Source organism: Apium graveolens, chromosome 11 (genome assembly GCF_009905375.1).
Source record: "Apium graveolens cultivar Ventura chromosome 11, ASM990537v1, whole genome shotgun sequence".
In the NCBI taxonomy this organism is placed as follows: Eukaryota; Viridiplantae; Streptophyta; class Magnoliopsida; order Apiales; family Apiaceae; genus Apium; species Apium graveolens.
The window spans coordinates 120078231-120150319 of record NC_133657.1 but is presented as its reverse complement, the minus strand read 5'-3'; the positions used below and the strand labels follow the sequence as shown (position 1 = coordinate 120150319).

At 35.4% G+C, this 72089-nt stretch overlaps 2 protein-coding genes across 3 annotated transcripts; both read left to right on the top strand.

Moving 5' to 3' along the window:
* The first annotated feature begins 45080 nt into the window (after positions 1-45080).
* On the top strand, positions 45081-49035 carry LOC141696628 (uncharacterized). 2 transcript variants are annotated; one of them, XM_074500744.1, is made up of 7 exons: positions 45081-45338; positions 45517-45588; positions 46451-46518; positions 47114-47252; positions 48369-48449; positions 48571-48678; positions 48772-49035. In XM_074500744.1, the coding sequence occupies exons 1-7, from the start codon at positions 45189-45191 to the stop codon at positions 48871-48873; spliced, it is 720 nt and encodes a 239-aa protein (XP_074356845.1). In that variant the 5' UTR covers positions 45081-45188; the 3' UTR covers positions 48874-49035. The 2 variants fall into 2 exon arrangements, with proteins under 2 accessions (XP_074356845.1, XP_074356844.1); XM_074500743.1 differs by having other exon boundaries at positions 45082-45338; positions 47111-47252.
* A 12130-nt stretch (positions 49036-61165) lies between these two features.
* On the top strand, positions 61166-61591 carry LOC141695839 (uncharacterized). The gene has a single exon (XM_074500050.1). It carries the CDS (start codon positions 61166-61168, stop codon positions 61589-61591), a length of 426 nt encoding a protein of 141 aa, XP_074356151.1.
* The last annotated feature ends 10498 nt before the right edge of the window (positions 61592-72089 follow it).

The window sequence follows — 72089 nt, the reverse complement described above, 5'->3', positions numbered from 1 at the left end:
GGATCAGACTCCTATACATAAATAGATAGTTTAACAACTCGTGTATATTCTTTTATTTTTATGTAATAAAGGTTAAATAATTAAATAAAATGTGTGTAATAGTTTTGGCAGCAGTTATTGGTTGTTATTTCATTATTTGTGATCTGTTGATATGTGAGATTGAATTGTGTGAATTATTAGTGAGTTATACGATTTTATTTCGCTTGTAAAAGCGATTTTATTGCATTTTTAATTCGATAAATACTTGGATGATCTCTAAAATTGGTTTTATAATTTTATAATTTCAATAATTAATTTTAGGACTTTGTAAAATTGAGAAATCAATATTTCACTAATTATTTATTTTTAAATAATTTTTTGATTGTGTTTATTTGTAAAATCCTTATTTAATTCAGGAAATCTTAAAAAATCATGAAACTCATATTTTATTAAGTTCGTATTATTCTGAGAATTTTAAAATTGTTTTGGAAATTTTCGGGATTCGTTTCACCCGCGCGCCGTTTCGTTATTTGTTAAAAAGCGGGTATAAAATGAGCTTTAAGAATTATTTTTAAAATTTTGAAAATTATGTTTTTAATTATTTCGGAATATTTCTGATCATTTTCGATTAGTGGGGATTTATTTTGATGTGTTTACAATATTACTTGGTTCGTTAAAAATGTAATGTCGGAATATAAAATTGGGTTCCCGGGAATTCAGGAGTACGAATTAATAATAAGCCAACATGTATCCTGTTTTAACAGGACACGTGTGGCTGTCCTGTTATTTCTTTGACACTCATTTCCCTTTGGTTCTCGGCTGTGTCTCGAACTCTCTCGACTCTCTCTCTGTTTCTTGCTTTGTTCCGGTTTTCTTTCCTCGGCTCTTATCTTCTTCCTTTCGTTTTGCTTCCATGGGCTTCGTTCCTCCTTTTTCCTGCCTTTTTCCGGCGATTTCTCCGGTGAGCCGCCCTGTTTTCTGGTTGGCTTGGCTTTTTATTATTCAGTTGGTATACATGTATATATATATGTGTGTGTGTGTGCCCTGTGTATGTGTGTGGGTGTGTGTTCGATTGTGTGTGTGTGTGTGTTTGATTGTGTGTGTGTGTGTGTGGCGCGGTGGCGCGTGTGTTAGCTGTGCAGTTGTGCGGCTGTGGTTTTGGTTGGGCTGATTATTGGGCTTTTCAGTTGGGCTCTACTATTGGGCCTATTCTGTTGAGCCTGTTTATGCAGATTGTTTTGTTGTTTGGCCTGTTTGGGCCGTTTGTGTGTTGATGGACAGGACTATGTAGATTTTTAATGATAATTTATATATTACAGGAAATTTTGAGTAATATTCGTGATATAAAAATATTCGTTGCAAGAAAATTATTTTAATCAGCGTAATTTATTTGGGATCTCGTATTATATCGGGCGCCAATAAATTATACCGCCGTTGACAATGAACTTCGGTGAGTCAATGGTGGACGGTGATGACTTTGTTCTGAGTCCTAAACTTTTTAAAAAATAAAATGATTATGTAAAATATATTCGGACTTAAATAATTAATTTCGAATGGTGTTGTGATGTACGTTATATAAAATGGTGAAGTGATAATGTGGATTGTTGTGATTGTTGACGTCGATTGTAATCGACGGGTAGTCTTATAAACAAAGGAGTTGTTGCCAAAATTTTCTTAAAAATATATTTGTAAATGTACGTATTTATATTATACGTGTTTCCCCTATTGTATTCGGGTTATGTGATTACGTGATTATGTGTATAATAACTATACGAGTCGGGTTATCGGATTGGATAATTAGGATCTGAGAATATCAAGCATGTCAGTATAACTGAATAGGTTATTTTGTATTTGTAGATCCAGTCGAGTTTCCCCAGGACCGAAGTCAGCGTGAAAGCTACTTAGGGTTTTGTAAAGCGTTACAAGGCAAGTACCCCTGACCATTCTTTTATGGTTCAGTACGTATAAATAGCTAAATGCTTTATTTTCATAATAGAACAGAAACATTTTAAGTTACGTATCCCCTGTAGTTATAAATCACTATTTTCAAATTGTTTTGGGGAAAAGTAACTTCGAAGGTACCTATCTCGAAGGAAATGCTTTGCGAACTGGATTTTATATGTGTGTTGGTTAATATATGATTTTGAAATGAGATAGGTACAAGTGTTTTGAAAACTGGATAAAACGGTCAGATATGGGATACATTGGGGTCAGAGTAGGCCTATTGAGGTGGCGTAAGAGGCTAATTCGGTTGCGCGTAATATAAAACTGATTTTTCCAGCAGGTCAGAGACCTAGCTAGTCTCTGAGTTCCGGAACAGGTAAATGGGATGGCAGTTAGAGCCGTCTGGTGTTGATAGCCTGATCAACTGTCTTCACATATCTGCTACGTATCTAATTTGGATTTGTGATTCCTGTAAGGGTATAAGTAGTTGATACATCGGTTTTATAAAAGTGATTAGCATGCTAAAATTGGACTCTGGTATTTACATAGCACACTACTATGTTGTTTTTATAAAGCATGCTAGTTAGTGATATCCAGTTATCTCCGATTTTCATTATATAGCGTTGATATCATGATTACAGCTCTGTTCCTATTATTGTTACATTACTGTTTTATTCCGTTATTCATATGTTGGTACTGCTGAGCGATTATGCTCACCCTTGCAAACTGTCATGTATATCTCGCAGATGCCTAGAAGACCAGTCAGACAGACCCATGTTCCCGCCCCTTCAGGACCCGGCTCCTCTGAGGTAGTTTGTATTAGGCCATGAGGTCTGATGAGTTGCTGAATAAACTTAGAGTGTGTTAGATGTTGAATAAATGGTTTGTAATAATGAGAACCTGAATTATATTTGAACTTGGATCGGATCTTGGTTTGGGGTCAAGTTAATATATTTTAATAATAATCTTGTTGTTTATATTTTGGTAATTATGTTTGGTGACGTCAACTCCTGACCCCGGGGTTGAGGCCATCACAGATTGGCATTGTGAGAATGTAATATATGCATGTAGGCTTGTATACACTAAACATGTATCCATATGTTAGGCAGTAGGGAAAAGTCTGTAAACATATGTTGGGTTGTATTCTTATGCTAGGCAGTAGCACAAGTCTGTAGGCTTAATCAAGTTGTATCCTTATATTATTGGTCAATAGAAGGTTGGGCATTCAGGCTCGTAATCTGTTGTGTCTTACATTTGCTTAGTAATTAGACACACTTAGCATACACGATTGGTTCATGTTGTGCGTTGGTTCAATATCATATCCGTTGTGCTTGGGTTTGCTAGGGTTGCTGGTGATGTCGGGGCTGCTGGGGGCCGTTGGGAGCCGTTGGGAGACAACCTCTCGGAAGGCTGACTGCTTGGGCGTTGGGGTGATCAAGTAGGCCGCACGGATCAGAGAATTCAAGGTTGAAAATCTGACACTGTGATAGTATCCACCATATATATATATATATATTAGATTGAGAACTCTGTGATACTTTGAATAGCACACAGCTACTTTACAAGTGAACAAACAAACTATAGAGAAATTCTTAAAAAGTACAGCTTTATATATCTCTCTGAAAAATGTGCTTGCTTACTTAGTTGTTCTACTTGCTACACTTGGTTTATATATCACCAAGTTACATGACAGTAAGACAAGATAATAAAATAAAATAAATCTAGTATAATATCATGCTGCAACATTACTCTATCCAGCATCTTTGAATATCTTCACATTTGCATGAAAATGGTAATGCTTCTTTGTTCTCAAAATCCTGCTTGACAGGCTGCCCCATTCCTTTTGAAAACACCCGACGCATGTGACTGTGTTGTCACTATCAACAGCTATTTTGAATATGATCATCCGTCAGGATTATGTTGAAAATCCGTCGGGAATATGTTGATCATCCATCAAGAATAAGTTGATCATCCGTCGGGAGCCTTGTAGATCATCCGTCCGGAGTCTATCTGTCACTTGACTCTATTTCACTTATACAGAATTACAAGACATCTCATATTTACAATTAGCCAACCTATTTTGTATATCAATCTAGTAGTCAACATGACTTAGAGAATCCTACAGAATCTACTAGACTAAAATATGTTGTTTGCATATATGTGCTACAGTACTTATTTGCATAAGCTACACTCTCGATGGATATTAAATTGTCATCCGTCGAGACTATAAAGTTCATCCGTCGGGACTATATTAGAACATCCGTCGAGAGCTACAAAATACACTAAGTTAAATCTACTAAGGTATTTTATTTAACTTATCATCAAGTTCACAACAAATTCATAACAATCTCCCATAATTTATGTCTACTGGAATTGTAGCCATAAATTAAGAGAAACTTGATGATAAAAAAACACCCTAAATGTACAGATTAAAATATAGTAGACAAAACTGATAAGTGCTGCAAGTTTATTGAAAATTGAACAAAGTAAAAGTGTATAAAGAGTTCTCACAATCATTATCAAGGTGCTCCTCTAGTCTGAGCAGATGATTTCTATTTCCTTGATTGTCTGGATTTCTTCCCAAGCTTCCTATTATTTTCCTCTATTTGATTTTGGAGCTGCCTATGGAATTCAAGTTCTTTAGCATCTGACAGATCCAGCTTTTCTTGCATTTCCAATAGTGTCTCATTGCTAGAGATACTCAATTGGTCATCTAGTCTGAAGAATCTTCTACCACCCTTGTCATCCATGAATTCCATCAGCCAATAAGGCCTCAAATGCACTCTATTTCCCGTAAAGGGAATTGATAGAGTTTTTGGGAGTGCATCTTTGGCTTTATTACTCCTTGGATCTTCTATCTTCTTTAGGACCAATTTCCTTACAGTTATATTAAAACCAAGGTTTTTCTTGAAGGATGAGAAGACCTTTATCAGTACAGATTGGCTTTCTTAAAGAATCATGTGAAGAGGCCATTTAATCTCTTTCCATTCCTTGTACTTAAACACTAGTCTTTCAGGAAGATGTCTGTGAGCATCAATTTCTCTTACCCCTTCCAATTCATCCAAGTAGAGAATTATATCAGAAAATTCCTTGATGTCACAGATGTAGAGTAGATCTCCCTTGTTAACAGTTGGTTGATTTTTAGCTAAGGTTTTGGTTCTGAGAGTCGCAGGCTTGACCTTCTTGATTGCTCTAGACTTTGTTCTCTTTGGCTTATTGAAGATAGGTAAATTGAGTTCAGGAATTGGCAAACTTTCCCAGTCTATTGGCTCATCTTTTGGAATTATAGGCTCACCATGAAAATTATTTGTTGGATCCACCTTGAATTCCTCATGCACCACTGAGGGTTTGGATGTTTGAGTTATAGAGGTAGACTGTTTAGGAATGTAGTCTTCCAATTCCTCATCACTGAAGTCCAATTTTCTCTTGATTCTTTGCATGTATCTTGGTTTCTTTTTCTGTTGGGGTTCATTTAGCATTTTTTGATCTTGAGCTTCAATAATCACAACTGGTTTCTGAGAAATCTCAGATGCAGTTTTCACAACTTGAAGTTTGGCCAAGATAGCAGCTTGCTTATTCTTTTGTTTGAGCTTTTTAGCATCTAAGGCAGCCTACTTCTTTTCTAGCTTAATTCTTTCCTTTTCTTCCTTCGTGGCTTCTACATACTGAGGGTGTCCAGCCACCACACAGATTTCCTTACCATTCCTGTAGATCTTGGAAATTCTTCTTTTCAGCACTGAATCAGTTGGATCTTTGAAGAATGCAATTGACCTTGCCAACAGCTTCTTTTCATCTGGTCTTGGTGTCTCAAACATAAGATCCACGGGATTTTTGTATGAGAACTTTGGATAGTTCTTTTTAGGCTTCAAAATCAGATTGGCCTTTGGAGACTTGATGTATGCAGGTTGGCCTTTTTCCAAGCTACCTAGACTCATTTCATTCACTGAGATTTGCTTGACTTGAGAGTAGTGAAGAAAGATCTTGTCTTGTTTCTTTATCTGGCCAAATTTCTTATGAATGTCATCATCAATCTTCTTCCATTTATCATCTAATTCCTTCTCAACTGCTGCTACATCAATATTTTTTCAATTTATCATTTGATTCCAGTGTTGTTGCTGCTAGATTGATGAGATCAATGTTATCCATAGCTGGTGGCTTATTGAAAGCAATTGCTGGCACAATTACTTTACTGACTTGGATGTTGAGCACTTTCTCCCCCTCACTTGTTGAGTCCCCTTGACTAACTGGGATGAGTGAGTCTGTCTCCCCATTTTTGTTAGCATCAAGTTGATGAGAAGTGGGGAGTTATGCATCCACTAACTATTAGAGCAGAGCAGTCTGAGCTTCCTGATTGACAAGTATTTTGGCCACTGACTTCTCCACATTTGTCAGTCTAGAGTCTATAGCCTCAACCTTCCTGTTTAAATCAGCTTCTTTTCTTAATTTTTGAGCTATTTCAATCATAGTTGTTCCAGGAAGTCTAACATCCAACCTTGCTACAAAATCTTGTTTGACTTCTGAAATTTCTTGCTTTATTTCATCCACAATCTGATTGTGTTGGAGAGCCTAAATTTTGTGCAGCTGTAGAGATTCCAGATGTGCTTTGAGTAACCTTTTTATGCTAGCACTTGTGGATGCTTGAATAGCTGTTTGGGTGTCACGAATAAGCTTGAATAAGGTGGATTAGAGATGTGAATATGAACATTCTTTGCCTAACATCTAGGAAGGAATATCTGCATCCCCCCCTATGATCATGCTATCATCCTCAACATCCTCACCATCATCCCCAAAAGATTCTTCAGCCAGTTCAAGATCACTACCAGTTGTGGATGGCATAGCAGTGATGGCATCTTTTGCCCTTTGCATTGAGACAGTTGTATGCACCAGGTTTAGCATCCTCTCAGCATCCTCATTGCCCTATCCAGTTAGAGTTTGATAAGCTGGAACAGGATGAGTAAATGTCTCAGCATCCAAAGAGATAGAATATATGAAAGCTTGATATTCTTACTGAAATAGTCTCTCCTTTTCTGCCTCACTCACATCCATTGACTCACTAGCAATGGTTTCCACCCTTATATCTCATGTACCTGCATTTCTCTCATTTTCTCTCTTTTGTTGCATCAAGGGCTCTCCTTGGCTCACCACCCTCACACCCTCACCTTCACCTACTAAGGTGGAACTCCTCTCACTCTCTTTTGCCAGGCTGGAAGAAATAGCTTGCATGATTTCACTCCTTTCCTCTCCTTTTGCCTAGAGCAACCCAGCATCTCACTCAATTCACTCCCTTCCCTCAAACCTAGGAGTGATTGTACAACTACTAACTCATCTACACTTGTAACAATAGTTGAAATTCTAGTATGTGTAGTGAGTACCAACGGATGAGGAATATCCATCGGGGTAGTACTTGGGATAGCCGACGGATGACTGCTGTTAGGCACATCCGTCGGGATACAATCACTAACCGAAGGATGAACAATATTTATCGGTAGAGAAGAAATAATAGAGTTTGGAGTGGAGACTATTGTAGACTCTGTGCAGATTGATGATAATTTGGACACAGTTGTTTCAACAGTTCCTGAAAGAATTAGCAAGTGGGCCAACAAATCATCTAAAAGATGATGCTCACTTGCACTAGATTTTGACTTCCCCAACAGAGTTAAAGAAGGGGAATCAGGAATTTATGTGTTGATCATATCCATATCCATAGAATTTGTGGGACAGTTTGGTGTTTGTGGTGCTTCTATGATTAAAGATTTTGGCTGTGACTCCACATTTATTGGAGCCACATCAATCTGAATTTGAGATGGTACAGTGATTGAGTCTTTAGCTTCAGTTTGCACTGTGTGCGTTCCCTGTGCATCCCCAATGGTTTTGGATCTCTTCTTTCTGGCATAAGTTTAGGGTGAACTTATGTCCCTTACCCTTTTGGCATGTGCTCCTGATTGGGAGCTTGTTTCAATAGTAATATCCTTTTGGGAGGATGAAACTAGAAGTGAGCTGATTTCCTTATTAATCACCACAGTCTGTTGGGAAACTGTGGTTTGGCTAGGCTTAGGTGCACTTACCTCTCTATCCTTATCCTTGGGGTCTCTTTGGTGTTCACCCTGTCCCTCACCTACCTTACCACCCTTCACACTCCCCTCTTTAGTTTTGGTTATTTTGCAACTGGTTTCTTTTGAGAGAAACCAGAGGAGGTTTTCTTTGATTTGGACTTTGAAATTTTTATTTTGGTGGTATGGGTAGGCATCCGTTTGGTCATTGACACGGATGCCATAACCACACTCAAAGGCAAAGAAATTTGGGAGGTTGGAATAGTAGAGACAGTGGTGCTTACCTCACTTACCTGAGGGCCCTCCATAATTGGAAAATAGAAAAGGGGCACCTGATTTTGATGACTTTCTCTGATAAGATCTGCAAGCACTCTCCTTTCTTGAACCCAACAATCCGGTTTATTGGTTGGGTTCTCAATAACAATATCTTCAACAAAATAGTTAGCAAGAATCATAAAGAATCTAGCATAATAGATATTTTTAGTTCTCTTTTTAATTTCCCCTAACTTATAACATAACTCAAACATGATCATGTCACTGAAATTATGGTACTTATCAGTAACTAGCATATAAAGCATGGGAGTGTTGACATAATCAAAGTTACTTATCTTACCAGAAAACATTTTAGTAACTACATCACACATATAACTCCACTCTTTTCTCAGACCTAGCCTTCTAATCTCACTTAACTTAGTGGTAGGAAGGGCATAGATAATAGAATTAAGCATGGTAACTAAATTTGCATCAGTGTGTGGTTCAGTAGTAGTGTTCTCATGAATCTTAAAGCATGCTTGAATTACATCACTATTAATGCAGAATTGCTTACCTTTGAGAGTAAAAGTTATAGTTTTGTCAGTAGACTGGTACACAGCAGTTGTCCATATCTCCTCCATAACTTCATAGTAGATTGTGGGTGATTCTAATATAGCATAACTGAGTTTGCATCCCTTCACAAAGTCCATCATTTTGTGAAAATCTTCAGATGCAGGAATTTCTTTGTTCACAAGAGCAGAGAAGTTGTTCTTCTCATAGATGAACCCAGACTAAGACATGATTTTGACTACTGGTGCCATTGTTAAGGTGAGGAAATTTGTAGTGAGAGAGAAAGGATTTTGCTTTGAGGAAGAAGATAACAATTAATTGTAATATAGAATGATAAAAGTAACAATAAACTTGAAATGAGGCTTTTATGTATTCTCAGATTAAAAAGGAATAAAAATTAAAGTTAAAAATTAAAGACCCAATCAAAATTTCCCAAAATAGCCGTTTAAAAATAAAATAAACTGTCAAAATTCTGTCAATTATCCATCATGACATACTTACACACTGTAAGTATATCTGATGGATAATGTTCAGTACTTTTAACGGCTAAGATGTAGACAATTCGACGGATGAGGATAAAGCAATTATCCGTCGGGTATAAAATAATCCAGAAAAGTAATTGATTTTTACTAAGCTATTTTATTTCGACTGATGATCAAAATCGATGGATAAAGAGCATCCGTCGAGATGTAAATTTTGACTTAGCCAAAATTTCATCTAAAACAGAAAAATCAATTAAGTTTTCCGGCTGCATCATAACTTGCAAAATTATCAGAAATAATTTAAGAATAATTAAGCATACCTAACTCACTTACCAACCTAGAAAAGGTGGATTCATCAAGTGGTTTGGTAAGGATATGTGCAAGCTGCTTCTCACTTGGAACAAAATAAAGTTCCACAGTACCATTCATCATATGTTCCCTAATGAAGTGGTACTTGATGTCTATGTGCTTTGTTCTTGAATGTTGTACTGGATTTTTAGTGATGGCAATTGCACTTGTATTATCACAGAAAATAGGAATTATGTCCACTTGTAGACCATAGTCCAACAACTGGTTTTTCATCCATAAAATTTGTGCACAGCAACTACCAGCAGCAATATATCCAGCTTCAGCTGTAGAAGTAGAAACTGAATTTTGCTTTTTATTGAACCAAGACACAAGCTTATTTCCTAAAAATTGATAGGTTCCTGTTGTACTTTTTCTATCTATTTTACAACCTGCATAATCTGCATCTGAATAATTAGTTAGATCAAAACCAGAATCTCTAGGGTACCAAATGCCAAGTTTTGGTGTTCCTTTCAGATATCTGAAAATTCTCTTGATAGCTACCAAGTGAGATTCTCTAGGATCAGCCTAAAATCTAGCACAAAGACAAGTAGCAAACATTATATCTGGCCTACTAGCTGTTAAGTACAAAAGTGAGCTAACCATGCCTCAATAGCTTGAAATTGTTGGGAACCACGGACTTAGGGTGTTACTACGTTTTACGATAAAGATTACCAAAAGAAGATTACCTTGTTAATGGTTGATTCCACGCTCTTCTATTGTATTCCCAAATTCCCTTGAGCGAAGTGTGGCCTCCGTCTTCTCAAGTTATCCTCTCTTCTTGCTCCTTGGTGGCTACAATATATTTTCACACAATTCCAAGCAAGAAGAGAATAAGAATATATATAGGCTAAAATAGGGACCATGGATAATTAGGTTGGGCCTTCTAATTACATCTTGAGCCTAGCCCAATGTAATTAAATATTAATTCAATCCACTAAAGAATTAATATTTGCACTACCTTTCCTAATACCGTAATTTAATTAATTCGGTTCCAATATTATTTGCTTATTAAATTCCCCATGTTTAAAATATCATATGTCCTTTAATTAAATAAATTACTGATACTTTATTTAATTAATATCTTTTATCCTTGATCATCCACTCAACCTTTATTTAATTATGCCAGAATAAATTCCACCTGCAGGGTTTCACATAATTAAATCTTTTTGAGCTTTCAAGGGGACATCATTAACCCGAATATTATCAGGACATGGATTCCTTCAATAAATAATATCCACCATGTATATAATTCCATCACCCAAAATATAATGATATAATTTAAAAGAATTATTTCATATATAAATCAAAGCATGTAAATAATATACACGTGTCAATTACTATTTCCGGATTAAGAACCTAAGCATTAATAATAACATAGAATCTTAGTTCTCCTTCTTAATCAGTATTAAGGGAACAATTCTAAATTTGATCATGTTCAATATACACAAAGTATACTAGTATTATTTATTAGTCAATATAAACTAATCTAAATAATGCTACAGCCATACCAGTGGATTGTCCAACACCACCTGTGCTGTGAACCTTATTATATTATATAACCGTATTTAACAATCTAATATTCTGTATCCAATTTGATACTAGATTGTTCACAATATATAATATTAGACAACATGTAAACATTCAAATGATTCTCAAATAAATTGGCCAGAAATAAATGTACATACTTCAAATAAATATTTTCAGTATACACTTTCGGCTTAGAGGAAGAACCTTTCTCAGCCACATTCACTTGAACAGTCTGCCGAAATAATCCTTCACCTGCCTGAAGTTCTGTCAGCAGTTCCGCGAGACTATACTGCCTCTTGTTCATGTTGTAATTCAAGCGGAACTGCTCGAAACTCTTGGACAAGCTCATAAGGATAATGTCAATCTGGGTTTCCCCGTCAAGTTCAGCACCAAGGATCTCTATCTCATTCAGATGCGACATCATCTTGAGAACATGATCCCTTACAGGCGTGCCTTCAGCCATCTGAGTGTTCATTAAAGCCTTCATGGCTACTTGCCTAGCAGCCCTATTCTGATCTCCAAAAAGTTCCTTGAGATTAAAGAGCATATCCGAAGCAGTGGCCATAGACTGATGCTGATGCTGCAAAACACCCGACATTGCTGCTAGAATGTAACATCGCGACATCTCATCAGCCTTAATCCACCGTTTGTAATACTCTTTCTCATCTTCAGGAGCATCAGCAGCAGGTTGTTCAGGCTTGGGTTCATAAGTGCAAAACTTGTACTCCTCAGCAGTCAACACAATGTCCAAATATCGTTTCCATTCAATATAGTTAGGTCCGGTAAGTTTGTTATCCTTAAATATGGTGAATAGTGGATTAAAGCCCATTTTATCCTAAGAATCATGCATAAAAACATCACATAAATAAGGGTGCATTAATTATTAAGATCTAAATTATTAAAATTTAATGCACTAACATCTAAACACCATAAGCTTCTGGAACGCCACGATGTGTGACATGTATACCACCTAATTTTGTTTAAATGTTACTTCGGTCCTATTACTAAATAATATGCCACGTTGGGGTGGACTATATTATTTTTCATAGCTAAGTGTATACCATCATCAAATCTTAAATTATTCGAAATTTATGGAACTTGGTACGCCACGATGGGTGGCGTGTATACCTTCCAATATTCGTAATTTTGCCTTGAATAGAATACTTCAATTCAATATTCATCAATGGTTTGATTTTCAGGTAGTGGAGGAGTCACATCGGTTTCGCTTAAAACCCACAGCCTTACAAGTTCGATGAACCCGTTTTTGACAAAATCGCCCCAAATCAGAAATAAAGAAAATCCGTATTTATTCCTTTCAAAATTTATTAATTTAAGAAGTTTGTTCTAGTAATTTCTATAACATTCTAGACACCACAAATTACATGCCACGATGGGTGACGTATATATAATTTATATTTGTCTTTATGTTAAATTACCTATAACCAATAATGGAGACCATGGGATTTAATTTCATATTAATTCCCTCTCCCACTTAGAATTTTTATTATTAAAATTGAGGAATTTTAAAATTAAATGGGGCCCTATGTTGTTATAATTATGTCTAATCATACATTCAAAATACACACATAATTTTAGCAACATATAACATTTAATTAAAGCAATAAATAAATTTTATGTCCATGTCGTCCTAATTAAGTTAAACATGCAATTTTAAAAGAATTACACACATAATTAACGACACACATAATCAATAAATTAAAGAAATAATTAAAATTTAATGGAAAAAATTAAAATAAATTTTCCACTATTATGGCCCTTGAAAAAAAATCCAGCTCTCAAAAAAAATCTACCCCAAGCGCGCCCCGACGCCCCCAGCAGCCCCAGCAGTCCCAGCTGCCGCAGCAGCCCCAGCAGTCCCAGCTGCCGCAGCGGCCCCAGCAGCCCCAGTTGCCGCAGCGGCCGCAGCGCGCGCGTGCCTGTTGCTTTTCTGTGAGTTTTGTTTTGATTTTGTTCGATCCAAACATCAACAGCAGCCCCTTGTAATCGCACAGCGGAACAAAAAACTACCGGAATTGATTTCCGATCGCACATAACTATAACAAAATACCCGGAACAATTACAAAAAAAATAGATCTAATACAAAACTAATTTTGTAAAATCTATTCTAATACGATCAACCCTCGTGTAAATTACAACCACGATTAAACCACGTGGAAACCAAAACAAAAATTAACCACGATTAAACCACGTGGGATCCAAACACATAATTAAAATATATATGGCCATAATAGTGGATTAACAACCTGTATCAAAACCAATACAAGCAAATCACTATATACACGCATATATAATTACGACATGGACATTATATCATAAAACGTAGAACCCATTACCAGGCTCTTGATACCAATTGTTGGGAACCACGGACTTAGGGTGTTACTACGTTTTACGATAAAGATTACGAAAAGAGGATTACCTTGTTAATGATTGATTCCACGCTCTTCTATTGTATTCCCAAATTCCCTTGAGCGAAGTGTGGCCTCCGTCTTCTCAAGTTATCCTCTCTTCTTGCTCCTTGGTGGCTACAATATGTTTTCACACAATTCCAAGCAAGAAGAGAATTAGAATATATATAGGCTACAATAGGGACCATGGATAATTAGGTTGGGCCTTCTAATTACATCTTGAGCCTAGCCCAATGTAATTAAATATTAATTCAATCCACTAAAGAATTAATATTTGCACTACCTTTCCTAATACCGTAATTTAATTAATTCGGTTCCAATATTATTTGCTTATTAAATTCCCCATATTTAAAATATCATATGTCCGTTAATTAAATAAATTACTGATAATTTATTTAATTAATATCTTTTATCCTTGATCATCCACTCAACCTTTATTTAATTATGCCAGAATAAATTCCACCTGCAGGGTTTCACATAATTAAATCTTTTTGAGCTTTCAAGGGGACATCATTAACCCGAATATTATCAGGACATGGATTCCTTCAATAAATAATATCCACCATGTATATAATTCCATCACCCAAAATATAATGATATAATTCAAAAGAATTATTTCATATATAAATCAAAGCATGTAAATAATATACACGTGTCAATTACTATTTCCGGATTAAGAACCTAAGCATTAATAATAACATAGAATCTTAGTTCTCCTTCTTAATCAGTATTAAGGGAACAATTCTAAATTTGATCATGTTCAATATACACAAAGTATACTAGTATTATTTATTAGTCAATATAAACTAATCTAAATAATACTACAGCCATACCCGTGGATTGTCCAACACCACCTGTGCTGTGAACCTTATTATATTATATAACCGTATTTAACAATCTAATATTCTGTATCCCATTTGATACTAGATTGTTCACAATATATTATATTAGACAACATGTAAACATTCAAATGATTCTCAAATAAACTGGCCAGAAATAAATGTACATACTTCAAATAAATATTTTCAGTATACACTAACAGAAATATCCATATACTTTTCAGTAGTGTTTAATTCGCTTAGTTGCAGTGTCCATGGGAATTTTTGCAGATGTGCAATCCATTTGATCAAACTTCTTTAAAAGATCATAAATATATTTGGTTTGACTAATGAATATTCCATCACTAACTTGCTTCACTTGTAAGCCAAGAAAGTAAGTTAGTTCTCCCATCATGCTCATTTCATACTTACTTCGCATCAATTTGGTGAACTTTTTGCAAAGTTTTTCATATGTAGAGCCAAATACAATATCATCTACATAAATTGGAACAAGTATACTAGAGCCATTAATATTTCTAAAGAATAAAGTTTTGTCAACAGTACCTCTTATGAAGTGATTTTCTAAGAGAAACTTTGACAAAGTATCATACCAGGCTCTAGGTGCTTGCTTCAATCCATAAAGTGCTTTCAAAAGATACTAGACAAATTCTGGAAAATTTGGATCTTCAAAACCAGGAAGCTGACTGACATAGACTTCCTCCTCCAAATCTCCATTCAGAAAGGCACTTTTGACATCCATTTGACAGACTTTAAAATTGGCATGTGCTGCATAGGCTAAGAAAATTCTGATGGCTTCAAGTCTTGCAACAGGAGCAAAAGTTTCATCAAAATCTATTCCTTCTTGTTGGTAGTAGCCCTTAGCAACCAATCTAGCTTTGTTCCTGACAGCTAAGCCATTTTTATCCATCTTGTTTCTGAATACCCACTTGGTGTCAATTGGATTCTTTCCTTTAGGCTTGGGTACCAACTTCCATACCTTGTTCCTTTCAAATTGGTTTAGCTATTCCTGCATAGCTAAAACCCAATCAGGATCCAACAGAGCTTCTTCTACCTTTTTTGGTTCTTCCTTAGAAAGAAAGCTGCTATATAGACATTCTTCTTGAGTTACTTTCCTTGTTTGAACTCTAGAGGATGCATCACCAATAATATGCTCAAAAGGGTGATCTCTAGTCCATTTTCTCTGTTGTGGTATATTAGCTCTAGATGAAGAGGCCTTATTGTTGTCTTGATGTGTGACTGAGTTTTGATTATAAGAAAATCCCCCTGAGTTTGTGGATCTTTGACTTAAAGATGGGGTTCTTTCCGTAAGTGATCTGTTTTGACTCTCAGGTTCTCTTATTGTTCCGACAGATGATGCACTTTGTATCTCGACGGATGAAGCTGATTGTCTACCGATGGATGAAGCATTATGTAACTCGACAGATGTTGAATTATGTGCTTCATTAGTTATAGATTTTTCTGCATTGTCCTTAGCCACTATTTCTCTATCACTTTCATGATCACTGTCATCACTGACAATCTCAACATTATCGAATTTGATGCTTTCATGGAAATCTCCATCTTGCAGTCCTTCAATATTTTATCATTAAACATAACATGTATAGTTTCCATAACAATGTTGGTTCTTAGATTGTAGACTCTATTTGCTTTTCCCACAGCATATCCACCAAAAATTCCTTCATCTGCTTTGGCATCAAACTTTCCATGTTGATCAGTTTGATTCCTTAAGATATAGCATTTACAGCCAAAGACATGTAAGAAATTTAGAGTTGGCTTCCTATTCTTGAACAATTGATAAGGTGTCATGCATTTTTCTTGATTAACCAAAGAAATATTCTGAGTGTAGCATGTAGTATCCACAGCTTTAGCCCAAAAATATGTTGGTAACTTTGATTCTTCTAGCGTTGTTCTTGCAGCTTCAATAAGAGATCTGTTTTTCCTTTCCACCACTCCATTTTTTATGGAGTTCTAGCTGCAGCAAACTCATGCATAATCCCATTCTCTTCATAAAATGATCTCATCACAAAATTCTTAAACTCAGTTCTATTGTCACTCCTGATTCTTCTTACTTTGAAGTCAGGATGATTGTTGACTTGCCTTATGTTATTGATGATGATTTCACTAGCTTTATCTTTGGAATTTAGAAAATATGTCCAAGAGAACTTTGAGAAATCATCTATAATTACTAGGCAATATCTTTTCCTTAAGATGGACAACATATTGACTGGTCCAAACAAATCCATGTACAACAGTTGCAAAGGTTCTTCAATTATTGAATCAAGCTTCTTTCTGAATGATGCTTTAATCTGCTTTCCTTTCTGGCAGGCATCACACAATCCATCCTTACTAAACTCTACTTGAGGAATAACTCTGACCAATTCTTTCTTGAGTAGCTCATTCATGGTCTTAAAGTTTAGATGGGACAGCTTCTTGTGCAATAGCCAACTTTCATTTTGACTTGCTTTACTGAGAAGACAAGTTATTGAGTCTGCATTTGATGAGTTGGAATCAGCTAGGTACACATTTCCTTTTCTCACTCTAGTGAGAACCACTTTGTTGCTGTTTTTGTTGGTCACAACACAGGCTCCAGAATTGAAAGTGACTGAGTTGCCCTTATCACAAAGTTGGTTGATACTCAACAAATTATGCTTGAGTCCGTCCACAAGAGCAACCTCTTCAATAATGACATTATCCTTTTAAATCGAGCCATATCCCACAGTATAACCCTTGTTGTCATCTCCACAAGTGATACTTGGGCCAGCTCTTTCCTTGAACTCAGTTAGCAGGGTAGAATCTCCAGTCATGTGCCTTGAGCAACCACTGTCCAGATACCAAAGATCCTTTCTATTTCCCTGCACATATAAAAACCAAATCAAGTTGATTTTGGTACCCAAGTTTCCTTGGATCCTGCCATGTTAGCCTTTTTCTTTGGTTTCTTAGGTTTGACCTCATTTGATTTGGGGATCTGAGATTCATCCTTAGTCATTTGAGTTGGACCTTTAAAACCGATCATTGAAATAGAATTATCATGCACATTTTGGTTTACATGAAAAGGCATGCTATTTGCAAACATGTTATTCCAGTAAGGTATGTTAAATGGCATTTGAGGCATACTAAATGCAGCATAATAAGGATTAGGTGCAAATGGCATATTAGTAAATTGTGCATTCATATTTTGAGCAGGCATAGCATTCATAGGCATTGCAGACATGGCAGTCATGTTGGAAAAAGAAGAAGGTGCAGACATGGGAGTAGGCATAGCAATTTTGCAATTAACAGACAAGTGATTAACACTACCACACTTAACACAGATTTTTCTTGGTGTATATTTATCAGGTGTGTAGTTGTTATGTTTGTTAATCCCTACCTTCCCATTTCTATTATTTTTCCTTTTAGCTTCTTTTTTAACATCAATCTTTTCCAGTCTGTCATTCAATTGCTTGATAGACATATGACCAACATTAGCTTTCTTTTCTTTTCTAACTTGACTTGATTCTCCTTGAATAAAGTTTTTAGAAACTGATCCATATTTCTCATTCAGTTTAACTAACTTAGCTTTGCTAACTGGTTTACTCACAGCCGACAGATGTGGCTCCTTGTCTCTCGATGGATAATCCTTTTGATTATCCGACGGATGATTTTCATCATTCGTCGAGTCCACATCTGTAAAGAGTCCTTCAACCAGATTGGAATCAAGCTTCGCTTTGCTCTTTTTCCAGGCTGCATCACAAAAGAATTCTATACCTTGAACTTTAGTAATTTGAGCATGAACATCTCTAGATGATTTCCATTCTTTAATTACTTCATGTTCTCATTCAAGTTGCTTTCTTAAAATCTCTTCTTTCTTGAAGGATTTCGTAAGTTCATCCTTAGCAACCTTGCATTCTAATTTCAATTTTTCAAACTCAATAAATTGAGACTCTAGCACATTATTCCTCTCACTTAAAAATAAATTATTTTCTTTAATTTTAGCATTTTTCTTGGTGAGGGACTTAAGTGTAACACGCGGGTGATATAACTCAGTAGACATGTCATTTATTGCATCATTACACTCAGCTTTAGACAAATGAGCTAGATTGGTTGTGATTACCTGATTGCATGATGAACTTGTTTTCTGTTTCATCTGACTTGGCCATTAGGGTTAGATTGATATAGTTAATTTCTTCATCTTCATCCAATCCATCTGCAGCCCAGTCATTCTCCTGTATGATGAAAGCCCTTTCCTTTTGCTTGAGCAACTCAAAGTATTTCTTCTTATAATCAACAGCCTCAAACTTCTTTTTGCTGGAATCAGACTTCCTACATTCACTAGCAAAGTGACCCACCAAGCCACATTTGAAGCACTTGAATTTTGACTTATCAACCATGTTTCTGTTTGGCTTGGCTGCTCCAAAATTCTTTTTGAATTTAAGCTTGGTAAATCTTCTGGATAAGAATGCTAGATGTTTATCAATATCATCCATATCATCTTGGCTCAACTGATCTTTATTTTTAGCTACAAGCCCTTTACCCTTGCTTTCACAGACCTTTGATGTAGACTCTGTTGGATTTTAATCGCAGCGGGGCATGGCAAAACACTTTTACACATATAAAATCCAAATAAAAGCATATAAATCGTGGTAAAAACATAGGGATCGAATCTAACCTTTAAAATAATTCGGAGACAACGATCAGAGATCCTTAGCAGTTGCTCCTCAAGTGTGAGGCACTCCACCGGTATCCACCAAGAAAACGATGTTAAGGAGGAGGAAGGAGGTGGAGAGAATTAGGTTTTCCAAACTTTTTGAGTTTTTGGGGTTCAAAACAAAAATAGGGTTTATAATAGTATATTTATAAGCAAAATTTTCAGCTGAAATTTTCCCATAAATAATATTATTATTATCCCATTTATTATTCTTATTAATAATTAAAACACCTTTTAATTATTAATCCTTTTTCTAAACACTTTAGAAATAATTCTCTCTCTTGATTTAATTTCCAAAAATTAAATCAATAATATTAAGAACTTTTCTTAATTAATTTATAATCAATTAAATCTCATTTAATCAATTATTAAATTTGCCAATTAATTATTTATTTCATAAATAAATAATTATCAGCCATTATTAATTAATTCCTCCACCATTAAATCATTCTCTTTTATGGTGTGACCCTGTAGGTTCAATATTAAGCCGGTAGTAGAAATAAATAATAATATAACTATTTTATCATTATTTATATAAATTCTCTAATTTATTAAATATGATTAATTAATTAATCACATTTATTCTACATCGTGAGGGATACTTCTCAGCATATCGCGACTATCCGGATAATATGAATTCACTGCTTAGAATACCAAGAACCTATTCAGTGAATAGTTACCGTACAATAAACTCCTTCTACCCTACAATGTCCCGATTAAATATAAGGCATGGATCTCGTGTCAAGCCTATCTAATTCAATCACTTGCTTACCATTTACTATGCTTAGTTCTATGCAAATTAGAAACTCCTTTCTAATTTCATTCACTCTGGCTAGAGATTCCTGAACTAGCATAAGTGGATCAGCCTTGAACATTCGCTTCCTTCACTGGAAGGGGTAGATCCTTTATTGATCATACACTATCTTCGTGTACAAATTCCTATACCCAGTAGAGCCCTAATAATTGTCCCTGGAGACTAAGAACTAAACCAAAGCATAGTTCAGTGTACACAGGATGACTATGATGACCTCAAGTCTAAGGATACTTGTACAACTATCACTATGTGAACAACTGCTGACACGTGAGTGAACTCCATCAGTTGTTCAGCTGGGCGAGTCATGTTCAGTGAACTTATTCTATAATAAGCACCTACATACTAGCTATAGTGTCACCACACAAATGTCTATGAGAACAGACATCCTTCATAATGAAGCAAGCATAGTTTGTACCGATCTTTGCGGATTATTAATTACCAATTAGTAATCCTACGACCAGGAACTATTTAAGTTTAGAGTTATCATCTTTTAGGTCTCACTATTATGATCTCATCATAATCCATAAAAAGCTTTACTCTAAACTATGGTATATCTTATTTAAACACTTAAATAGATAAAGCCCGTAATAAAAACAAAACAAGTCTTTTATTAATATCAATGAAATCAAAATAGATTACATAAAAGTTATTCCTAAATCCTCATACATGATTGGACTTAGGATATATTCCTTTCAGACTCAACAGCTTCAATATTCACCTCTTTCTCCTTTTCCAACTTAGCAACAAGTGCAATGGATCCTCCCTTCTTCCTTCCTTTCTCTATCCTTTCATCTTGCTCTATTTCAAGCTCATAGGTTTTCAGGATGCCATACAATCTCTCCAAGGTGAACTCCTTGTAATCTTATGAATTTCTCAATGAGACTGTCATTGGCTTCCACTCCTTTGGGAGAGATCTAAGGAACTTGATGTTAGAGTCCTTTGTTTGATAGACCCTTCCATATAGTTTTAGAGCATTCAGCAGTTTTTGAAACTTACTGAAAATGTCAGTGAGTGATTCACTTTCTTCACAGTGAAAGTGCTCATATTGCTGAATTAAGAGTTGCATCTTGTTCACCCTTACTTGCTCGGTACCATCATAGATAATCTGTATTGTGTCCCAAACCTCTTTGCTGTTTTATAGTTAATGATGTTGTCAAACATATCGCCATCAACACCATTAAACAGTATATTTATGGCCTTTTTATCTTTCCTGACTTGCTCAATGTCTGGATCAGACCATTCATGCCTAGGCTTTGGAACTGATGGTTCATTCCTTGTAGCAGCTCTCATAGGGACATGAGGACCTCTTTCAATGCAGTCCACATAAGCTTCATCTTGAGAAAGAAGATGTAAGTGCATCTTCACCTTCCAGTATTGATAGTTGTCTTTGTCCAGAAATGGAATCTTTACTCCAACATCCTTCTTGTTCATCTTGTTGATTTGTTGTGAACTTTACACTCCAGAGAACTCTGTGATACTTTGAATAGCACACAGCTGTTTTAAGAGTGAACAAACAAACTACAGAGAAAATCTTAACAAGTACAGCTTTATCTATCTCTCTGAAAAATGTGCTTACTTAGTTAGTTGTTCTACTTGCTACACTTGATTTATATATCACCAAGTTACATGACAGTAAGACAAGATAATAAAAAAATCTAGTCTAATATCATGCTGCAACATTACTCTATCCAGCATCTTTGAATATCTTCATATTTGCATGGAAATGGTAATGCTTCTTTGTTCTCAAAATCCTGCTTAACAGGATGCCAAATTCCTTTTGCAAACACCCGACACATGTGACTGTGTTGTCACTATCAACAGCTATTTTGAATATTATCATCCGTTGGGATTATGTTCAACATCCGTCGGGAATATGTTGATCATCCGTCGGGAATATATTGATCATCCGTCGGGAGCCTTGTAGATCATCCGTCGGGAGTCTATCTATCACTTGACTCTATTTCACTTATACATAATTACAAGATATCTCATATTTACAATTTGCCAACCTATTCTGCATATCAATCTAGTAGTCAACATGACTTAGAGAATCCTACAAAATCTACTAGACTAAAACATGTTGTTTGCAGAAATGTGCTACAATACTTATTTGTTACATAAGCTACACTCTCAATGGATGTTAAATTGTCATCCATCAGGACTATACAGTTCATCTGTCGGGACTATATTAGAACATCCGTTGAGAGCTATAAAATACACTAAGTTAAATCTACTAAGGTGTTTTATTTAACTTATCATCAAGTTCACAACATATTCCTAAAAAATTCAAAACAAAGTGATTCTCACAGGAGTGAGAAAAGGAAATGTATATCTAGCTGACTTCAACTCATCCAATGAAAATTCTATTACTTGTCTTTTCAGCAAAGCAAGTCAAGATGAAAGTTGGCTATGGCACAAGAAGCTGTCCCATCTGAACTTCAAGACTATGAATGAACTAGTCAGGATGACCTTGGAAGAGACATTCCTCAGGTTGAGTTCTAAAAAAATGGATTGTGTGATGTCTGTCAAAAGGGAGTCCAAAGAAGCTTGAATCTACAATTGAAGAATCACTATAACTATTGCACATGGACTTATTTGGACCAGTCAATGTGTTTCCAATCTCAAAGAAAAGATATTTCCTAGTGATCATGGATGATTTCTCAAAGTTCACTAGGACATATTTCCTCAAATCTAAAGATGAAGCTAGTGAAATCATTATCAATTATATAAGGCAAGTCAACAATCATCCTGATCTCAAAGTTAGAAGAATCAAGAGTGACAATGGAACTGAGTACAAGAACTCTGCAATGAGGTTGTTTTGTAAAGAAAATGGGATCATACATGAGTTTTCAGCAACAAGGACTCCACAATAAAATGGAGTGGTGGAAAGAAAGAATAGATCTCTTATTGAAGCTGCAAAAACAATGCTAGAAGAATCAAATTTACCAACTTATTTTTAGGAAGAAGCTGTAAATACTGCATGCTACACTCAGAATATTTCTCTGGTCAATCAAGAAAAATGCATGACTTCTTATCAATTATTCAAGAGCAGGAAACCAACATTTAACTTTCTTCATGTCTTTGGATGCAAATGCTACATTCTAAGGAATAAAATTGAGCAACATGGAAAGTTTGATGCCAAAGCTGATGAAGGTATATTTGTTGGATATGCAGTGGGAAAAGCATATAGAGTCTACAATCTTGGAACCAACATTATTATAGAATTTGTACATGTTATGTTTGATGATAAGAATATTGAAGGACTGTAAGATGAAGGTTTTCATGAAAGCCTTAAATTTGATAAAGATGAGATGATTTGTGATGATAGTGATGAGTGATCAAGAAATAATTTCTAAGGAAAATGCAGAAAAGTTAGCAACAAATGAAGCACATAATTCTACATCCGTTGAAAGACAAAGTGCAACATCCGTCGAAAGACATGGTGCATTATCTGTTGAGAGACAAACTGCATCATTCGTCGAACGGAAAAAGTCAACATCTGTTGAGCCATCAATAGGATTTGAAATTCATTTTAGATCACATACAGAATGGTCCCCAACTTCAAGTCAAAGATCCACAAACTCAGGGGGAGTTTATTTTAATCAAAACTCAGTCACACATCAAGACAACTTTGAGACCTCTTCATTTAGAGTTAATCTACCATAACAAAAGAAATTGACTAAATATCACAAGTTTGAATTAATTATTGGTGATGCATCTTCAAGAGTGAAAACAAGGAAAGCAACTCAAGATGAATGTCTTTACAGCAGCTTCCTATCACAGGAAGAGCCAAAGAAGGTAGAAGAAGCTTTATTGGATCCTAATTAGGTTTTAGCTATGCAAGAAAAGCTAAACCAATTTGAAAGAAATGGAGTATGGAAGTTGGTACCCAAACCAAAAGGCAAGAATCATATTGACACCTGATAAGTGGATTTTATATCCACTTGGAACGCTTTATTACAATCTTAAATTGGTGTTTTGGGACTCAAGTTGTTGGTATTTTGATGTGTTTTGTGTTATTGTATTTCATGTATCAGTTAAATGAAGAAAGGAGCTTTTAAAGGAAATATAATGAAAAGTGATCAGATTTGGAAGCCAAAGCCATTGTCAAGTTATAGATAATCTCGTTAGCTTCGCGTGGGCAGATGAATCACCTAATTCTGACGAGTAGAACTCAAGTTATGGCCAAAATAAGATTTATTAGAATTTTCCAGAAGCCGCCCACGCGGCCGCGTCAGAAGTGCACGCGACCGCGTGTTGATACGCGGCCGCGTCAGATCTGTGCGCGACCGCTTGCTGATGCGCGGCTGATTTCATTGATTTCGCTGAAAAAGCCTTTTTTGAGTGGAATTTGATAATTTTAAGGGTACATATCCACTAGGGGCTTATATATACTTAAAAAAAGGGTTTTCAAAATCCGGGAAGATTGGGAGATCAAGGAGAAGACCTAGAAGCACAAAACAACTCCGAAAAAGAAGATCTTGTTTTCTACTTGTGATTCTTTGAAAATAGTTGTAACTTTGGATGCTTGTTTTCATTCTTGTTGAACCTAGACCTTTTTTATTCATACTTTGATTATTATTCAGTTTATTAAGACCTTGTTTTATACCAAGCTTTCATTGGAACCCATGATGACGATGAGTTCAATTATGGGCTAATCGTTATCATGGGATTCTAGCGGATTTACTTATGGATTTCAATAATTAATTTATTTCGATATCTAGGTGTGTGGTGATTGATTGATATCATAGTATTGGTTGTCCTTATTCATCTTATGTGTGTAGCTAACATATAAGATAGTGTATTAATCTCTATTGAAGCGACAGTGAATATAGAGGTTTAGAACTTGCCATGCTAGCATAGGTTCATGTATTTGTTATGCATGATTCGTAGGTAATTTTAACCATCTTACTTGTCCTATGTAATCACGATAGATAATTTGCGCATTAAACCGTTATGTTTTCAATTCTTATAGACATATAAGGACTAAGCATAATTGGTGTCTATTCAACTTCTATCTCTTTTGTGAATGCTTGGTAGTAGGGTATTCGTACAACGAAAGTTGACGTTTACTAGTTTCGTGTTATCTGATTAGTGTCATCACCATTACATGCTAAGGTTAAGAACAATAAGACTATTGAATGAAGTCTTTAATGAAGTTAGAATCCCATATTTGTCATATATATTAATTCAACCATTCTTGTTCTCTTAGTTATAATTGTTAGTTTAATCTCTTAGTTTAATAAAAACCCAATTTGTTATTTGTCTTAGCATTGAGCGATAACCATACATTGTTGCATAGGTGCATAAATTGAACTTAACCTAAACCAGTCTCTGTGGGAACAAATCTGATTTATATCTTATACTACTTGCGAACACGTATACTTGCGTGAATTTTAGCGCGTGTTTTCGCCCTAACACCAAATGGGTATTCAGAAACAAGATCGATGAGAATGGCATAGTCATAAGGAACAAAGCCAGATTGCTTGCTAAAGGCTATTATCAACAGGAAGGGATATATTTTGATGAAACTTTTGCTCATGTTGCAAGACTTGAAGTTATCATAATTATTCTAGCCTAAGCAGTCCATGCCAATTTTAAAGTCTATCAAATGGATGTGAAAAGTTCATTTCCAAATAGAGATTTGGAGGAGGAAGTCTATGTCAGTCAACCTCCTGGTTTTGAAGACTCTAACTTTCCAGAATATGTTTACTATCTTTTGAAAGAACTCTATGAATTGAATCAAGCACCTAGAGCGTGGTATGACACTTTATCAAAATTCCTTTTAGAAAATCATTTCATAAGAGGAACTGTTGACAAAATCCTCTTCTTTGGAAATGTTAATGGCTCTAGTATATTTGTTTAAATTTATGTAGATGATATTATATTTGGTTCTACAGATGAAAAACTTTGTAAAAAACTTTACCAAACTAATGCAAATTAAATATGAAATGAGTATGATGGGAGAACTAACTTACTTTCTTGGTCTCCAAGTTAAGCAAGTTAGTGATGGAATATTCATTAGTCGAACCAAATATATACATGATCTTTTAAATAAGTTTGACTTAATGGATTCCACATCTGCAAAAACCCGTATGGCCACTACCACTAAACTTGAAATAAACACAACTGAAAAGTCTGTGGATATTTCAAATTATAGAGGCATGGTAGGCTCACTTTTATATTTAACAACCAGTAGGCCAGATATAATGTTTGCTACTTGTCTTTGTGCTAGATTTCAAGCTGATCCTAGAGAATCTCATTTAGTAGCTATTAAGAGAATTTTCAAATATCTCAAAGGAACACCAAAACTTGGCATTTGGTATCGTAGAGATTCTAGCTTTAATCTAATTGGTTATTCAGATGCAGATTATGCAGGTTGTAAAATAGATAGAAAAAGTACAACAGGAACCTGTCAATTTCTAGGAAACAAACTAGTGTCCTGGTTTAGTAAGAAACAAAACTCAGTTTCTACTTTCACAGCTGAGGATGAATATTTTGCTAATGGTAGCTGTTGTGCACATATTTTATGGATGAAAAATCAGTTATTGGATTATGGTCTACATGTGGACAAGATTCCAATTTTCTGTGACAACACAAGTGCCATTGTCATTACTAAAAATCTTGTACAGCATTCAAGGACAAAGCACATTGATATCAAATACCATTTTATTTGAGAACATGTCATGAATGGTACTGTGGAACTTCATTTTGTTCCAAATGAGCAGCAACTTGTGACATCTTTACCAAGCCACTTGATGAGTCAACTTTCACTAGGTTGGTAAGTGAGTTAGGTATGCTTAATTATTCCTAAGTTATTTTGATGTCTAAGCAATTTGTAATGCAGCCAGAAACAAATTTAATTTTTCCTAAAAAGATAAAATTTTGGCTAAGTCAAAATTAATATCTCAACGGATGTTCAGTATCCGTTAAAGTGAATATCCATTGAATTTCATTATCTGATGAAAATCAAATATTTTTCTAGGTACTTTATATCTCAACGAATATTTGTTTAATCTATATCCGTTGAATTGCTTTAATCATAACCGTTAATTTTATACCTTAGCTGTCGAATTTACTTACAGTATGTATATATATGTCGATGGATAATCTTTGGAATTTCTACAGCTTATTTCATTTTTAAATGGCTATTTTTGGCAATTTTCATTGGATACTTTATTGTACTTCTAAATTTTTACTTGTTAATTTCTGAGAAAGTATAAAAGCTCCTTGTCAATTTTTTTTCTTTTATCTTTCTCATTATTAGCAAAGCAAGTTTTTCTTCGCCTCCAAAACCCCCTCTTTCACTGTAACTGTTTTCAATCACAACAATGGCACACGTAGTCAAGATTATGTCTCAGTCTGGATTTGTGTATGAGAAGAATAACTTTGTGGCACTGATGGACAAGAATATTGCTGCTTCTGAGGAATATCACAAGATGATGGACTTTATTCGCAACTATAAACTAAGCCATGCTATGCTTGCGTCTCCGGTAATCTACTGTGAGGTTGTGGAGCAGATCTAGACCACAACTGTGTACAACTCCAAAGATAAAACCATTTCCTTCTCTCTGAAAGGTAATGATTATTGTATTAATGGTGATGAAATTCAAGTATGCTTCCATTTTCCTGAAGACAAAACCAAAGTTCCACACACAGACACAGATGTGAGCACCATGCTTGTGTCTATGGGTTATTCTCTCAATCCTGCCAAACCGGGTGAGGTTAGGAGAATGGGCCTTAGAAAAGAGTGGAGCTTTCTCTGTGATTCTTTTAGAAAAGCATTTTCTTGTAAAATTAGCAACTTTGATGCAGTTACTAACTCTATGGTTAATAAGCTTTATATGCTTTTAAATGACAAGTACTTCGACTTTAGTAACTATGTCATGATAGAATTAGGGTATAAATTTAGAGATATTAAGAAGAAATCAAAGAACATATATTATGTTAGATTTCTTATGATGCTAGAAAACCATGTTTCTAAGGACCTCTTGATTGAGAACTCAATAAATAAGCTTGATTTTTGGGTCCAAGAAAAAAGGGTGCTTGCTGATTTGAACATGAATAATCTTCACAGTAAAGTGCCTCTCAACTATCTGCCAATCATAGAGGCACCTCAGGTAAGTGAGGTAACTGTTTCTGTCACTACTCTTTCCCAACCTCCAGTTTCTTTGCATTCAACTGAGGCTATGGCATCTGTGACTGTGACCAAATAGATGCCTACCCAAGCCACAAAATCTAAAATTTCAAAATCCAAATCAAAGAAACCCGACTCTAGTTCCTCTCAAAAGAAACTAGTTTTAAAAACTACCACAGCACAAGAGGGGAGTGTGAAGGGTGGTAAGAAGGGTGAGGGACAGGGTGAACATCAAAGAAGCCCTAAGGATAAGGTGAAAGAGGTTAGTGTATCCCAGCCTAGCCATACCATAGTCTCCCAACAGGCTATGGTGATTAATAAGGAAAGTAGCACATTTCTAGTTGCATCCTCCCAAAAGGATGTAACTATTGAAAATAGCTAATCTCCAAGAGCACAGAATAAAAGGGGTAGGGACACCACAGACCAAACTCAAATCTATGTTAGAAAGAAGAAATCCAAAACTTTCGAGGAGTCACAGGGTGCATACACAGTGCCCACTGCAGTCAAAGACTCAGTTACTGCACCATCTCAAGCTCAGGTTGATGTGGCTCCAATAAATGTGGATTCACAACTAAATTCTCTCATAATTGAAATACCTCACACACACAATTCTCCCACAAACTCACTGGATGTGGATATGATAAACATATCAATTCTTGATTCTCCATCTTTGAAACTCATTGAGGAGCCAAAATCTAAAGCAAGTGAGCATCGTCGTATTGATAATTTGTTGGCTCACTTGCCCTTTCTTTCTGAAAATACTAAAAATTTTGTGCATACAAATCTTTAATCAATCACCACAGACTCAACTGTAGTTTCAACTCCTAAATCTTTCATTTTTACCTCCTCGACGGATATTTTTCATCCATCGATCAGTGATTATCTGTAACACCCCCAAATTCGGGGTCGGGGATCCGGGTTGTCACGAGTTCCATTTCCCTTAATAACACCCAATCTTAATAAACAATCAACTACTCAGTACTGTGACCCCACAATAAACACACACACCACAAGTTATAGTCTCAGAGATGAATATCCAAAAATAACACGAGTCATTTTATTCCACAATTATATGCCATTACACCTAAAAAAGGTTTCTGAATAAATTTACATTTCTTTGCCATTATTACAATTCATAAAGATACATAAGTTTGGTACATCAAGAGTTGAAAGCCTAGCCTATTGGTAGTTTCTACCTCAGCTACAGCGACATCAACGCCTATAGGAAACTGCGGAACGTTTCCTATCCGCTCGCGAATTGGGAGCTTGGTACTGTTCATCTTGTCTATCTGATGTTGTGTGATGAAAGAAGAAAGCAAGGGTGAGCAACAAGCCCACCAAAATAATATGCATAATAATTAACAATATATGAGCATTCTCATAGTACACATGAAAGTCTTGGTCAAGAAGAAATGAACCAAGCTGATATCTTAACGCGACCAAGTCACAAAATATTCAGTATATATATACATATATACTTTTCACAATCTTTGAAATCCTCTGACATGTATAATATACACAGAGTTCCCGTTTATAACTGTATAAAATATTATTGCAAGGTGATCTCATATATCTAACATTGTCTCAACGTTTTTCCGAAAATCTTTGACATGCACAAGATAATCATTTACTAGATATAAGTTTAAAAGATGAAGTTACAAGATACTCCAATATACTTATATCTTTCTGAATACTACTTGAACTACCACCGTTCAAGTTATAATCAGTTTCAAAAGTTCATCACCCAGATGAGACTACAAGATAAGACTTGAATAGATTCAATCTTTGAAATATTATTGAATGAAATGAAGTTACGAGATACTTCATTAAGTCCCGTTATATATCCATATATATCTCTCATACATTTCCTGAAAACCTCTGTCATGTAAGGTATGAACAGAGTTGCAATATCCAATGAATTTGGAAAGAAAAGAATTTTGGCATAAACCCGATATCTTGCTGATCAGGCAAAGATACCAATAAGTAACCTTTTCTACTAGTAGATGGATGAATCCCCCACCGGTCATCACCCTGGCCAAATAAGGACCTTGTGCTGGACCGCCACCCGGCCTCTTACGCGTTGATGGACTGCCACCCAGCCACTTACACTTTGATAGACCGTACCCTGGCCTGTCGCTTATGCCGACTCAATTAGATGGACTTACTTCCCGAACGTTGGGCAAGTAATCAAATTGTTTTCTCAAAACAGCAACCACGTTGCGAATGTAAAATACACCACAGAGCCGGATCCCCCAGGTTTTGAGCGAGTATTTAAATCCCCTTCGAAAGAAGGATCTTAAATATAAAAGAATGAGTTTTGGGATCTGCCCTGACTTTTAGAAATCATTTTGAAGACTCGAAAACATTTTTAAGAATGTTTGGAGTACTGCTGATTTATTAAAATAAATCAGTCCCGATATATTAGAAATATCTGAATATTATTATTTAAATAATATTCTCATAAAGATAATCCTTATAAAAATAATTGAAGTAGAAGTTTTAAAACTCATACTTGAAATGGATATTAAATAACCAAAGATATACTTATATGAAAGTACTATCTTTATTTGAATAATCAAAAATAAGTTTGATTATCGAAATATTATTCTTTAATAAAATAAAGGATATTAATAAATAATAAGCGGAGTCTTAATACCTCGAATGAATATTATAAATAATATTCATTAAATAAAATAAACAGAGTCATACATCCTCAAATGAATATTCAAATAATAATCATTAAATAGAATAAACAGAGTCATAAGTCCTCGAATGAATATTCAAATAATATTCATTAAATAAAATAAAGTTATCGAATAAACCTTATTCGATCAATAGTTTTGAAAACTATATCCATATATATATAAATATATATATATATAATATACTCGGGAACATCGACTCCCGGTTTAGAAATATGTTCACCTTGGGGTCCCCTTTACTAAGGGTATATGCAAATTACCGCTTATCTCTAGCATGAGTATTATCAACTGAATCAACAGATATATGTATCAAGATTACGAACAAGCATGCATATATACCATATCACATGCTACAATATATCGCAAGACTTTGCTAATAACAAATATGCATTTATCACAAGACAATGCATATACATATATACATCACAACAACAGTATAGCGGGTAGAAAACTTGCCTGAGTGTTCCGGGGTAGACTTAAGCTTAGAGTGGGTCCGATAACCTATGAACAACATATAAGTCGGAATTAACCCTGGTCGCTTAAGAAACTAGACTTTAACCAATTGAACCCTAACGTTCACTTATGGTAACTTATTCGCTTAACGAATCACATAAGTCATTCGAGTACCCTCGGCTCCACCATTTTTAATAAATTAACCATTAAGAGTGTTAAGGCGATTCTTTCGCGAGCACCTTACCAACTGCCTAATACACTTTACATAAATGATTCATACTCCAATTAGTCCTTTAAGGTCTTTAACCTATGTTTCAAAGTAAGGCGAGGGGTAATGGTTCAGTCGCGAAATGCCGTTACTTAAAACGGTCGTTTCTCCTAAACCGTACATCGGATTCAAACGGACCACATATCAAAACGAAGCTCGTAACATAAACCATCTAATCATGGTAGTGGTCAAAACCTAACAGTGAGTTCTCGGGTCCTGATGTTAAGAACAAAAACCGTCTAAGGTAAATACGACGGCTATGTTTACGCGATTTCCCAAAATTTTACCAAACCCATTCAACACCAAACCATCACCAATCAATCCCAATACAAACATATGAAAATATCACTCATCAACCACTTTAAACCATTTAAACCAAGCCCAAATCATACCATGAATCATCAAGAACAACTAGTGCTATTCTTAACTCCCAAAATCAACAAAAACACTTAACAACTAAGATCTCAACATGACAAAACAACTACTACACTTAATCTATCATTCCATCATCATAATCATTTATACCAAACAACTTAATGCTAAGATAATTTAGAGTTATACCTTCCTTGAAGCTTTTAATCAATGAAAGATCCTTGGAATACCCATGGAAGCCTTGATATATGCTTAAGCTACCTTGAACTTTCATAAAAATCAAGAAAACTAAAGTTATTTCTTGAAGGTTACTATTCACCATCTTCTTCCTTGATTTATTGGAAGAGGTTTACAAAGAATTAGAAGCTTAAACTCCTAGGATATGCTTATCTAATCACAAGGAAGCTTGCATAATTACCTTTGAATTTATTATGGAGTGGAGCTTGGACTTGATCTTTTCTTCTTTTGCTTTCAAGAAGAAGCCGAGAGCTTCATGTTCTTGAACAAGAAGTTTATTTGCTATTTTGTGAAATAAATTAGTTGGTTTATTTTCTTTATGGCTTGGCTACTTTTTGGTTTTTACCATGGTAATTTTTGCTTGGCCAAGAATCATCCAACAAAACAATTTCACTTGTCATGCTTATGTCACCATGGTTGTGTCATCTATTTAACACTTGTCTTCCTCTTGTTAGTGAGATGACATCACTCTCCACTAACCCTTTAATTAAATCCTAATTACGTGGCTAATGACCACTGATCTGTTATGCGGTGCGCTTAACTTCCGTTTTCGTTTATCATTTGAGGGATCATAACCGGGATCTTATTACTTGGGTTCCCCTAAACCTTTCTCAATATATTATATTCCTTTTATGATCCTCTCTTATAATTCTTGAATATAAATCCTTTTTATCATGTTCCCTTATACTTAATTCTTTTAGTATCTGGTGGATTTTCGGGAAAAATCAAAGTATTCGAATTTGGATTCTGACGATCTTTACATACACTTATATCCCATATAAAGTACTAATAAGATCTCAGAATAATAATAGAAGAACCCCTACATAGTGTGGCATGAAAAGTTTTCTTATTCAGCATAATCAGCAAAATCACTATTCATAAGGGTTTAAAAAAATTCCAAAATTTGGGGTTATTACATTATCTCTCGACGGATATGCCTAACAACAGTCATCCGTTGATACTCACAACTGCTATTTCGACGGATGTCTCTCATTTGTTGGAAGTCTCTACACAACTTGAAATTTCAAAACTTGTGACTAGTATAGATGACTTAGTGGTTGTTCAATCACTCTTAGGATTGAGGGAAAAAAAGTGACATGAGTGAGAGGTAGGGTTGCTCCCAGGAAAAAGGAGAGGAAAAGAGTGAACACATGCATGTTATTTCTTCCAGCATGGAAAAAGTAAGTGAGAGGAGTCCACCTTAGATGGTGAAGGTGAGGGTGTGAGGGTGGGTAGCCAAGTGGAGCCCTTGATGCAACTTTAGAGAGAAAATAAGAGAAAGGAAGGTATAGAAGAATGGGGAGATCCCAGTGCTAGTGCGTTAATGGATGTCAATGATACAGATAAAGAGAAACTATTTCATCAAGAATATCAAGTTGTTCTAGATTCTGTCTCTTTTGATGTTGAGACATTTCCTCACCCTGTTCCGGCATATCAGACTCTAGCTGAACGGGGCAATGAGGGTGCTGAGAAGATTCTAAATTTGGTGCCCACTACAGCTTCTATGCTAAGGGAAAATGATGCAATCAACTCTCTTCCACCTACAACTGGTGATGATTTTGAGTTAAATTCTGGTGGCTCTTTTGGGGATGATTCTAATGAAGAGGATGCTGATGAAACTGGCATGAACATAGGGAGAGATGCAGGACCCAACTCATCCACAAGCACTCTAGCCTGGATGCTCACCAAAGATTGTAGTGATCATCATTTTAAATCCACACTATTCAAACTTATTCATCAGACCCAATCAACCATCCAAGCCACCACTGATGCCAATACAAATGTTTTTTACAATCCCATCTTGAATCTTTGCAACTACACAAAATCCAATCTCTCAAACAAAACCATAATATGGATGTCCAAGTCAATAAGGTAATAGTTCCTGCCATTACCTTCTCTAAGCCACCAATGATGGACAACATTGATTTAATCAATATAGCAGCAGCTGATCTCAAGCTGAAAGAGGAAATGAAGAAACTTGATGAAAGAATTGAGAAGAAATTTGGTCTAATTGCCAAACAGGACAAATATATGAAGCACTCCACTCAATTGAGATGATTCCAGTTGATGAAATGAAGCTCGGAAACATGGAAAGAGGTCAAACCTCATCTAGAAGACATCAACAGGCCATTATGACTTTGAAGCCTAAGAAATATAACATTCAAGCAAAAATCTAATTGACCTAGTATATTCAACCCCCAAACCTGATGAAAAGAAGCTGCTTGGTCACTCTATTGCAAATCATAAAGATCCAAGAGACTCAATTTTGAAGAAAAGGATAGCAAAGATCTACGGGCATGGCAAAATAATTTGTGTGATGGTTGGACATCCTCAATTTGGAGAAGCCAAAAGAGAAGAAAAATTGAGGCTCAAGTCTCAGAAAAGGCAGGCTACCTTAGAAGCAAAGAAACAAGCTGAAAAGCCTGCTACCAAGTCAGAAACTGAGAAGCATGCTACCATAACTGAAACTGAGAAGAATGAGAAACCAAAGCAAGAACCAAAGAAATCAGGAAAAAGTTATAAGAAAGAGAGAGCCAAAAGGAAGTTGACATTTGAAGAAGAAGAAAATGAAGAACCAAACCCAACTCAGTCTACTACCACAAATCAACCAACGATGCCCATATTGGAGCAAGTTGAAATCAAGGTTCATCCTGGTGTGAACTTTCACGGTGATCCAATCATTCCCAAGGATGAACCAATAGATTGGGAAAGCTTACTGATTCCTGAGCTGAACATCTCAATCCCAACCACTTCAAAAAGAAGAAAGAATACAACAAGAAATACAGTCAAGTTTATCCCATTTTAATCCAAAACCTTATTCAAACCCAAGCCTATAGTCAACAAAGGAGACCAACTCTTTATCTGTGACATAAAGGAATTTTCAGATATTAATCTTTACTTGGATGAGCTAGATGAAGTGAGAGCAATTGATGCCCATAACAGACTTCCAGAAAGATTAGTGTTCAGGTACATGGGTGGAAAGGAAATCACTTGGCCTCTTTATAGGATTCTCAATGAAGGCTACTATATATTAATTATGGTATTCTCTGCAATCAAGAAAAAATTTGGATTCACCATGGTAGCCAAAGCAGAGATACTTAAGAAAATTCAACAAATAAGATAAATCTGGAGAGACCCAAGTGCACTACCAAGAATCTTAACTATTCCCTATACTGGAAGTAGAGAGTACTTGAGACCATATTGGTTAATAGAGTTTAAGGATGAAAGGAATACCAGAAGATTTTTCATACTAGAAGATCGGCTAAAAATATCAAGCAATGAGATTCTCAAGCAAATGCAGGAGATGTTGGATCTATCTAATGAAGATTAATCTGAGTTCAACAGACAACTCCAGCACCAGATAGAAGAGAAAAATGAGAAGCTGGGAAAGAGGACTAGACATTTAAGGAAAAAGAATTAAGTTGCTCATTCTAGAGGAGCACCTTGAATGAGGCTTCTGAGATTTCTGTGAACTTTCTTCTATAAATTTTCAATAAAATTTGCAGCACTTATCATTTTTATCTACTATTGAATGATCATTTTGTATAAGGTGTTTTGTTATCATCAAGTCCTCCTAAATTTATACCTATAATTCTAGTAGACATAAATTGGTGGAGATTGTTAGAAATATGTTGTAGGCTTGATGATATTTTATCAAAACACCTTAATGGATTTAATTAAGTGTGTTTGTAGCTTTCAATGGATAATCTTACTTTGTCATCCGTTGAAAGAGTAGCTTATGTTTAAATAAGTTTTTGTAATACATTCTTGTATATTTTAATATCCTAGAGGATTAGAGGTTGTAGGATATTCTAAGTCATGTTGACCACTAGAATGATATGCAAAATAGGTTGGCTAACTATAAATATTAGATGGCTTGTAATTTTGCATAAATGAAATTGTGTCAACTTCTATGGAAATACTTTCAACGGATGATTCTACAAGGCTTCGATGGATGACCCAAGTTACTCTCAACGGATGATATAATAGAGACTCAACAGATAATCTACAAAGTCTCGGCGTATAACAAAGTTCAAATAGGAGTTGATAATGACTTGACAGTCACATGGGTTGATTGTATACAAAAGGAATGTGGCAGCCTATTAGCAAAATTTTGAGAAAAAAGAAGCATTTCCATTTTCATGCTTACTTGAAGAAATACAAAGATGCTGGATAGAGAAATGAAGAAACATGTGATTAGACTTAGACATTTTGTTTTATTTGTTTTTCTTTTTCATATGTAACTTGGTGATATATAAACCAAGAGTAGCAAGTAGATAATTATCGATTGAAAGAATTGAGAAATAGAAAAGGCAAAATCTGTTAAGAATTTCTATGTTCTTACTTTGTAATTTTACTTGTAAGCAGCTGTGTGCATTCTTGCAACACAGAGTTCTCAATATATATATATATGGTGGAAAGATCAATCCACCAGAAAGTTTTTACATCTTCGTGTTTAATTACTTTGTGTTTTGAATACATTTATATTTCATTCCGCACACTTGCATATTCAAACACTGATATATTTTGGTAAAGAAATTTCTTAATTTTGAAAAGAAACCAAGAATTACATTCAACCCCCTTTCTGTAATTCTATTGTTAGATTATTTGGGAATAACACGGAGCTAGGATCGATATGCGGCTTTGGTCAATGTTTATGTGCCAAATTTTTCCCTTAATGATGATCGATGCAAGGATTAGTTGATGGGGCTATGGGGTAGTGGTAACACTACTCTTTATTTGTATGTTTTTATTTATTCAATATGCGCTTCATATTCCTTTTCGGTGATATATATTGTGTTGCATATGTTCTTGACTTGATTTCATTTGTGCAGTATCTGCTCGAGATGCCTTAGTAGACAGGAAAAAATTGAAGGCATCAGAGAAGAAGCTGCCCGAGAAGCGGCAAAGGGGGATGGTTCGGTCTTTGCTGGGAAAGAAACTGAATCTACTGAGGCAAGTCATCAGGGCATTCTGGTTCGAACGGCTGCTATAGACAACCAGCTCGAGCATATTAGCTTGAAGACCGGGGGATTCATCTGAAGCGTCTGCGTAGTCGTGATGGGGTCGTTCAAACGTTCGTCTTTTCGTAGGGTATTCTGATGAGTGATCACATTGCTCACGTAATGCCTAACTCTGTGAAGGAAGTGACTCCTGATATATGTCGGGGTCTCTAGTTGCCGAAAGATCTTCCAGTACATGCTTCGACTACATCGATGGAGGCCTATAAAAAAATAATTTCTATTATTTCCTTGGTATTTTTAGTTCTTTTCATATTTTCATTTTATCTTTTTTTATTCAGTATTGTCCCTAAATTTGCCATAGTTTCTTTTTTTGGCTACTCCTTGGGCTGCTGTTATCACCGATAAGGTGCTGGATACGCATGCTCGAATGGCTAAGGTCGAAGAGCTCGGCCGAAGGGAAACCACCGTCAAGTAGGAGCTGAGGAAGACTCAACTGGAGAACGAGACCCTGAACCGGCATGTCGGAGTGTTTATCGCAAAAAAAGCTGGAGAAAAACCTAGAGCGATCGAAATAGCACATTGATTAGAGAAACACTCATCTGAAGAAGTCTAGTAAATAGCTTCGATAGATGGCAAAGAAACTAGAACTTACCGAAGAGAGTTGCTTCCAGTTCGGTGCTGATTATGTGCTCTAGAAAGCTCATGGACTTGGCTGGGATTACAAACAGCTTCTTGACGAAAGCCTCGGGATCCAATCGGCCGAATTGGAGGAGAAGCGCCCCTCATAGTCTCTTTCGTTGAGAACAAAGAGCTGTCATACAATTAGCTTCAGTCCTTAATTTTGACTTATAATAATCATTTTATTTATCAGTATCTTGCCTTCAGGCTCAGACCTTTGCCTTCGGGTCTGACTGGTTATGCCTTCGGGTTGTAATCTACGACTTTGCTTTTGTTAAGTTTTTTGACACATTTTCTTATCGCATCTTCAGTTTTTTTATTTAGCTTTAGAAATTTTCTAATTCGTATTGCATTCTAGTTTGTTTTTACCTTAGAAATTTAGCGAATGTTTCAATATATCGCATTTTTTGTTAGTTTTTTACCTCAGAAATTTCCCTTCTATATTACATCTTTGGCTTTCAGTCTGCCTTAGCAAATTTTCTTTCCTCCAAGTTTTCCCCAAGTATTGAAGGGACTAAGGCTATCTTTTCGGAAATATGTCTTCTGCCTTAAACACTTGACAAATAACAGCAAAAGTAAAAAGATGTAAGGACGAATGAGCTCTCTTCTTCACGTAGCCCCTATAAAAGTGTTTTGTCCTGTTATAAAGGATTGTGGCGAATAAATGAGCTATCTTCTTTGGGTAGGCCCTAGATAGGTGTTCAATTATCTTTTGTATTTGATATTTTATGAGAGGATGATAGACTTATCTTCTTTGGGTAGCCAACTAGGCATTTGAAGTTATATATAGATAATTTTTGTATGAGGGTGAAGGACGTTATCCTTTTCGGATAGCCCCTAGATAAACATCTGTTTGAATCGTTTAATTTATACTTGTAAAATATTGGCAATTTGACACAACGTATGCGAACGAAGGACTTATTTTCTTTGGATAGCCCCTAGATAAACATTCGTTCGTCCTATTTACTCTTAGGTAATTAGGTGATATGTGCGAAGGACATATTTTTTAGACAATCAAACATGGTTACACATTTCACATGTTTCAGAAATAAAAGTACTTTGCTGGAAGAAAATATAAAAAAATTCCTTACTGGTAGAATTTTTGAAGTCAGCTAGCATGCCACGTATTTTTGATCATGTCTCCTAACAAAGTTTCCAGTTTGTTAGTTCCTGGCCGAACAACCTCTATAACTTTGTAAGGTCCTTCCCAGTTCGGCTGGAGTTTTCCTTATTTCGTTAGCATGGAGGCGGCCAACTCCCTTACCTGATCGCCAACATAGAATGATTTTTTATGATGCCCAAATTATAATGTTGGGAAGCTTGTAGTAAGTACTTGAGGTTTTTTTGGTGGGATGCCTCTCTTTCTTTTTCCAAGAGGTCTATATTGGCCTTCCGGTCGAAGTCATTGTTTTTCACGTTGTAGACCTCCGTTCGATAGGAATCTCGGTCCACTTTTACGAGCATAAATGCATCTGTTCCATAAGCTAATTTGAAGGGTGTCTCACCGATGGAAGATCTAGGGGTCGTTCGATAAGCCCACAAGACCTAGAAAAGTTTTTCCACCCATTTCCCTTTTTCTTCGCCCGACCTTTTTTTGATGCCTAAGAAAATAATCTTGTTAGCGGCTTCGACCGCCCCATTTTCTTGGAGATATGTGACTGAACTAAACTTATGTTGGACCCCGAAGTGATGAAGAATTTTTATTAACTTGTTGCCCGCAAACTAGGTTCCGTTATACAATACACACCTTCAGAATCCCAAATCTCAGAATTATTTGCTCTAGCATGATTTTTTTGGCGGTTTCTTCAATTATTGTTGACAATGGCCGGGCTTCTACCCACTTAGTCATGTAATTAATGGAGATGATGCAGTAATTTTCCTGTTTCGTGCTGGTGGGGAGAATGCCCACTATGTCGACAGCCCACATGGCGAATAAAACCGGGTTTAGAACCGAAGCCATCTCTTTCAGGGGTTGCTTCAGGATTGTTGTGAACAGCTGGCACTGTTTACATTTCTTGGCATACTCACTTGCATCTGTTCTCAAAGTCGGCCAAAAGAATCCTTGTCGAATGATTTTAAAGGATAATTCCTAACCAGCAAGATGTTTACCGCATATTCCCTCATGAATCACTTCTAAGGCCAGATTTTGTTCTTCGGTGTCCACTGGGCATGCCATGACACCAATTAGCCAGTCATGCCTTTTCATGATTTGGCATGCCTTTTTACTATTTTTTAATATTTTTAATAATTATTTTAATACTAGAAATATCCAGAAATAATAAATATAATTCTAAAATATTTACATATATTTAAATATCTAAAAAGTTGCTAATATAAATGAGTATTATGATGGTATTCGGTTGTTACTATCAATTAACTTTAATTTTATATTCAAGTTCACTGTATATTAGTATAACAATTATGTTTTAAATTTTATTATATTTAATTGATAAATGGCATGCCATTTGGGCATGCCTTTTGGCAAAAAGCATGCCTATAAGCATGCCTTCGGGGAGTCACGTGACAGGTACCCTAGTGTCCAGGCACCCTAGGAGGGGTTCAGTGGCCGATCTCCTGTACAGATTTCCCCTAGTGACTATGTAGCTTACCGCCCAGTATTTAATCTTTTTGGGCCTCCTTCGGTCAAGGAGTAAAGTGCTCTTTTCCAGATCGGCTTGGATAACAGTCAACCAATTTATACCTCGATGAATTTCCAAGCATTACTTTCGTTCGATGGATGGCGTCTTAACTTCGGTCAGATAAATAGAACCGGTTAGGCTCTGAGTGTCCTCTGAAGCTAGCCTTGAGAGGGCATCCTCCCGACCATTATTCTCCCTGCCTATTAGACTTAATTAAAAGGATTCACAGGCTCTGGAAGTCTCTCTTACCTTGGTGGCGTAGGCCTTCAGTCGGAGTGCATCGGCTTCTCTTCACTTTACCCTAGCTTGGGCCTCTTTTTCTGCTTGTTCCGCCTGCTTCTCCTTGCTTTTTTCTATGACTAATTTTTCTGCACTTATCTAGATCAGCAAGGCTTCCTCTTCAGGAGTTAACTTAATCACCATGTCGATATTAGCCAACGACTGTTTGGATGGCTATCCTCTGGAGGGATCAGTAAATCCAGGTGGTGTTTTATCATTGGTGTTTGTCATGGTCTCAGCAACTCATATTGATCCTTACATTCCCCGAGACAGCGGCGAATATTAAGCCTATATTTCTGCGGAAGCTAGATTGTCCTTCAGCCTGATTAGAACGCCCTTCGGCTTGACCCGAAAAGGAAGAGAATGCGAGGGATTGTCCCCCCAATTTACCTCCGGTGTCAGAATCAGTTAATCTGGAAGTAGGTGGGTTTGAGAATACAAGAAAGTATAATATATTGTGATATTTTATTCTTACTTCCAAGACTATATATATAATCAAATCTCTCTCATAAATGTTCGTTCGTTACACTAGGAAATAGGATGAACATTTGAGAGTGAAATCAGAGAGCATTCCACTTGTGGTTTGCCGTTGGTCAACGATCGGTCGATTGTAGGATGATGGGCTCCTGCCTGTTGGTCCTGATAACCGGAGGGAGGCTTCGTTTGTCTATTAGGCCGCTAGTGCTAACAACTACCTAGCAGATAACATTACTCCCTCCGTCCCTAAAAAATTTCCCCACTTTCCTTTTTAGGTAAATCAAATTACTTTTCTCACTTTCTACTTTTAACATAAAAGTAAAAAAACATTACATTAAAAAAAACAAAAAATCCTATCTAAATATTCTATTTTATTTCCCCCACTTACTTATCTATACCCATTCTCTCACCACCGACTCTTATTCTTCTCTTTTCTCTCCCTTCTCTTTGCCGCCATCAAAACCCTAATTTCTCTTCTTCATAAATATGAGTGTTCATTACGGGTTTTCCGATTCCGATGATGAATCTACAAATATGTACGAGTGCTCCAATCCCAATCACTGTGATAAAAAATGATTTATGTTATGGGGAACACAGTTACAGTCGAGAAGATATTCGATTGAGATATGGTCCAAATAGTTTTGAGGAATCGGTGGCGAAATCAGATGAGACGGTGGTGAAATCATATAAAAACCCTAAATCGGCGTTGCATGCAAGTGAGATTGAAGTCCCCTTGGATCAAAACGATGCTCCTCCATCCCCTTTTTCTTCAGATCTAGTGGTTGCTCCGGATCCTTCGAGCGACGACTTGGATGTTGAGGCCGATTCAGAAGATGCATGTTCTCGGTCCTAATTGTTTATTCGATGTTGTAAGGAATCGTTTTACTTCGACTGTTGTTATTTCTTTGATTTATTCTCTTAAATTGATTGTTGTTTATTCAATTGTTGTTTTAGTTTATTCGATTGCTGTTTATTCAATTTTTATTTTAGTGTATTCGAATGATGCCCTGTGATAATTTGAGTGTATTCGATTATAAGGAATTGGGGCTGTGGTTTAGTGTTATTTATTTGATTTATTCGGTTAAATCGATTGTAATGAATCCCTGTTTATTTGATTGTTTATGTCCTTATTGGCTTCGATTGTTGATTTAGTGTACTTTTATTCGATTGTTGTGTATTCGATTGTTGTTTTAGTTTATTCGATTGTTGTTTATTCGATTGTTGGTTTAGTGTAATCGGATGATGCCCTGTGATTATTTGAGTGTATTCGATTGTAAGGAATTGGTGTTGTGATGTTATAATGACTTGGTATATTTGATTGTAAGGAATTGGTGGTGTGATGTTATAATGACTTTGTATATTTGATTATTTATGTATTTGATTGTTAAACTATCTGTGATTGTAATTACTTGGTGTTGTGGTATACTCCAATGTTCATCCCTCTATTTGTTGTAATTAGTTGGTGTTGTGATTTAGTGTATGTGATTGATGATGATAGTTCTTATTGATGAGACAAATTACTGCCCTAATGTGCCATGAGCAACCAAATTAATGGCGGCTTGTGTGTGCTTAGTGGTCGTGGAGGTTGTCGATGATGCTTGGGGACATGTATATGATTCCATGCCTCGTGAACAGCCCACATTGGTGCAGTGACTTGCACTGGTAGCTTACCCTCAGCTGCTAATTTTTTCTTGTTAACATGAGGCACAAGGTAATCATTCGAGCCTTTTACTTTCAGCACTTCATTCATGACATATTGATATGATAACCATACATTTTCTAGTGTCCTTGCATCTAGTTCATAGAATGCTTGATGTACTGCATCCAACATATCATCGACATCTTTTGGCATTTTCTTGTGCATTAAAGACTGAATGCTTCTAAAAAAACCCAAAGTCCAGAATATTTAAATCTTGACTGTTTGGAGGTTGTTGCACCAGAATGAATGTAAAGTCCCCGTGTTGATAAACTTGTTGCCACTGTGGGTCTTCTTGGCATATGTGTGTCCTTGCATTGTCTTGTTGTATGTAAATAGTTTTATGACCTTCACTTGCTGGCCATTTCTGCATGATTGCTAGTATAATATCATTGATTAACATGTTCCTTGTTTCCTTTTTCCCCACTGATTCAACTATCTTGGTGATAATTGTCCCCTTTGCTCTGTATTTGGATGCCCTCTTGGCTGGTTCTTGGTAAGTGAATGGGAAGATGCCTATCTTCCCATCAAAGGTACACTCATTTTATGCATTATATCTTGGTCTTGCTACAGCTGTTGTGAACATAACTTTAGGTATGAATTTGCTTGACTTGGCTGCCCTGTATTTGCCTTTTTCATTTCTTTCCAGGTAAACCCTTTGTGATTTTTTGCTTAGATAAAACCACTTCTCATCAATGTGTATGAAGTTGAACATGGGATAATATTATCTCTTTGTTGTTGGTGTGTCTCCCATTAGCAAATTTAGAACTCATTCAACCCTTTGAAATAGATTTGCCTCTTTCAAAGCAAGATGTAAAGGGTTTGTGTGAGGTTTAATGAGTCCCCTCTTTATCATTCTGTTTGCTATAGTTGAAGAAACTTTCAGTTGTACTGCCAAGTCTCTTATGCATGCTCTGTCCCCCATGTTTATCTCAGTTATTGCATTAGGTTGCACCTGTATTCTTTTTCACCCTGAGTTATGACCCTTTGTTGACATGTTGTATGGCTCACTTGCTGCCTTTTGCCTCCTTGCAGTGCTCCATATTGTGCTGATTGTTCTCCTTAATACATTGAACAGATTTGCCACTTCTTGAACTGCACCATGCTTTAGTTTCCCCTCTGTCTGATTGTTCAGAAGCCACATTACTACTTGCATCATTGAATCACAGTTGAGCTTTGCCCTCCTTCTGTGATGATGATTTTCCAGTTCTTCTGTGTCTTCTTCCGCTGGTTCATTCAAATCAAAAGGGAAAGTATAACTCATTTCTGAACAGAGGGGAGTAAAGCAATGATGCAATCTGATGTTTCTTTTCCAATTTATACTTGTAAATTTTGATTGTAATCTGTGTATATGTAATGCTGCAATCTGATTGGTTGCTTTCATAATTAGGCGGGAATATTTGTTAATGTTTCCCACTATTTTTTGAAATTTTTCATGTAAAACAATTGTTTAAACCACTTGCATTTTTTAATTACCACTCATTGATTGTTTCTTAAAACCTGTGTCATTCACAATATGGGTAATGTATTAAGGTATAGAGGGAGTACAAGTTATAAGTTTGCTGATAGTATGAGCATCGACATCTTAAAAATATCATTTAATACCTCATTTTATAAAGAAAAATTTACGATAAGTTAAACATGTTGATTTAAAAATCAATTGAGCCATTTGTTTTGTACGGTTTTTTATTATTAATTATTTATAATTTATATTAAAATATTTCGTAATAAATTAAATATATTTTTTAAATTATAAAATATTTATGATGAATCAAATTGGATCACAAGTGGGTATGCGCGTACGGCGAATTAGCAACTTGGATTGGGTGTTATGGTAGATTGTGCAAGTTTTTTTATTCCTCTGGTAGATAAGAAACCAAAAGAAAATAACTAAGAATGAACCAAAAAGAGATTGGAGAGAAGCCAGTATATTTCTCGGTCGACCGAAAGTGTTTATCGTAAGAATTTAACCATTTGGCAGTTGCATTCTGATTCTATCCTTAAAAAAGGTTCACTTTTCGACAAACCATTTCTAATTTACCACGTGTGATTGCCGTATGAAACATGATCAGGTCAAACAAAACTAAAAAGAAAGAGACATGCACACCACGTCAGGAAGTGGATAAAACAATCATCTCTTTTTTTAAAAATTATCTAAATAAAAAAAATAGAATTAAAAATATAAGAACTATAATGAAAAGGGTAGTTTTGGTATGCCAGAATATTAGCTTGCTTTTGTTTAAAGTCCTATAACTCCCAAGAAAAAGCAAACCAAAACCAAACTAACAAAGCCAAAACAGAGAGAAGTGTTAGGGGAGGGAACAAAATTTGAAAACAGAGCACAGAAATATATTCATTTTTATAAATATATATGGGAGAGAAAAAACAAGTTATTTTATATTTTGATGAATTAGAATCAGAAATAGCTTCTGGAATTCCCTTTTGTAGAATCTGCCATGAGATTGAATTTGAGAGCTTCAAGAGCTTGGAAGCTCCCTGTTCTTGTTCTGGTTCTGTCAAGGTTTGCCTCTCTCTCTCTCTCTCTCTCTCTCTCTCTCTCTCTCCCTCCCTCTCTCCCTCCCTCTCTCCCTCTCTCTCTCCGACACTTGTGGTTTTTGTTTTATAATCATACATGTTGATCATTTTAAAAAATATTTACAGCTGTCTTGAACTCTTGATCATTTCTCCTCTTTTTACAGTATGCCCATAGAGATTGCATACAGAGATGGTGTGATGAAAAGGGAAATACAACTTGCGAAATTTGCTTACAGGTTTGCATATTTTATTGTATATAATTTTTGTTTTTAGTTGTTGTAAAGTAATTCAGTTTCGTATGTTTTGGATGTTCTGGGTTTTCTCTATCTGAACCTTGGAGTTTAGCTCATTGGCAAATATATAATAAAACAGACAATTTGCCCTATTTACTTCTTCTCCTTCTTTGAGTTCCACGCCCACTGTGTGTTATCTTGTGTTTTATGCATAAGATTTTTCAAAATTTACCTCATACTTCATCTTTTAAATTTGATCAACAAGACTTGTTGATGACTCATATTAAGATATTAGGGGTCACGAAAAGAATTCAAAATTTTAATGCAGTTAGTTTCTTATACGCTATTTTCTCCGTTTCATTAGATTGTTAACATTACTCAAATTATGTAAAAGAGAATTTAAATAATTTTAACGATCCAATGAGACGAGAGTGTAATAAATTTTTTCGAGAAAAAAAAGTGTCGTAAATGTTATTAATATGATGGATGGGTCGAAATTTTAAGGTGTTACGAGAAGGACACATTATAAGTGTTTGACTCTTTGTTTACAACTTGTTATAGCCTAACCTTGCTATTATAGAAAAGGTGAAGAGAGGATGATATTGCCTTTCGTTGTCTTGAAAATGAAATAAAGATAAATAATGAAGGTAAGCTACTTTGTGATTTTTATTGAAAGAGAAGGACCATACCATGCTGTTATTCTTCTTATCCACGGACAATGATTTTAAGTTACGTCAACTGCATTATTTTAATTTTTAACATTCATCATTTTCTGTTCATACAGATTTATATTGATTTTCAATTTGTGTAACGTGGAAATTGATGATCTATTTAATTTAAGGAAAATGACGTTTTTGTTTTACAGAATTTTGAACCTGGGTACACTGCCCCTATCAAGAAAGTTGGACTGTTGGATGCAGGTGTTACCATAAGGTATTATGAACTTTCATTATTCTGTTTTCACGGAAACGATCTCTCTAAAACATGCACCACATACATACTATTCATGTCATTTTTGTAGTGAAATATAATGCTTGTTTAATAAGTTATGTGTTGGACCCAGAATTCATGGCTACTAGGATATCCTGTTTGAGGAAAATCTCGATTATTTGGGTTTAATATAATAAAATTCAAAGAAATGTGCCGCGTAGTTGCCAGAAATGTTTCTGAATGTTACCAAGTCAAATAAGAAACTCTACAACCGGGCACCAGGTGCAGGATGTAGCTGTCATCTTAATAAGGTCGTCACCAGGTTTTGAAATTCCTGGGTTGTACTCAAATGTTCTACACTTGAATCTCGTCCCCAAAAAGTAATATTGAGAGACTATAAACTTCGAAAAGTAATTTAAAATCGATTAATTATCTTAATTTTTTATGACATTAACTTTTAATTTACTGGCTATGTCCGTCCTTCAGTACTCTTTTTAAAGCATTTGTCAGTCGACTTTAAATGTATAAAATACACAGATAAGTAAAAAAAATTTAGATGACGACAATCTGACAAGTGACGTTGATTTAAATTCAGAAGAAGTTTAGAAGTTCCAAGAAGGGAGAGAGGGCGAGAAGATCCGGAATTGGAAGCCATGGGTGACGAAGAAGAGCTGATCGAAAGTGAAAGCTCATCGGACGATACACGTTGGAATTACTTCAGAGTGATTGCTCTCATCGTAAGTCTATCTATTTCCTCGATATATTTTGGAAAGCTTTCTCAGTTATTGAATCTTTACAACCCCATAAGGTGAAATATTGGAAATTTTTAAGTTGATAGACATTAACAAAAGTGCTTTATGCCTGGGTGGCAATTTTGGGTTTCGGGTCGTGTTGATGTCGGTAAACGAGTCAATTTTGGATTAAGTTAAAATTACTCAAAATTAAATGAAAACAAACTTTTAAGTGAAAATAAATTATATTCTTAATAACGGGTCATTTCGAGTCACTTTCAAGTTGTGCAGCTCATGTTCAGTTCATCTTCGGGTTTTCTTTCAGTAAATCGGGTTATGAATCGAGTCGGATTCGGGTCGTGTCCGATATAACCGCCCAACCTGGGGGTGGAGGATACCATTTGTATATGTACCAGTAATGTGGACATAAAAGAGTTTAATATCACTGGAAAGTCTTAATGATGTCAGAAACACAATTTTTAATATATGGCTGATATATAATGTATGGTGTGGCATCCAGCTGAACACACTAAAAATTCATAATTAGATAATGCTCAGTGCCCCTAAATGGACAAATCATTCATTTAGCTTCTAAAGATGATAATGTATTAAAAGGGTCCCTAGACCACTCTCATGTATACGTTTGTGCAAAGACATTCATGTTCATTTGTAGTACCTAAATTCAAAGCAAAAAGGAGCCAAACCGCAATGTAACCCCATTATCAGCTCACCATAATTTAGTCCAGGGCGAAAGGCAGTGTTCAGATTATGCTAAGATGGTGCTTGACGCAACTGTCATATGTGTCGCTATTATTAGTAAACAGTCTCTTTATTGAAATTAAGGTGTCTGAGTGCAAAAATTTAGACTCTTCTTTGGCCCGGGAGTCATATTGTTATGATTAGTTAGGTGTCTACTTAATATATCAGCAGATTACGAGTTCAAACTCGGCCTCTTTCGGAAACGCAACAGTTTAAAGACTGCATCTTTGTATAGCAGGCTCATGTCACAAGTGAATATATATAATTGTGCTTAGCTATTAAAAAATCTATATAAAACTATTTTAATTAAATTTGAGACCTTAATTAAACTCTACTAATCCCTTAATTTTATCGAATGTGCAGTTTACAATGCTTCTGCTGATGAGACATCTTCTAACACTGCTCACTGGTGAAAAAGAGGATTACCCATTTACACTCCTTACTGTAAGCACCAAACTTTGTTGTTACTTTTATTATTAGTGCTTCAGACTAACTTCAAAATTAGTCCAAGCATAATTACATCATGATCTTTACTTATGTTTGTGTTCATTGGTTATCATTGCAGTTGCTCATTGCAAAAACAAGTGGAATAGTAGTTCCAATGTATGTAATGATCCGAATAGTACAGTCAATCCATAACAGTTTCAAGCGTAGTACCAGACATCAGTACGAGGTTAGTTCTACCGTCTTTTGCCCAAATTAATTAATTTGTTATCTTTTTATACACAGCGTAAACTAATCTTGACGCATTCTTATAACTTTTTAGGGTCTGGAAGATGAATCCTCGAGTTCGGAAAGCGAACAAGATGACCAGGATGAGGAGCAACAGCACCACCTTGAACATAGAGTTGATATACATTCCTTATGAATATGAATTTCATTTCAAGTTAATTATATTTGTAAATTGTTACTTTATAGATGTAGAGCATGATCCCTAATGGGGGATAGGGGGAAATAACAAAAGTAATTTTTTATTCTTATCATAATTAAAATATACAGAATGCAAAAGAAAAGGTTGTTTTTCTAGAAATTACCTCATTGGCAATCAAAGCAAAAATATGTGTGCACTTGGTCACTCAACTATTCAAATTGGTAAACAACTTAAGTGTCTATTTGTCACAAAGAAATTAAGATTTCATTACATTTAAGTGCCTACTTGTTATTAAATTCAACTATTGTTAATGAAAAATCAAAGATAAGATTGTACAAAGCAGTAGCCTTTTCAAGTGGGTCTCCGATTATGGATCTAGTTGATTAAGTTGATCTAACTTGTTGTGTTCCACAAGGCAATTACCTGTCGAGCATGAAAACAAACAAGTTGATAGACACATATTGACTTGATATTTTATCAAGTTGTAGGCTTCAATTACACAAAGCTGTTATATGCTAATATAGAAATGAATGTCATTTTCCACTGTATCAACTTTCATACAACGAGTAGTACACCCATCACAAAACCTGGCACAAGCAAATATAGTTTGTTAACTGTCAAAAGAATCAATTTGGTGGAGAAAAAATGGTTGTTTTTCATCTACATTGTTCACAAGTCACAACTTAACCTTTGTGTCACCTCAATCTGAGGCTGATTTGTTGAGGCTTGTCATTCTCTCTTGACAAGCACTCAATTACATGTTATGTTGTTCCTCCCTCCCCCTCCTCCCACCTCCCCCTTCCCCCCTCCAGAAGCTAAAATTAACCTGGTTTCTTTCTTCGCACATTGTTGTATATCTGTCTACATAAACCGAAAAATTCAGACTGTTAACTAGTAAATCCAACAGCAAGAAAAAACGGGTGTTTGCAACTTCAAGTTGAGAGCTCCGCAAGACAATGTTATAGACGTGTTAACGTTCTCAACTCAAAGTTAAGGATGATGTACTTCTGATTTATAACAAACTGGACTTGCTCTTAAAACGCCACATGCTGCCTTTAAAGTTCAAGTCATATAAATTCTAGAACTAGAAAGTTTATGTTTTGATTTCGGAATTATAAGCTCTTAAGATTGGATAGTTATGCAATTTAGATAAGCTCCTACTGCAAATAACTGGACTTTCCTGCAGGATAGACGCATGACATTATCAAGGGCTTATTAAGAAATCTAGCACATTAGGAGGCAGGGATGTTGATCAGAATAGTGTCTCAAAAAGTTGGTCCAGCTTAACAGTCAAAAAACATGTAAAATATTTGTGACAACAAAAACACAATACATCTGCTAATTTATTTGAAATTCCGGCAAGCGCATAACACATCTATCAAATTCGGACAAAATCATTAAATTTTGATGCATATAGATTCTTGTGCATGATAATGATGTGTTACATGTATAACACATTTATCAAATGCTCAAATAGATAACGATGTTGTAGTCCCTTTGCATATATAGAAGCATGATTTTATGATTATAATGGGTCCGTTTGGGGTTTCTTAAAAAAAATAACTTATGACTTAAAGTCGAAAAGTGTCATATAAGTGATACGAATATCGTAACTTAAAAGTTATTTAGGTGTTTGGATAATTTTACTTATAAGTTGCTAATGTGTTTGGTAAATCATAACTTATAAATTATAATTTTATTTTAAAAATTGAACATTTATTATTTATATTAATATCATTAATACATGAATATAAAATTCAAAAGATAAAATTTAAAACATGAATATTTAAATAAAATTACTAAATATGAAAATAACAATATTCACATAATATGAGCAACATAATAAAGTCAAAATAAATAATACAACATAACAAAGTCAAAATAATTTAATAATTAAATTGGGGCTATAATATGTATGTTATAAGCAAATTACGGTCAACACATTTCAATTTATAAATCCAAAAATTATGTAAATAAAATATAAGACGAAGTAAATGTAACAATTACGGTCAACACATTTTAAAAAATTAATCCTAAAATTATGTAAATATAATATAAGATGAAGTAAATGTAACAAAAATGAGTTAGATGGGAAAATACGACATATAAACGCGCATACAAAATTTATACATGATAAAAGAATGGGCTGAAGGAGAAGAATGTCTATGAAAGCAAAATGAAAAAAGAGAAATGTTAAGATTCCTGACTTTCACATTTAGCATTAGAAATGAGCTAGATGAACTTCATATAGTTATTTGCCAAACAGTAGGCTCCAGTATTAAATGGGCATTTAGCCCATATAAGGTGAAATAACTTCCTGCCAAACATGCACAATATCAAATACTTTTATTGTATGATTATGACTCTCATTTGGCATCAAGTGGTGTGAGTAAAATACACCTTAAATCGCCTAAACACTATAATCCGCATTACTACTGCAGTACCTCCTACTGAGGCATATTTACGGATTTGTTTTATTCAGTCGGAATGAAGTGTAGCTATGGCTGGACCTCTACATGGCTCTGTTACAAAGTGTTCTTGTGTTTAAGGACCTTTATCATGAACCTAAGCTAAAGGGCAAGAAGTGAGTGTCTAAGAATACCCACACCAAAGAGTTCTACCACTAAATATAGAACCATTAAATGCCTAGATGGAACTGATATAGCAAGAGCTTAGGGTGGACTAAAACTAAGGTACATCAATGTTCCTTAAGATTGTCATACAAACAGATAATGCACCGTTTTGCGAACTAAGCAAGGTTGTGACTCAATTATTCCAGACATTTGCAGTATGATTGACTGGATAGATAAACCACGAGCTCGAGATCTTTAATTCAAGGCCTAGACAAGGATAAACTCCCTCTATACGCTCTCATCATATGTAAGCTAATCCAAGAATCAAACTTGGATCTATGATTGGATTTTTCCAACAGGTATTAATACCCAAATTTCCAACGGCAGAGGAAAACATGATAAACTCGTCAGCCAGAAACTTCTGATCAGAAGCTAATACTGTTGGTCCTAAAACAATGATAATCTTAACAAAAAACTAGTAGTAAGACTAAGAATACGCCAATCTTATATGGAGATATCAAAAAACTTGGTGGCCCAAACAGTGAAAAAACTTTTCTAGGAAGAAAGTCTCAGGTTTGCAGAATATGATCTAGTGTTACAGATTATAGCTTGTTTTATTATTTCTAAACATGAAGGAAGTGTTAAAGTAAGTGGGATTGGTAAAAAGGTTGTAAAAAATGACTGTATGATCAAGGAAACAAGGAGTTTTTAATGTTCTACCTTACTATTAATATTTTTTTCTTAATATTATTTTATGATGTAGTTGCCAATTATGAATTGAACAAGCACACAGAAAGTGATCCAGAAATAAGAAAGTTAGTACAAACTGGAATGCATTATCACTTACCATACTCACTGAACCCAAGAAAGCTAACGGACATTATATACACAAATTCCATTTATATACAAGTCAATCATGCATAATCAATTTTTAGAGTTTCATATTACTTGTGTATAATTTTTTAAAAGTAAATTAAAATACTGGTATTTTTAGATAAGTGACTTTTACAACTCTTTTTAACTTCTTTTGTGTAATCATGCATGTTTACTTCATAGTTCACATGCCAATGCGAGGACAATATAAGACTCACCCTATGAACTTGGTGTATCCAGTTGTGAATTGAACTTGCAGTAAATAAAGTGTACGAGATTTATGTCCAAAGTCTAAATCAATAGCAAAGGAGACCAGTTTGAAGTTTCAGTCTTGAAAGGCTTATTGGCATAAAAGATCTTCATTTTACTTTATCTCCCAATCTAAATCAAATTAATATAGAAGAGCTTTATTAGTCATGTCCATCTTTTATTTTTTGTACAAATACAATAAGTATTCCTCCGGGAACCACCAACTGAATTATCTTGATTTATTTATATTTAGAGTTTTGAAAGCAGAGAGAATTTTAGCTGTCTTTATTGGACATTCGCTTCCTCTAGGAAACCTAGGGAAACAGAAAAAATTTAAAAAAAGGTCAGGACTATTCAATACAGAAGACCACACACTTTCAGAAAAGGCTGTGCGAGAACCTTTTATTTGCCTATTACAATTATCCCTTCAAGTTGAAAATCACATATCTACAAGATTTCCCTATTAAATGTATTCATCAGATAGATGCATATTCACTAAGTAAATTGTTGCATGCAATTGCCAAATAAGCGCGATATACTAATCCAATGAAGTACAATTCATGTTTGATTAGCAAATGGAGTACATACATATATTCTAATTATAAGGGAACATTTCAATTTTCAAGATTAAGAGATTAAAGCAACTTACACAATATTTTTGAATCAAACTCAAAAGCCAAACAATTTAGAAAGTCCTACTTTCGTTTCTTTGGTTTTGGCTTCTCAGAGAGTTCTTCATCTTCTGAAACTTCATCCACCTCATCGGGGACGTCAATTGGAACATTATGTTTTGTAATATATCCCTTCAGTATTCTCATGCTTTCTTCCTTTAATGTAACTAACTGCTCTGAAAGAATCCCCTTGTTTGCATTAACAGAATAAGTTTCCGAGCCTAGGTGAAACGTAGCTTTAACCTGTGGAACCTCCATCTTCTAAATCTGCATAAGCACCGTAACTTGTGTTAAAACAACAGAAGATTCAACACTTAAGTTGAAGTAGATTACAACCCATATGCAATACCAAGTGGAAAGGAGCATTAAAACACTCAAGGTGAAGTAGATTACGACCCATATGCAATACTAAGTGGAAAGGTGAAGTAGATTATGACTCATATGCAATACTCAGTGGAAAGGAACATAAAGAAGAAGCATTCCCCCTTCTAATTACAGGAAAACGGGTCCCGAATGAACAAGCTGAGATAAAAAACTAAAAGTTATTATCCAAAAAAAAACAGTACTCCACGGTCTAATAGATAGAGAGAGTGTGAAATGTTGACTTATCCCCAATTTCTACAAGCATTACACTATACTACAGAATTATGTTCACAAGGTCCGATGAATTCAATATTTTCTATAATTCATCCACCGAACATTGTAAGTGGTAACGATCTATACGTGGCATTTCCCCTTAACCCAACAAATAATAAACTGCACACATTTACCATTTCAACAATATATAAACATGAGCCAACTATATACACTCTGAAACACAAACCCCAGCCCATTGACCCGACCCGTGTTTCTAAAGATGACCTAAACACATGTATCTAGCAGCGGAGTAGCTCAAATCAAGATTACAGTGTGCCAAAACATACAATACAGTATTATCAAATGCTAAAAAAGGACATGAAACCTCATGCTATGTAACAACAATTTTAATGGAATTAAATGAGTAAAGAAACAGGTAAACAAATATGATAGTTAAAGAAAATATGCAATAATAAAAATTCAAGAACCAAAAAGTAAATATTAACAGAAAATTAAAAAAAAAAACGTAACTGACGGAAAAAGATTGAAACTGTGCAACCTGTGTTGGTTTGCGAAAACAGAAAAGTAGGGCAACAAGTTGAACTGTAACTGACTTGTCTTGGTCTAAAGCTAAAACTAAAAACTAAAACAACCAATCAAGCAGTAACCAATTTGTTTGGAGTTCAATCACATGTCCACAGCTCAAATGGGCCGGGTAATATATATATATATATATATATATATATATATATATATATATGCAATTGGCCAAATCCAAAATAATATTAGAATACAAACTACAAACTATATAAAAGTCACATGTTTAATCTTTTTCTCCCTTCTCCATGTGCATGTATATATTTTTCCCTTCGTTTTTAATTTGACTTTTCCCGTTAGTCGGTTAACTATTTTTTAAAAATAATTTTACCGTATTTTTTTCCATCTCTCACTCATCAATTTGCATAGAATATTTGTTATATTTTGACGACAAATCAGTATTTAAACTTACCTGAATCAGTAAGCTGAAATCAGTACTATTCTAGTAACCAGCAGACTTTAGTGATTCTCGTAGGTATAATTAATGATTGATCGTCGAAATATATCAAATACGATATTCATACCGATTGTCGGTGGATGTAGAAAAATACAATAAAGTTAGATTTTTAAAAAAATCACCAATTGACGGGAAAAATTAAATTAAAAATGGAGGGAATTAGGTGGAGTTGTGCGTAGGAGAGTATATTTAAATTGGGTGGGGTAGAGTTTGTAGTTTGTATTTTAATTTAGTTTGTATTGGAGTAAGACTCTGTATATATATATATATATATATATATATAGTTAGGTTCTATGGAGTCCCCTATGTCATTGGAGTCTTTGGAGTCCATATATGTGCTGCAAGTAAAATATAGCTTAAATTATTGTAAAACGTATTATTTTTAGAATAATATGCTACAAACATCATAATTTTATTGAAAATCTTGAACATTGCATAGATTTTACAAGTTGAACGTTGCAAAATATATTATTATACAAAACATGCTTAGTTTGCAGAACATAAATGTTCATGTTGCAGAACATATATATTGTACTTGTAAATATATGAGATTTGCATGATTTTATTGAAGTAATGATATTTGTGAAATATGTTTTGCAAGGTAACAAATTTTAGAAGATATTTTATTTGCAAAATATAAATGGACTCCGAGGACTCCGAGGACTCCAATTAAAAGGTGGACTCCATATAACTTTACTTATATATATATATCAGTTTTTTAGATTTGGCCACAAAATACTTATTTCAAAAATTATGACTAAAAATATAAGTGTAATGTGTATATTTCAAAGATCAAGTATTATTGATCGTGATGAGATAGTTTATTTGGTAAATTATTTATCCATTATTACTGTTTTAGGTTCAGAATTCGATTTTTCTTACCCCTAAGATTTCATTTCTAAAATTGCAAAAGAAAATTTAAAAATGTTCTTTTTTTTCTTATTACTCAATTTAAAATGCGTACAAGAAATATATTATTGACCAAAAAATAAAATAAAATATTTATGTCACCTATTTCTTTGAAAAAAATTGTGTTTTTATATTTTTATTTTATAGTTACATTGTTAGTTATCATTACTAAATCACCAATCTAATAAAGTTTTGGTTCATTTAAGACAAATTGATTTTATTTTACTATTAAGATTTATATTTCGGTTTCATAGTATAAATAATATGCTGATGTTTATCTTGACACGGTATAATAATGCAAGTATTTCCATTTTTGCTAAGTGTATTTTCATTAGAACGTTGAGAATGTTAATATTGATAGGCCATATTAGTATAGGCCCCCGAAAAAATCCAATAAAAAGATCCAAGACCCATAATGCAGTAAGGGAAAGACACCCGAACATGTGATATCATCCCTACCGTCCAGATTATCCGGATCTGGAATCTTTCAACGGTCTGGATCCGGATACATGTAGTCCCATCACAGACGTTCACGCGTTCCACAATCCAGCACGTTCCAACGGCTCAGATTTAAGTTACAAACCCTAATGTTAAGCTTATAAAAGGCTGGCCAAAAGGTATTTTGGGTGTTAATCATTCTATTCACTTATACACATACACATATACACCACACTCATATTTGCATAATTTCTATCCTACCCTTATTCTCCAAAACCCTATCTTATTCTCACAACGGAGGAGCCGTGGGGACGCCACCCCCCTTCGGTTCTATTTTGTAGGAACCCAACCAATAGTTAAACCTCAAATACCAGCATTTCTGCATAAATGGAAGTTGAGTCCAGATAGAGAAGGAGAGGACCCCAGGGAAGATTGGAGTTCTCATTGGCGCTAGAAGGAGGGGTCGAACCTCCGCTTATTGGTTATTTTCAGTCTTGCTACCCCACCCAGGAGACCAGAATCTCTTAACCCCGTAAAATTACTGTTTTGATTTTTCAGATCTACTTTGTTCAACGTTTATGCTTTTAATGTGTCATTAGTAGATCTAGTATAACCATATTTGTCGTATTACGTGAGCACATACTTAGTTAAAGCTGTGATTACCACATAGTTAGATCTAATCTTACGTGCTGTTGAGAGTAATGACTACGAGAAAAAGCAATGCTGCCATTTTCGGACCAGTTCCGACTCCTACTGCCCCGCCCAGGGATGGAGAAATGGAGGATATTGAAGAAGGGAACCCCCATAACCCGTGCATCATGTCAACCTATCCAACCAGAAGATGAAAAGTTGATCATTGAAAAAGAAGCTCACAAATATGCTGAAACCTCTGCAAACCCTTAGGGAACATAACCCCATAACAGTTCAGGGCTAATCGTATGAACGAGTTATAGATGTGCCACTTGGAAATAATTCAACAAAATAAGCAAAGAGTCTCTCCCCAAATTCATCAAGAGATTCCAGAAAGCTGTCAATCAACTTTCCAACCTGGAAGAAAGGAAGCAGCCAATATCTTTCAAAGAAACTTGCACCCGATATTATGTGAAGGTTATGTCAAAGATTTAATTCACAGAGAGCCCCAGAGTCTTGCATCCGCCTACGCCTTGGCCTCAAAATTCATAAAATAGAATGACTTCCTCAAATTAATGAAGATGAATAGAAGAATCCATGATGATGATGATGATGAGTCCCCGGGGAGACCCTCATCATACAGGAGAGACAAAAAATTCAAGGTCGACAGACAGTCTAACTACATTCAACACTCTTAGGGAACCCCACCCCGGTGTGGCTATTCAGGATCTGAAAAGAATGATAGGAAACCAAGATCCAAAAGAGATCCAAAGTTGAAGCCCGAGTGCATGCCTCTCAGCAGGCCCCGGGCCGATATCTTAAGAGAAGTCAAAGTAAAGCCTTTCTACTACCCTTCAAAACCCTTACTCGTACCTCCGCATAATAGGGTGAAAGATAAACACTGCAGATACCATGAAGATCATGATCACACAACCGAAAACTGTTTCTCCTTGTAGATGTTCATTGAAGATCAAATTAAAAAGGGAAATATGAACCAGTATATACAGAGAAAACCCGACGATAAAGACAAAGCCCCGAAGGGCGGCAAGCACGTAGTAAATATCATTTTTGGACCCGAAGCCCGGACATGGATAATGATGTTATGATGATCCAACTCTTGGAAGATGAGCCGATTTACTTCTCCAATTCGAATTATAAAGGACTGGATCCGAATCATAACCAAGCGGTGGTGGTAACTCTTGATGTTGCAAATAACGAGGTAAAAAGGATTCTAGTTGACAATGGTTTTTCTGCAAACATAATTTTTGAACACACACTTAATAGAATAAAGTTGGGCCACCTACGCATGGATCTTTGCCTTGAAGACCTTTTTTATGGATTCAAAAATTCGATGATACCTATCTGAGGAGTTATCTACCTTCCTATCACATTTGGAACTCCCCCCAACAAGTTTCCCTCATCTTGAAGTTTTATGTGATAAGCGCAACATCATCCTATAATATGATTTTGGGAAGGCCGACAGTCACTAAGCTCTGGGCTATACCATCGACTATACACCTGAAGCTTAAATTTCCCACCCCGAAAGGAATTGGAGAGCTCAAAGGAGACAGAGAATTACAGGTAGGTGCTACAGGAAGGCCTTAGTCATGGAAGAAATGGAGCCCGAAAATAGAAAGGAGGCCATATCACTACCCAAGAGGAAAAGCCGGAAGAAGCACCGGAAGCACCTAAGTAAAAGACCAAAGTTGGATGTGAACATCATAGAGGATTTGGGATACTGCTTAACCAATACAGATGCCCAGATTCAAAAAACCAAAAAAAAGACCAAGGTCGAACCAGTCGCGCAGATAATAAAAATTAAATTTGACCCCGGGAACCCCACCCGAAAGTTAAAATTCGAAAAGGCTTGGAATCAACCTTCGAGAAATAGCTCGTCAAATTGTTGAAAGAATATGTTGATGTATTTGCCTGGAGCCCGGAGCACATGCCTGGGATGATGAATCAGTGGCAATGCATACCTTAGATGTTGATCCCAGACAAAGGCCGATCAAACAGAAATGAAGAAATTTCACCCCAGAACGTCAATAAACAATCAATGAAGAAGTGGAAAAACTCCTCAATACTGATATCATATGTGAAATTAAGTACCCATATTGGCTGACCAACGTGGTACTGGTCAAAAAACCAAACGGAAGATGGAGGATGTGTGTTGATTACACAATTCTGAATTCGGCATGCCCAAATGATTCCTATCTTCTCCCTAGCATCGATCAGCTGATTGATGCGACTTCAGGTCATGTTATGTTGAGCTTTATGGACGCTTTTTAGGTATAATCAGGTCAAGATGGATCCCAAGGACATTACAAAGATGGCTTTTATAACTCATCGAGCAGTGTATGCTTTATCATGATGTCATTCGGACTCATTAACGTCGGAGCCACCTACCAGAAAATAATGAACACAATCTTTAAAAACATCTGCGAGAAATATGGAGTCATATGTCGATGACATGATCTCCAAGTCCACAACTATTCCGGACCACATCAAGGATTCGAAAGAATATTTTGACAACTTGAGGAAATAAAATATGAAACTCAACCCAAAAAAATGTGCATTCGGGGTCCCCTCCGGGAAGTTTCTAGGTTTCCTGATTAACTAAAGAGGAATTGAAGCAAACCCGAAAAAGATAAATGCAATAATGAAAATGAAGGTTCCCTGAACCCAGAAAGATATTCAGAAGCTATTTGGATACCTTGCAGCACTCTGTAGGGTTATCCTAAAACTTGCCGATAGATGCATACCCTTCTTCGAATTTCTCAAAGGGGCGCGAAATAAAATGCTGATAAATAGGACCCCAAAGTGCAACTCAATATTCGAAGCAGTTAAGCCATATCTGATGAACCCCCAATTCTGTCAAAGGAAAAACCCGAAGAACCTTCATCCCTCTATATAGAGGTCAGTCCGAAAGTCATCTCTTCTACACTTATTCGGGAAGAAAAGGGAATCCAAAGCCCGGTGTACTATGTCAGCCAAGTTCTCAAAGATGCTGAAACTCGGTATCCAAACTTGGAAAAGTTCGCATTGGTCCTCGTACACTCAAGCAGGAAGCTAAGGCAATACTTCCAAGGTCGAGGAATAAAGTGGTCACCGATCAACCTCTCCAAAAAATCATCCATAAACCCGATACATCCGGGAGGCTCATCGATTGGGCTATTAAGTACCTCGGACTGTAATAAAGGCTCAAACACTTGCTGAATTTGTCATGGAATGCACTCTTCCAGAATCTTCATCAATTACTACAAATCCAACCAGCATTGAAGATGAAACTCTCAGCAAACACTCGTGGACATTATATATAGATGGATCGACAACAGCTGAATGATTAGGGGATGGACCTATTCTTACTAGTCCTGAAGGGTCTATCATCCAGCATGCAATAACCTTCACTTTCAGAGCAATAAATAATCATGCCGAATACGAAGCATTATTCTCCGATCTCTGACTAGCAAAATTAATCGGAGTGAAAAAGTTAATCATCCATAGTGATTCCCAGATCGTGGTCAAGCGGACAAATGGAGAGTACATTGTTAAAGATCAAAAGCTGGCACAATACCAAGCCATGGTAAAGAGTATCCTGGAAACCATCGCGGATACCAGCATCTTACAAATTAACAGAGTAGAAAATGCAAAAGCAGATGAACTCTCCAAGCTAGTACAAAATTCCTCAGATTTGAGCACTTCGGTCTATTTCGAAGAACTCCAGGCCCCTAGCACCGAAAAAACTGAAATTTTCTGCGCCAGCAGCCCGGAGAACTGGATGACTCCTTTTATACATTATTTGAAGCATGGAACACTCCTGGAAGACAAGAACAAGGTCAGGTACTTGAAACACAAATTCGCTCATTTCGTTCTCGAGGATGATCGGTTCTATAGGAGACTTTTTCAGCTCCAACTCAAAAATGTGTGGATCCGGATGAAGTCGATTACTGTCTCCGTAAAGTGCATAAAGGAATTTGTGGAGATCACGTAGCAGCAAAGGCCTTGGCTTACAAGATAATTAGACAAGGATATTATTGGCCAACAATTCACGCAGATGCAGTTGCATATGTCAAGAAATGCAACCGATGTCAAATGTTCTGTAATGTACCAAAGTAAAGCCCGAACCTTTCTATATTAGTTCTTTCCCCCATCTCTTTTTCCGTATGGGCATTGATATCAAGGGTCCATTTCCCCAGGAAAAAGGAGACCTACGCTACGTGTTGGTGGCCATTGATTACATGACCGAATAGGCCAAAACAAAGGCAATATGCACAATTAATCAACAAGATTGCATAAAGTTCATGGACTCTATAATGATGAGATTTTGGATCCTGGTAGTATTGGTCTCAGATAATGGACTCCAGTTCATGGACTCAAATTTTGAAGCATACCTCAAAGATCTTGAGATCAAACACAAAAGATCGTTTGTAGCACATTCACAAGGAAATGGACAAGTTAAGGTGACAAACAGAACCATACTTCGGGAACTCGAGAAAAGACTAGAGGGGTCCAAAAAGACTTGGCCAGATGAGCTCCCGAAGGTCTTTTGGTCATACAGAATCACCCCCAGGACAGGCACCGGAGAAACCCCTTTCAAATTAGCCTATGGTTCGGAGGCTAGGCTGTCAGTCGAAACAGGATCACCATCATACAGGGTCATTCATTTTGATGAAGTGTCCAACATTGAAGGCCTAAAGATGAACCTAAAGCTACTTGATGAATTAAGAGTATGGGCAGTATAGAAAATGGAGATATACAAATAAAAGACAAAACTTTACTTCGGGAAGAGGGAAAAAATCAGGGAGTATGAAGCTGGAGATTTGGTTCTCCGGGACACAGAAGCTTCTGGCCCAACTAACCAAGGCAAGCTACAGGTTAACTGGGAAGGACCATGTAAAATCAAAGAAGTATCGCGACCGGGAACCTACAAACTAAGTTATTTGAATGACACTGAGTTCCCAAACATATGGCACGGGGCCCGCCTAAGGAAATTCTATCAATAAGCAAAAGGTGCACATTCTAGAGTCATCTCTCTATTAACTAGGAACTTCAGAGTTGTATTGTTTCTATTGCCTAAATAAAAAATTTAAAATTCGTATCTAATTGCCCCAAAATGTAATCACTATTAAGTTTCTATTGCAATGAAAGACAATTTTTTATGTATAATATTCACTCTTGTACCCGATCATATCTATTATTTGCACACCATAATGCATGTTTACTTTTACAATTAATAAGCACAGCCCATATGTACTTAGAAATTCTCAATTTTAATTTTTACCCCTAACCGGGGTCAAGTTAGGACAGCCCATGTGTACTTAGAAAATTTTCTCAATTTTATTTTTTACCCCTATCGGGGGTCAAATAAGCACAACCCATGTGTACTTAGAAAATTTTCTCAATTTTAATTTTTACCCCTACCCGGGGTCAAATAAGCACAACCCATGTGTACATAGAAAATTTTCTCAATTTTAATTTTTACCCTTACCCAGGGTCTTTTAAAACACAGCCCATGTGTTAAAGAAATTTCTTAACTTCAAAAGTTTTAACCCAAAACTATAAGAATGAAAACTAAAAATCCAAGAAACATAATATGAAATTAAAAATACCGGGGTAATCCAACCCCGGGCAAATCAAAGTTACACACAAAAATAACATGCCAAAAGGCTCAGTTCAGGAAATGCTTAAAGTACGAAAATCAAAGTTACAGGCCATCAAGGCCAAATATAATCATTCTTCAACTTGGGGTCTGAGAAGAGGAGAAGGAGGCTGTTTGGGTTGTTCCTGGGGCAGAGGGGGCTGCTGGGCTAGAGGCTGCTCGGGGAGGGGAGGAGCTGAAGTTGAAGCACCAACACTGGAGTCCGCCACCGCAAGAGCATTGGCTTCCTCCTCAAGCTGAGTCTCTTCTTCAATGTAGCATTCCAGGAAGCCTCCAATCTGACCCTTAGGTACCTCAATAAGATACCGAGAGGCAACCCTCCAGCATATCTGACTCTTTTCCATTTCCTTCTCATTAAACTCCTCAAAATATGTTGGGGTGCCCCAGAAACTGGCTAAGACCTCATCTGGGGTCGGCCTCGCAGCCAAGTTATCCTTCAGCTTTCTATTTTCCTGCCGCATCGCCTTCACAGCAACATTCTCCTGAACATGCATATCCCGGAGATCAGCCACAATCTGATTGTGAGCAACATTTTCCTTCACATATTTAGTTGTAAGATTTTTAAGCTCTCGGGCCAAGTTATCCCCTCAATTTTTCCAGCATCCCCTGCATCAGCCTTGGCCTTTAGATTCCGGGCAATCTCCACGAGACCCGCAACCTTGGAATTAGCCTGAAAGAAAATGAACTATCAAAAGAATAAAAGAAAATTTACCAAGAAAAAAGACAAGTACAATAAAAATACTTACAGCTGTAACGTCCTCCTGCATCCCGGCTAAAAACTCCTTGAAGGGTTTCCTCCGATATTGCCTTCTCTCGGCAGTAGTGGCATAGTTTTCGAAGAGCTCTTTCCTCCGCAACTCCGGAGTGAAGTTTGCCAACAGTGCCTTAAGGGTTTTTGGGGTGTTCGGAGCCATTTCAATAGCAACCTTTTTAAAAACCCGGCTCTATGAACCCCCGGCCTCATCAGTACCATCCCCGGGTTTCTTTTTCTTTCTCCTCTCGTTGAGGCTTAGCAACCCAAACAGCAAGTCTTTCCGGGTTTACTACAGCAATAGTTCCCGAACCAGATCCCCCATTATCATTACCCGCTTCATTCCCTTTCTTTCCCTTCCCAGACTCCAAGATATTTAAACTCGCGATCTTCCTACATCCGGCAGCCAAATCTCTCAATTGAGCAAACATTCTATTCAGGCGGGGAAGGAGCCTTGGAATACCTAAACTGAAAGCGCAAAAAAAATATCAACCCCGGATATAAAATAAATGTTAAGCAGTTGCAAATTCATACAGCAAAGAATAGCAACTTACATCCGGTGGCGTACATCTCAACATTATCATTAAACGTGTCATGGGTCCACTGCCCTCCGAGTGCCCCTACAGAAGTTATAGACCATCGTGAGAGCCCCTTGTCCGAGCTGCTGGACTGGAAATTTATTTATTTTCAATTCATGTTTATAGAGCGGCATAAACTCCAAGTCCCCACCCCGGAAAAATATGAATTCCCTATGCCACCCCTTAAGGGAGTTCATCATGATAACCGAAAGAACCATCTTGTCACACAGAAACCCACAATCCTCAATTCTAAATAAGAACTCGTATAAAGGATTGCTAATGGATTTTTTGATTTTGAAAATATGATGGAAAAGCTTGAAGGTCGTGAGGTATTATTTGGCGTGGCAACAGGCTAAGAACCAGCTAATTTATTTATATTTACACAAAATATATATAATATGTTCTCTAAATATATTATTTATATTTTGTGTAAATAATTATAGATTTATTTTAAATAAAAATCTTTTCTACTATTTATTAATTCTCTCAATAATTCAGATTTATCAATATTATTTATTGATCGGATTTTTAGAAATTAAATGTACTAAGTGCATTGAAAAGAAATTTATTTTAAAATAAATTAAATATTATTACTCATAAAAATGTCAAAATTATTCTCCATATATATATATTTATTTGAAAATACTTTCTAATTATTTTCTTTAAAAACAAAAATTATTTTCTGTTTTATATTTAGCAAAAAGCCCAGCCCAATTGCTAATCTAAAACCCAAAATCAATCTATATTTTTCAGAAAATCAAATGGGCCTTCTTTTTATTTGCAACCCAAATGTATTCAACCCAAAACCCATTTTATTAACCCTAAAATCCTGGCCGTACAATCTTATTAAAAATTTAATCCTGACTGTTCTTAATCAATATATATATATATATAGAATTAGGTTTTACTGTACAATGTATACGCCTCTCAGTCGCCTCTTTTTCTCTCATTTCTCTCTCTCAAAAACTCGCTGATGTTCATCAGTTTCTCCGAAGAGTTCATCGACTTTTCCGATTGAATCTCAATCAATTCTTAATTCCCAGATACTATACACTATGTTCAAACGGTTCAAATACATGAATCGATTAAATTGCTTTCTTAATCAACTGGGTTGGTGAAATCAAAATGATTTTCGATCAAGTCAACTTGGGTTCAAATTAATGAACCTAAGTTTGATTCGAAATCAACATTCACACACACACACACACACACATATATATATATATATATCTATGATTTTGATTAAAAACCTTTTTATTTTTAAACCCTAATTTGAATTCGAGTGTTTTGTGCAGATTAATCGAAGAAACAAAGCAAGATAGTGATAGATCGAGCAAAGAAATGGAGTTTGGAGAAGAAATCGGCTCGACTCAGTTGAGTCAACTCGGATGAGTTACCGGGTTAACTCATTGAGTCACTCAACTCGGGGTCAGACAAGTTGAGTCATGTAAGTATCCATGTATGCTTCAAGGCCATGGACTCAGGTATGTAAGTTTGAACATGATTCGAAGCTTAAAATTATGTGATTAATTGGAATAGTCGAAGTAAACAACTTGGGTGATTGAACAGTGGTTTGTTGTTTTAAATAAATTAAACAAAGTAATTTTTTGACTCAATAATAATCTTTGTGCATAAACTGTATTATTGATTATTTAGTATCTATTTAAATTTCTTTGGGAATTTATCTATGTTATCAGTTATGCATTGATAAGATTATCCTGACATAAATTCGATTAAGTGGTGAATTCATTTTTGTTGGTTAATTATTTCAAATTAAGAAGTAAGATTTAATTTTTGATTCGAATTTATTCTTGCGCTTATGTATATTGAGTGACTAATTCACTAAGTAAGATGAATTAATTCGATTTCCTTGTTACAAATATGTGGACTGTTGAAAAATTGGAATTTATCTTGACACATGTTCATCAGTTAACCATTTAAATCTGTATTCTCAGTCTGGTTCATTTATGGGTTCGAATAAAGACAAGATATGAATCAGGTTATTCTTTTTATCAATTATGGTTGGTTGATGTTTGATTAGTGAATTCTTAACAATGTGTAATAATAATCAACTTGTGGTTTGAAAGTTAAAATTAAATTATTGGCTATTTTGGATAAAGTTTACAAATTAAATAAGGATTTGTGATTTCTTGGTATTTGATCAGTTACACAGTGAATTTTGTGGAATAAAAATTGAGTTTAAATGAACACCATTATGTGAAATACTAATTGGAATTATGATGTATAATTTCGATTCTTATTGTGTGACATGAGTATAATTTGTTTTATGAATAAAAAGAACTACTTGGTAAAAACAGAGTTGCTGAAATTCCTTGATTGGTTAAATTATATTCAGTGATTATTGCATTCCTCATATAGCTTAAAATCACAATTACATACAATGCCCTGCCATTAAGACCTGGATGGGATTCCTCTTGAGAAGCCCAGTATCTGGATCACTGATGAAACGGCCACTGTATAAATTAAGGGCATCTCTGTATTTTACAAGTATATGTATGCTAAGTGTATGTGCTAAATTATCTATTTGTTCAATTGTTGGATGTTGAGTGTGCGGTGAAGAAAATTTGAGTGGAAATTAAATAAAATAAATGTCAAACAAAGTCTAATCAATCATGAACAGTTGGGTCTTAAGTAATTAAATATAAATATATGTCACCTTGCCTGCAGCCCATTTAATGAACCTCTAGCCTTTTGCTAGACTATCATCCCTTTATCACATTTCCTTTTAAGAATAAATAAATTAATACATGCTTAGGTATACAAACAAACATACTTCATTTAAAAAGCATGCACAAATATATGTTATCTCTGAGCTTCATTTACTTCCTGCATATATTCTCACACACTTATAAATACATACTCTCTGCACCTTATTTACTTCTCCTCTCATAAAAAAAGATACTTGGTTTGTGTGTGTTATGTATTTGTGCACAGGGGATATATATAAATAAACATAATGTCTACTAAATAAGTAATTAAAAGGACAATACAGTAAAATTGGTAATGAATGCCCCTGGTTGGAGCTAAAAATGGTCAAGCCAAACTGATTTATGTGATTCAATGCCTGTTGTTTGATATTGCATGTTGTGAGTATTTTGTACTCCCTACTTGAGTAAACTGCATATATCTGAACTGTGCACAACTAAGCATGCTTTGCATTTAATATGAACATTGTTTCACACCAGTCTTGCATCATAATTCTTTTACTTTCATAAATATATTCTTCCACTTACTTTACCTTAACATGAGTTCCTTGAACTCTTTAAAAGGCCACTACCATGTATACATCGTTACACACTGTTGGTGAGACTGGGTAGTTGTATGAACAGTTATGTTATAACTCAATACGATAACAAAACTAGAACAGGACAGGTTAATAATACTACGTCTACACAAAAAATCAGGAAGAATGAAGACAAGGCAAATACAAAGAATCAAAAAATTAGAAGAAGGCCTAAAGTCTGTCTACAGGTCCTTGAAAAAAGTTCATTAATATGATCATGCCTCAGTGAAAAACAAAGGTTAAAGACTTTCAGGGTTTTAGAAATGTTGAAGATTCAGTATACAAGTGCTACCTGAAGATTTCAGTGTATTGGCATTGATTGAAGATAGACAGTGTTCGAAGCATAGGAATCTGAAGAATTGAAGACAGGGTATAGACAAAGGTTAATGAAGACGTTGTCTAAAGTACCATAAAGGATTCTAGTGAAAGTACAGTTGTTTATTGACAGTCAGTGTCTGAAGCGATAAAATTGTTGCAAGTTTAACAATTTAATCAAGGCCATAATACGAAGACCTGAATCGGGCTTAGTCGTCTGTGAACCAGACCAGTTGCACTAGGCGTCAACAGCTCGTGAAAGGAATCTGGGTATTATTTTTAGAAGAATTGTTAAGTTGAGGAACGTACTTGGATTGAACATTTATCTTTTAAAGTACGAGAATAGGTGCGCAGGGTATACAACTAAACAACTCAGGGGACTGGCGAAGCTCATAGTTTAATTGGTAAATTGAAAAAATTTATTTAAAGGTCTTTAATATAATTTATTTAATAAATTTAAATTGATTTATCTTATAAACTTTAAATAAGTTTATTTTATAAATCTAAATTAGTTTATTTATATAAGTTATATTTAAGTTTATTTTATAAATTAATTTATTTACAATTTAAACTTTAAAAGAAAAGGAAAAACAAAAACAAAAAACAAAAATAATAAAAAGAAAGGGTGACATTAGGTCGCCACATGAGTAATGTTTTTATTTGTTTAGTACAAGTGGCACTAGTGGTATACTGGTCGCCACAGGTTGTATTTTGGTTTACAAATAAATGTACTAGTAGTAATAAAGCATGTCGCGACGGAGCCTATCCTAAGTCGCCATAGAAAATGTTACTCCTCCCCCTGTATCTCTTGGTCGCCGCAGAGCCTATCCTGATCGCCACAGAATCCTCAGCCACAATTTATTGTACAATCAATTATTTGTGTGGTTCAATTTCAGCCACATAATTTAATTGATATAACTCTACACAAGCAGCAGATCAGTTGAGTTGTTGTTCTGTTTATCTTCTTCTCCAACAAAAAGAGAGCTGATAAAACAAGAAGCAAAGATTTACCGAGAAGTCAAGCTTTTTGTATATCCGTTTAACTTCTCATCGGAGTAACGTTATAATGTCTGATTTAACTCTTATATATTCTTAGTGGCATTATAAATGTTACCCGATAATAAATCCTAGCACAAAGAAAAGCTAGATCATTGTATAGGATTTGATTTGTAAATCTATGTAGTAGCTAGGAACTTTATTGTTCTTAGATTGTAGCCGGTTAATTTATTTACCGGAGTGTAGCAACACCCCTCGAGGATTTATATACGAATATATATTTCCCCGAATATCTTGTGTTCCTTATTTTTATCATTCCAAACACTATTCCTCTCAAGAACACGAAACCACTAACCGAGCACTAAATCTATATCCGCTAAAGATTCGAAAGAATTTTTAATTTCGTATTCAACCCCCCCTTCTACGATAATTCGGGACCTAACACACACACATACACAAACACAAACACAAAACTGCACTTTCACTCACTCTTTTTCATCTCTCTCTTGCATGGATCCTCGACACTCTCACTTTTATCCAAGGAGAGCTCCAATGCTTCTCCCTCTCATTGACACCATTGATGGGAGATCACTATCTAAATCTCTACATCAATCACATGAAGCACTTTTTCCAAACTACCACCATCACTATCCTCACCATAAAAAGTAAAAACACTATAACATCACACATCAAGCACCTCTATATCACAGTACACATGAAAACTCACCAAGAGTTAGGAACCCTAACTCAAATCAAGTCATAAATGCCACTCCCTTAAACCTTGCACCACCATCACTGCCACACACACACTTAACACCACCCACACCTACATTGGTCAAACTGACCAATTATGGTATACTCAACATAATGTTGAAGAACATTTAAACTGGAATGATGATTCAAGTTGAGCAAATGGGTGAACTCTTTAAGATAATCATGGCTGCTAAATGGGATAACATTGTTTTCTATAAAGGTAGGAACTATCATGTGCATCTCATAGCATCGCATCCATGCGTCTGGCCAATCTCTTGAACTGCGCATCGCCAAGCCCAGAACCATCCCCCGCCTCCTGCTGAGCACGCGAAGAACTAGCCTTTCCATGAGCGGCTCTCCAAGCTGCACGCCTAGCCGAAGAAGAACCACAGCATAAGTCTGATCGTCTGGTTGGCCTCCTGGCAGATGGTCATAAGTGTAACCCAAACCCTTCTCATCAGCCTTTCCACCATACCACTCCTGCATAATTGAGATCATGGAGCTATCAATAGGAGCACTCGGTATCTGCAATTGCTCCAACTCGGGCCAACAGACACCCACCGAAACACAAAGCTTCGTAACATTTGAGCAGAAAGTTTTTAAACATGGATCACTCAAGAAAATCAAATAATCTATGACATTGTTCTAACAATTTCTATTGATTCTAACTATTTAAAATTTATCAAAAAAATTCGACTATACTTCTGATTTACTATTAATATTTTTGGTCATAACAATTCTTTCAGTTTCATGCAAATGATCAAATAAGCTCAAATTAAAGTCAATTTACAAATGAGCACACTCTCATTAATATTGGACAATAATCTGAGATAGTATAAACCAAAGTACATATTCTTTAAATCAAACAAACATGAGTAAATAAAGTGCAGCAAAAATTCTATTAAAGGGAAGAGTTTTTTTCAAAGGGGAAGAAGAAGTTAGAAAAATGGTGATATCTTAAAATCAAATTTATCATTTTTTCACATCTTCACTAAAATGAAAAATTTTGGTTAAAAAGGGTTATAATACATCAAGGGGAAGCCATTTATATACATTCTTGAATATTCTTTTTGATATTATCCCAAATAAAAGGGGAAGAAGAAATTAGACCCCCCAATTTTAAATTTTAAAATACTCTTGCTAAATGACATGAATTGTACTTCAAAAGATATATTTAATCCATCTCATGAGCTATTCAGTTTTGCAGGAATTAAATTCAAGGTATATACAACAAGACTTCCTTCTTTAATATATTTATGTGAAAAATATTTTTCAAAACACATGCATATATTTAGGGGAAGCACACACTTAGGATATTTTAAATTTTATGTTTTATTTGACAAATATCATAAAGGGGAAGATTGAAAGGACATCTTCGATTAATTATTTATTTTGGTATTTGCATAATTTAACATAAACTTTAAAACACGTATATCATCTCCAAATAGGCATGAATTTAATTGACATAATAAAAAGTGAAAAGCCATATCTAACAAAATGTTTTTCAAAATATAATTATATTTCAAAATTCAATATAAGAGATATTCTAATTAGCTGAAAATCAAAATATATACTTTTAAAGGAATATACTACAAAGCAATGAGATCGTAAAAGAATTATCGGAATTTGATTTTTCTTAGGTTCTCTTGCAATATTAATAAGGCAACACGTTTGAAAAAAGGAATATTAGAACTTGGATATTCTTTAGAAGGCTCGTGCTAAATTTATTTCAAATACAGATGTTTTTAAAAGGGATAAAATATATATCTTTCACTTCATAAATATTTAAAAATCCAAAGATATATTTTTATAATCTTAGAAATTAATATTTGATAAAGGAATATTATTATCTCATTTTACCCCCCCTCCTCATATTTTTTAATATAATTTTCTCGCGTATCTCAAATATATTATTTATCGGAGAAAATACTTTTAAATACTTAAAAATGTTTTCCACAATCTCAATTTTTTTTATTTTTAAGGAAATATATTTTAAGTATTTATTATAGCCCAAACTGAGCAAACAAAGTCTATCTGCTTGCATAAAAGATCATTCATATTTTATTTCGAACCGAACCCTGATTTAATCATTTTAAATCCAAATAAAATACTTTCACTTGCTAGAAAATCTTGAAACTTAAGATTTGTCACTTAAATAGTATTTTCTATGCATGGTTAAAGTTTTGCAATTTTTTTAAGAAATTTTGTTCGGGTGTAATTTTCGGGGTGTTGACCAAGACTTTGACCGAGCGTTTGACCAAGCTACCTTTGACCAAAATTGACCAAAACTTGCAGATCATCATTTTATGATAATTAGGTAAATATCATATTTTTTGTTGTATTTATTTAAGGGTTTTCAAAGTCGTTATATTTAATGGTGCTAATTTCTTAATTAATTAAATAATTAATGATTAATTGAAAAAACTAAAATCCATTATTATATAATTAATAGTTGTTGGGATTTTTCTTGTTTGTCCTATATGCAATTTACAAACAAACACACCTTATCCTCCACCTCATAAATCCACACCACTCTCTTCATCCACTCAATCTCAACCACTCCCTTCACCTAACTCCTTCTATAAATAAACACCCACCCCACCATTTTTTGAACACAAGCTAAGAGCTAATTAATTGCTGGGCATTTTCAAGAATTATTCTCTCTACACATTCTCTAAAATACAAACCCAAATACTTCATCTCAGAAACCTTCTCTCTTACAAATATATATCATATATTCAAGATTTTTTATCTTCAAGTTTAGTTCCACCAATCAAGCTCTATCGTCCCAAGCAAAGCTCATTCATACCGCTTTATTGCCTCCCGAAGGACTGCCCAAGTTCGACCAACAAACCAAAATCCGACCGAACCTCCGACAAATTTT

Coding starts and splice junctions, on each gene's coding strand:
- LOC141696628 (XM_074500743.1), top strand. CDS start 45,189: ATGGGAGAGAAAAAACAAGTTATTTTATATTTTGATGAATTAGAATCA. Junction 47,253..48,368: donor TCAGAGTGATTGCTCTCATC/GTAAGTCTATCT, acceptor TCGAATGTGCAG/TTTACAATGCTTCTGCTGAT. Junction 48,679..48,771: donor GTACCAGACATCAGTACGAG/GTTAGTTCTACC, acceptor ATAACTTTTTAG/GGTCTGGAAGATGAATCCTC.
- LOC141695839 (XM_074500050.1), top strand. CDS start 61,166: ATGAGATTTTGGATCCTGGTAGTATTGGTCTCAGATAATGGACTCCAG.